This window comes from Nicotiana attenuata, unplaced genomic scaffold, assembly GCF_001879085.1.
Source record: "Nicotiana attenuata strain UT unplaced genomic scaffold, NIATTr2, whole genome shotgun sequence".
NCBI lineage: Eukaryota > Viridiplantae > Streptophyta > Magnoliopsida > Solanales > Solanaceae > Nicotiana > Nicotiana attenuata.
Genome location: NW_017673322.1, coordinates 61,201 through 133,289, shown reverse-complemented (window position 1 = coordinate 133,289; position 72,089 = coordinate 61,201). Strand labels below are relative to the sequence as shown.

The following is a 72,089-nucleotide window of genomic DNA, read 5'->3' as shown; positions in this document are numbered from 1 at the left end:
GTAAGCTGGTGGTGGATGTCCCTTTGACCAGGCCTGGTACATCCCGGCCATTTGCTGCTTCAGTTTTATACATCTCCTCCTTCATTGCATTAACGTCCACTATTTCCTCCTCCCTAGACGGGTCGACAATGCTTGCTTCTAACTCCTGGTTGACCATGTTTGACTTATCCTTATAGCGAGTGTTGTAGGAATGGGTTGCCAGAATGCCAGTCAACTCAACCACCTGCCTGAACTCATCATCAACGACTTTGTTAGCGGTTAGAGCGTTAACAGATAGATAACCGCACATTTGGGGAATGAATGCACCTAAGCAGTTAACCATTTCTATTATGACTTCGCTTGGTTGCATGCGTCATCCCGGCTTTCATTTTTCTTTATTTGCCATGCCTTTCCTCTCATTCTTCCCTCGTGTTTCCCATTGTTTGTTTCTTGCCTTTCCCTCTTTTCTTTGCTTTCCTCTCATTTTCCTCTCTTTTGTTTTCCTTCTTTTCTTTTGCCTTGGTTTTTCTTGTTCCTATTCTCTCCCTGCCTCCAAATTGTTTTTCCGCTCTTTTCTTTCTTTTTCTCTAGGTCTCTTTTTATTTTCTCTTATTTGCCCTTTTTATTTTTGGTTACGGTCGAGTCCTATGGAGATTGCCTACGTATCATAACCCCGCATGAATCAGACCAAGCGTAGTTCTTGTAACTAAACACAAAAATAAGGAAATAAATTTTGGGATTTTTCAAATTTTCATTAATAAAAATTCGATTACAAAGCTACTAGATTACTTGTTTTTCTTGAAAATGAAACTACAAAAGCAGACTCAAAATAACAAAATACAGACTCGATGATTAAAAACTAGATCAAGAGTACATCAAAGCTTCACATCCTGCACGCAAGACTGAGAAGGTTTCAATGTCAACTGTAGTCATCCTGGATGTTTATTTAAAGGAATTTAAGGAAAAGTTGTGACCATTTAAAGAAAGCTAGCTATTTAATGACTCACTTTGACTTAAAAGGAAAAGTGACTATTTTTCAAAATTGTTATTTAAGAAAACAAAGACTCGGTTTTGCAAATACGGCCTTTTAGCACTTCCGAAAGGGAGATTTTAAGGCTATGCCCGCAAACCATGACTCAGGGTGGCTGTTCTTGCAAAAACGGCCTTCCGGCGCCCTTTTGGGGACATTCGGCTTATTTGAAACAAGAATGGCCTCATATGACTTATTCATGACAAAATTAAAATTTTTGTTGTTTTGGGCTACTTTTGCAAAAAAAGGGAAGTTGGACCCGATGGGGGTTGCCTACGTATCCCACACCCTGTGAGAATCAAACTGGCGTAGTTGGGGCAAATTTGTCAAAACCAAATATATTTTTTGAACACTCTTTTTTTCAAATATTTTCCTTTTCATTTTTTCAAAAATCCGGCAGCATTTCGGTGCTATTTGGGCATCGGTTTTTCCAAACAAGGGGTTACCCTCGCTTAGCCCTAACGCTGCTATTTTTTCTCAATTTTCTCTCATTATATACAAGCCGGTCAACATGCAAATCCAAAGCAAATGAATGCACAAGTAACACATAAGATGCATCAGGATGGTCTTTTCATTTCAGGTCACCTGCCCTAGACGGACCCAACCCCTGTGTTGAGTCCCCTAAGTCAAATGCACATGATGCAAACAAACGTTCCTATTAGGGATCCGGTGTGAGGTTTTGTTCTTCTAGGTTTAAACCCTAGGTTTATTGGTCCAGACCTGGCTTACCCGAGCGGACAACTCGGGCCGAGGGGGAGGCAGCGTACCGGGGATACAGAAGCTCCACCGGCTTAGCAACTTATCCAAACCTCGTTCTAGATGGGAAAAGACTCTAAGCAGACGAGAAGCTACACGAAGTGCACCCGTCTCCATGATGTAGAAGACTCAGAGAGAGGAAGGGATTCGTAAAAGTTTATATACAATTCAACAAATATCAAATCGGTAAAACATTTAGCACATATAGCATGGAACATGTAGAAAAATCAAATAAAGCCAAATATAACAATTTAACTGAGCTCAAATTCTTGAACCCTGAACCGAAATTCTGGGTTCTTGTCCCCAGCAGAGTCGCCAGAGCTGTCACACCTCCTTTTTTACTTACACCCCGGGGAGGGTATAATAAAAGGAGTTTTTTCAATTAAAGGACAATCGAAACGGGATTCATTTTATTAAGAGATTCAGAGTCGCCACTTGGGAGATTTATGGTGTCCCAAGTCACCAGTTTGAATCCCGAATCGAGGAAAAGGTTTGACTCTGTTTAACAGTCGCGAACCAGAAATTCGGGTAAGGAATTCTGTTAACCCGGGAGAAGGGGTTAGGCACTCCCGAGTTCCGTGGTTCTAGCACGGTCGCTCAACTGCTATATTTGGCTAAAGTCTGATTTTAATACATGTTATCCTATTGTGCAATCTTAGAATTACTTACCGCTTTAATTAAATTTTAAGAAATTGAACTTCATTTAAAACATGTTTTCGGATCACGTTACATGAAATGCACCGGCAATCCTAAACATATTTTATTCAACGTTTTGGGATTTGGATTTGGGTCACATGAAATGCACACCCGAGTTTAGGAAGGTGAGATTATTAAAGAACGCACCTAAAGCGACTAACGTGCTATTAACTTTGTGGGAGGCCATGAAAATTCGCTAAACGGCACGTCCCGAGTTCTAAATATTTTAATTTAAGCATTTAATGAGGGCCCCGCAATTTATGCATTTTGTTTGGCGAGGCTCGTCTCATCTTTTATTTAAAGGCCATCCTAGAGCAAACTATAATCGTCTATTTATTTTGTCTCCAAAAGAGGCCTAGTTAATTAATGTTATAAGATTCGGGCCTAAAGTTCAAGTCCGGTTTCAAACAAAAGGGAAACCTCTTAATTTGAACCTGCTACCTAACTCGAAAGCCCAAATTTACCAATTGACCTTATTCATAACAGCCCTTAGCTATTAAAAGGGAATTGAACTGAATGGGTGAGCAGGCTAAAAACAGACCAACGTTGAGGTTAAGAAAGAAACAAGGAAATTGGGCATGTCATGAAGCCCAGCAGCTCAGGCCCTTATGAATTGGCAGAAGACGGGCGTGGCACCAATTTTGGTCATGTTGAAATATTTCTTCATGGCCCAAACGGTCCAGGCCTTGAAAATGTCAACTAAAGTCAGAATTTAATTTTAATGTTCATAAACATGGAATCAAACATCAGGATTCAAATTCATGTATCGACTAGAGTCTAAACATTTGTTAAGCTACAAATCAATACAAACAATTATAGAAATGATGATTATACCAGGGTGATTATCAACTAGATGGAATCAGAAATTGAAAAGGATTTAACATGTTGAAGTGCGAGTATACATGCTGCCTCAGAATCAGTTTCTATACTTATGCAATTGCTGGACATCGGAAGCTAAACTAACCACCAAATAAAATGTACTAGGCTAATGAATAAACGACAGTCCTATACAGATTTCTAACCTCATAACAGTCCAAATTAATTTCAGAAAAACAGTCCAGTCAAGTACAAACAGGGTAAAGTTCATGTCACTTAAATTTCAATTAATATTATTACATAATTCTAAAATCGAAACTCAATACAAGAAGAAAATGAATAGCATATCAACTCCCGCCATAATTCAATTGTATTGATAGTTCAACTCTTCATACATTTGAGATCGGAGAATACCTGGAAAGTGAAATGCAATAAGAGGAAGAAGAGATCAGCAGTAGGTTGAGCAAATAGCAATGTCAACAACAGGTCACAGCAGCAGAAGGGCAATTTGATTCCAATACACAATGTCAAATAGCCCAGGAAAATGTAACAGAGGTTCAGCACCAAAAATGACCCCAAAATAACTCGATTGAAACCAAAACCCACTCGAAATCAAACTCAGTAGGTCTCTGAAACTTCAGCAACCAGAAACAAACCAAAAAGCTTTGAATAAACCCCAAAATGACTTGAAATTGAATCTAGGAACATTAGGAACTCGGATTAACAAGCTAAACTTGCAATCAATCTAAAAATCTCAATGTAACAGTATATTTTTGGAGTTTTCTGTTGTTTTTGTTTGTTTTTTTTTTTTTTTGAAGAACTAGATCTAGGATTTGGATTTGAAATTCAAATCTTCAGTTTTTTGAAGACTTGTGGCAACTTCGGGGGAATTTTTCAGAGCTGAAAACTTAGAAACTTCTGAGGGATTTTTCAGAGATCCAAACTTGTTCCCTAAGGCACTAGTCATGCCTTTTTATAGGCAAAATGAGGGCGGCCCTCCTATTTTCCTATTTTCTTTTTAGTCCTTCTTTTATTTTCAGATTTTAACTGACTAGTCCCTGACTTACTGACTTGTTTCTCAAGTTAATATACCTAATTCCTGAATTTACCTTAGAACCCCATCTAGAAACTTCTAGGAAGTTCTATTTCAGTTAATGCTAGATTCCCTACCCTTCAATTACCTCATTTACCCTTAAATTGTTCTGAAACTACCAATCTAACACCAAACTGTACCTCAGCCTTATTCCCCCCTAATCAAACCTATCAGCTATACCCAAACAATTCCTTTTACTATGGTTAACTAAACAAGCTCCAAATCAAATGTTCATGAGTGAACAATCTCCTAAAATAAAACTAAGTGGACAAATAAACCAATTATTAAGTTAATCCTATTAATGAACTACATTTAACAGCTAAATCTAATTGCAGAAATTAAACGAAACAGCAGAACGCCTTTAAACTAATCATGACATGCTTAACCCTAAATTGAAAGCAACCAAACACAGTTGAATTAACGAACCAAACCCCACTATTGATCAAAAGAGGATGAAGAACAAATAAATAAAATCAGACTAACCCAATCGAATACTATTTTAAACGAACTGACAAAAGAAAAATAAAATAAAATCCTAAATTGATTAATCGGACAAAAATATCAGTCAACAAGAAGAAACTAATGAAGAATAACAAAGAACGCCTTACCTATGGAGACCTAAGATTCTGCCGCTCCCCAGATTCGAAATTCGACTCATTCCAGCAAGATTCGAACATCGCCATCGGTGGATTCTTCATGAGGAGAGTGAGGAGCTCACGTGATGTCGATTTGACTAGATTTGGAGTATTTTAGGGTTTTAGGCCAGACTTTGATTTGAAATTCGAGGAACTCGGCGGGGATTCAAGGGAAATGGCTTGGACATTCGAGATGAGGAAGTTAAGGCGAGGCTGTGGTGTAATTCTGACCGTATTTGGGAGAAGTAGGGTTTTGGCCGGATTTTCAAATGAAGATTCGAAGAGATGGGCAATGATTCGAGGGGAATTGAAGGTATATTTAGAAATAGGGGAACGAGGGGAAGCTACAGTGTTATTTTGGGTGGGAACGGAGTGATTTCCGTCGTCGCCGTCGGCGAGCTCGACGGAGTGTAACAGGGCGGCGTCTCTAGGGTTTGGATAGGGGTGTGAATGAAAGAGACGGACCGGGGGGGTAGGGGTCGATTCGGACAGTTAATTATTATGGGGGAGGGGCTTCTCGACCGTCCGATTAACAAACATCGACGGTTGAGATCAAAACTCAACCGAATGACGCCATTTTGAAATACCAGGGCTGGACCGGGTTTGAGTTAATTTGGGCCTGGGGCTGGACGGGCTTGGGCTAAGACTAATGAATCAAAAGGCCCAATTCCGGTCTCTCATTAAGACAACCCCCTTTCTTTTTAAATTGTTTTCTTTTCTTTTTTTTTCGTTTTTTTTTCATTTTGTATTTATATTTTTTTCTAATTTTATTAAATGCCAAATTTAAAGATAAAGACCTAAATTGACTTCTAAAATTATATCACTCAATGTCCAAATACAATAATTCCTAATTTAAGTGTAAACTAAGACAAATTCAAAATTAATAGTTAAACATGCAAAATTGAATTATTTTTGTTATTTTCTTCTTTGTAAAGTGACCTAGTTACTAATTAATCCTAAAAGGCAAAACTAAACCCTAAATGATGCCAAGTATTTTTTGTATTTTTCACTAATTAAAATGCACAAAATAAAATGCAAACAACTAACATAAAAATGTTACAAAAATCAGCGAAATTGTAAAATGATGAAAGAAATTATTTTGTTTGATTTTCTGGGAATAATTTGTACAGGGCAAAAATCATGTGCTCACAAATGCGACTCCCTTCTGGTAGTCAACCAAGTAAATGGGAGCTTCGAGGTTCGAGAAGACAGGATGCAAAGATACTTACACAAACTTCAAGTCATATTGCATCGCTTCAAAGAATGGACTCTGGTCCACATTCCTCGAGATCAGAAAAGCGAGGCCGATGCACTCGCAAACCTAGGGTCGTCCGTCAAAGAAGATGACATACTCCCGGGAGCCGTTGTACAGATATCCAGGTCGGTGATTGAAGAAGGCCACGCCGAGATCAACTCAACAAGTCTAACATGGTATTGGAGGAATATATACATCGACTATTTGAGAAACGGAAACCTGACCACATACCCAAAAGAATCGAGGGCCCTTCGAGCCAAAGCAGCCCGATTTTCACTCGACGAGAATGGAACACTATATAGAAGGACCTTCGATGGACTTCTACCAGTATGCTTGGGACCGGGGGACACCGATTATGTACTTCGAGAAATCCACGAGGGCACCTGTGGAAATCATTCTGGCACCGATTCTCTGGTTCGAAAGGTGATAAGAGCAGGCTATTATTGGGATAGCATGGAGAAGGACACCAAGTAATTCGTTCGAAGGTGTGACAAATGCCAAAGGTTTGCGCCAATGATTCACCAACCCAGTGAACAACTATATTCAGTCTTATCACCATGGTTGTTCATGAAATGGGGGATGAACATCGTTGGCCCCTACCGATGGCGCCAGGTCTTTATTTATTCTGTTTATGACTGACTATTTATCGAATTGGGTGGAAGCACGGGCCTCGAGAAGATAAGAGAAAAAGAAGTCACTGACTTCATCTGGGACCACATCATATGCCGATTCGGGATACCCTCCGAGATCACATGTGATAATGGGAAACAGTTCGTACGCAGCAAGGTGACAAAATTCCTAGAAGATCATAAAATCAAGAGGATCCTATCAACGCCTTATCATCCATGTGCAAATGGACAGGCCGAGTCTACGAACAAGACCATCATCCAAAACTTGAAAAAGAGGTTAGAAAATGCGAAGGGAAAATGGATAGAGGTACTGCCCGAAGTACTATGGGCATACCGAACAACTTCGAAGTCAAGCACCGAGAGACACCGTTCTCTTTGGTATACGGGTCCGAGGCTTTGATACCGGTCGAGGTCGGAGAGACAAGCGCCAGATTTTGACATGCCACCAAGGACTCGAACAGCGAGGCCATGACTACAGCTCTCGAACTACTAGATGAAAAGCGAGAGACCGTACTAGTCTGAATGGCCGCCCAAAAGCAGAGGATCGAGAGATATTATAACAAGAGAACAAACCCCCGATACTTTGGAGTCGGGGACTTAGTCCTAAGGAAAGTCACCCTCAACACTCGAAACCCAAATGAAGGTAAATGTATACGGCAAAATTGGAGGGTCCAATTTCTCATCATCGAGGCAGTTCGGAAGATCGCCTCGAAGCCTCGAGGCTGCAAAGATGCGCTCAAGTCTTATCCCTCGGAGTCCATCGACCAGCCTTAAGAGGATATCGGTCGGGGCTAGAGTAAAAATGGGAAGTCCCCAAGACGCGACTATGTCTGACAAAGCCTAGCCAGGCTACTTTGAGCCCTAATCGGGGCGTCACTTCCAGCCTTCCCATCTTCACACCTTTACAGCTAACGGATGCCTTACCGTATAAGTTTTCCCCTTCTATATAAAGGGGATTTTTACTATTTTATATGGAATTGATGTTGTTCCAAAGACTCTACATGAAATATATGATAAACTCTCTCTCTTTTCTCTCTAACACACTCTCTTGATACTGTTGCTCTATATTATTTATCTTCATACTTGTTCCACATTTATTACTTATCATTGGCCATAAAGAGCCTCCTTTAATATTACTGCATCTGTTAGCCCTTCCCCGATTCCCCTCGATAGCTCGAGCCCGAGCTCGGGACCCGACCTCGAGGCCCCTAATCGACTAGCTCGAGGCCCCGAACGGCTATCTCTCAGTTCGATTACTGCTTTATTTTAGCTCGCGTCTCACCCTTAAACTACACATACATAGCATCAACTGCTCCACAACTAGTATAAAAATAGATCACATATTTTTAGAGTCCCATCAACAAATTTAATTGTTATTACCATTTTCACAGTAAACAGTAAACTAGGCCCAAGCTGGGAAGGACCGTACCGCGTCCTCAGAATAGTAGGCAAAGGGTCCTACAAACTCGGCACCATGGAAGGCGAGCAACTTCTAAGCAATTGGAACATATCGATGCTCAAACGCTATTATTTCTAAGTTATAACTTTCTACGTTTTCATTTATGTTTTATACTAACTTATTGCAGGTGTTTTATTGAGAGGAATCGAAGCACCCTCCAGCTCGAAGACCTTGGGTTTTAAAGCATGCGTTGCGCTCTTTTTCCCTTAGATCGGGTTTTATCCCAAACTAGTTTTACCAGCAAGGTTTTTAACGAGGCAACATCCATATGCTACCTAAGAAGAACTCATCAAGTATTCAAGGCTTCTCTTCGATCAACCTCAAATACTGGGGGCATCACCCCAGGAGATCACCTCTCGGAAGAAATCGAACTATGTCTAGGAGGACCTCGATAGTTAAACGTTATATTGGGCCAAACGGTCGAACGAACCGTGTCCATGTAGAATAATCGAGCCTCCAAAGCTAAAAGCATGTACGCATATATCAAGTAATTGAGGAAGCCTCTTTGCTTATCAGCACTCTATGCCTCGAAGAAATTCTCTACTGTCACGAAAAATGGCCCAAGAGCCAAAAACTCTCGAACATCCGGGGACTGTCATCAACAGTCAGCTCATCGAGCCATCGAAGACTCAAACTCGTAAGACCTCGATCAGGCAACTTCGAGCTCGTAAGCCACAATGAGGTAACATCAAATCTGTAAGACCTAAACAAGGCATGCTCAAATTTATAAGACCTTAATAAGGCATAACCCCGATATTAAGGCCAAGGCTATATATTCGAACTTGTAAGACCCCTAAAAAGGCATACCCTCAATATAGACGCCAAGGTCACCGTACACGTGGACTAAAGGCTAAGCCAAACATAAAGACTATGGTCGAACTTAAGGGCTACGACCAAATTAATGCGGCTCGGAGACATCCGACTGCCGCCACAAAACTAAAGAACTCCAAATACTTCGAAAAGAACCGGTTAATCAGGTTACCCTCGGCATAAGCAAAGGAGCTTCGATAATATCATATCTGAACAATAAAAAGGCTTCGAAAACAATCAGCCTTCGATGAAAAGTTTTCGAAAACTCAACCTTCGGGCGAACCTCCCGAGGTGCTCAGCTATCGTCACATATCGACTCAAATCGAGGTTCTCGTTCGAGCCGTCGAAGAGTCGGACGAACACAAAACATGCCAAGGCATAATCAAAACTTCAAAAGTCTTTAGCCAAAATAAGGTAAAACTATAGCCATTGTTTACCGTGAAAATTGTAATAACAATTAAATTTGTTGATGGGACTCTAAAAATACGTAATCTATTTTTATGCTAGTTGTTTAAGCAGATGATGCTATATGTATGAAGTTAGGTACGAGATGTGAGCTAAAATAGAGTTATAATCAAACCGATGAGCTGGCCAATTGGGGCCTCGGGCTGACTGATACAGGGTCTCGAGGCCGATCCCTAGGCTCGGGCTCGAGCTATTAAGGGTAATCGGGGAAGGGCTAACAATTATGAAACTATCAGTGAAGGCTCTTTATAGTCAATGATAAGCAATAAATGAAGAACAAGTATGAAGATAATAACAAAGGCAACAATATCGAGATAGTATGTTAGAGAGAAAAGAGAATGTTCTTCTATATTTTGTGTAGAGTAATTGGAGCAATAGAACTTTACATAATGGTAGGGATCCCCTTTATATAGGAGGGAAATCCCCTCATAGTACAAAAATATACTAGTTACATAGGTATGGAGATGGGACGGATGACCGACGCCCTGATTTGGGTTCAGAGTAGCATGCCAGGCCGTGTCAGCTCTAGTTGTGCATCTCGGGAACCTTCCATCTCCATAACTTATCATGATCAATGCTATCAAGGGTTCGAGTATCATTGACCCTCGAGGAGAAAAATTCAGCCACGGCCTCGAGCCTTCGAACCGGTACCGCAGCCTCGAGCCTTCGAGGTGATCTTCCGAAGTATCTAAATGATGAGAAATTGGATCCTCCGATTTTTCCGTATATAGATAGTCCCCGCGTTTCTTAGAGAGGAACGATGAGAAACGACCTTGACGCCCGATTCTTCGAACTTCCCATGATGATATCATATTGACGACATCATACTTATGACGCCAGCCTTCACGATAAACGGGGCATCCCCATAGACTTGTCTTTTCAGTGTCATTCAATGTGCTGCCGATCCCAATCTTCAAGGCCATAATATCACCGTCGACTCATTTTTCAATAGCACATTGATTGCGCCTACCGATATGTCCTTCACAAGCATTGATGGTCGTGTTATCACCCCCTATAAATGGGGAATTCTGGCACTATCTCATTATACAAGTGCCTTTCTCCATTCATTCATCCCTTTTTTCTCACTTTCTTTCTCCATTGCTGACCACCATGTTTGGGGTTCACGGCTCCAAGGTTGTGTGGCAGCATTTCTATCAGCTGTGTAATGGCCTCCTACCCGAGCTTCCCCTTGTCGAGCGAGATCATACCATATTGTCGCTATTGTTGTTGTTGTCACGCCTGTTACTGTTGTCGTTATTGGCTCGAGGTGATAAAACAGGGTCAGTCGACTTCTTCCGATCTAGAAGGAGGCTTAGACTCTACACCGCTGCTCGGGAGAGCGTTCGGACTATACACCGCTGCTTACTCTCCTACCCTGGCCTAGTATGCCACTTGATTCCTTGGGTTTTTTCCCAAGGGATAAAATGGCACAACCGACTGTTGAGGCTGGTGCCCGCCGAATCTTCAACCTTTGGCTTCGGCGGGCTATGTCTCTTTTTTCTTCCTCTTCTGCGTCCTCCCCCTTTCCACTTCTTCATCTTCTCCCTCGGAGATATTATTCCGTGGGACCGAGCTGGGAACCTAGAGGAGGTGGCGGTCGAAGGTACCACCTTGGAGGATGCAAGTTCGAGGAGGCAGCGCTCGGGGATGCTGCTACCGGAGATGAACCTTCGAGAGTAGACTAGGTTTTTAGGCTTTTACTATGGGTGTGTACCCTTTTGCTCCTTTGTTTCTATGTAAGGGCCCCTTGTGGGCTTTGTAATCTTATGTAAGGATCCTTTGTGGGTTGTTGTAACCAGATGTTTATGAATATAAAGATATTTTCTCGACTTTCATCTTTGATGCTTGCCACATTTTTTTTACGTTTATGGAGACTCTGAATTATGCTTCTGTTGACTATCGTTGATATCTAACTCGGGTGCGAGTATTCTTTCTGGCCTTCGGTCGATAAAAATGGCTTCTCGCAAAATCCTTGTCGTTCCCCGGACTAAGCCTTACTTTGAGTTGTACGAAAAGGATATTTCGAGCCTTGAGACCATGATTTATCACTTGGACATTGTGGTAATCCTTTGAAGGAATTTGCTCGGTAGCCCTAGTATAGGACCTGCCTTTGAGCTCTCGAGGGTAATCTCCGAGCGGGGTTCGTTCAGACTTGAGCCACCCGGGAACTTGCTTTGCACTTAGAGTATATAGCCTTTGCACTTAGGGTATATAGCCTTAAGGTGTTGTAGATAGATCCTGGAGGAGGGTCTGTCCGAGCTCGGACGGTACCCCGGGACCAAGCCTCTATGGGTGGAGCTAGAATGTTTATTTCCTTGGTTCCGGATTCTCTTTTGGCGAAAGTCCCCGAGGTCGGACACCACCTCGAGAATTGTAACGATGTCATCGGCTTCCTGGAGCCCAATTCCTCTTGAAGGAGGTCCTCGAGATCGGATACCATCTCGGACCAGAGATGATGCCGTTGGCTTCTTTTTGATGGAGATCCTCGATGTCGGGTACCACCTCAGGATTGGAGATGTTGCCATTGGCTTCTTAAAGCCTGGCTTCTTTTTGATGGAGATCCTCGAGGTCGGGTACCACCTCGGGGTTGGCGACGATGTCGTTTCTTCATATGTATATAGGGTCGTTTTCGCTCCTTTAGGGCTCTCCCCATTTTAGATAGTTATCCTCCCGTTTCGGCGTTGAGCCCTCCATTACCTTTAGCACTAAAGTATTTATGCAGGTTCCTGCTTCAATTTTTCTAATCTCGCCATAGCCATGACTGTTACATCGGGGCTTGTTCGGTAGGGAGGGGAGAGTTCCGCTCTCGATGCTCAGGATCAAAGAGAGTCTTCCTTGAAGATTATTTCTTCGATAGGAGAGGGGCACCTTGAGTTAGTGAGGAGAGACTGCGGATGGGGGGAGAGAGTACTGTTACATACTCTTTCCTCGAATGAGGGTATCTCGGATCATGTTGATGGATTCCTAAACGTGTACACGTATCCTTTCATGTTAGGCCCCCTCGATAAGGTTATGCTCGACTTCTGTTTGAAGTATCGGGTTACCTTGGCGCAGATACATCCGTCGTTTTCGCGAGTAGTGTTGATGATGAGGTTCTTTGCGGAGAAGACGAGGCTTGAATTTACGCTCAGTCATCTCATCAAGTTGTATCGACCTTTTCACCACTGAGGTCTGATAACCTAGCAGTGTCGGTCGACCACGCCCTTCGTCGTTGACGATGAAGAAGATGGAGATCGGGGGTGGATGAGTCGGTTCGTTCGGGTTCGGACGACTGACGTTATCCCTGTGAACTTATACCATTCCCCGAGGAATGGAACTATGCATGTAAGTGGCACATCCCGTGCCTTCTCATATTTGTTTATGGCAAAGGCTAGTTTTGTAATCGTGTTTTTTCCTTTTCTATAGCGGTTTCATGGGCGCCGGGCGACGTTCCTGATCTGCCTGGTTGGGTCCAGAAGTTGGCGACCCACTCGACTTGTGACGATCGTAGGTGGTGAGCTGTGTCCCTGGGCAGATGGGAAGAAAAACATCACGGTGCGTGTTTGCACTACTTTTTCCCTATCCTTTGTTCATTTGGAGAGGCATTTTCCCTTTCTGTGTATTAATCTTGCTGCCATAGGTATCGGAGAGTCTCCTGATGCGAGGCAATGCTCCTTCGGAGAGGGGGAGGAGTTGCTAGCTTCCGGGCTAAAGAATGACAAAAATAAGTGGGACATGCATTCGCGGGGCGATGGCGCTCAGAGTAGGGCAAAACGGGGCCGGAACTTTGAGACGGAAACAATATCTGAGCCTGCCGCGCCCGAAGTTCTTGGTTCTGGAAAGGTGGTTTCTCCGAGCGACCGTGCCTCGACCGGAGTTGCTTCTTCCAGCGCGAGAGGGACTAGATTAAAAAATTTGCCCTCGGCCTTCGAGGAAGTTTATCGGCTTCAATTCGCGGTGAGTTTCGACACAGGCCTTTTGAATCCCGCGTCTTTCTTTCATTATCGAGTTTTCTTCTGCAGGCCTTCAACAGGCTTAGGTCTGAGCTACTCCGCCATGGATCTAAGCTCCGGAAAGCTCTGGATGATGGTAGATCCGTTAGGCTCCTTTGCGAGGAAAAGGAAGTCGAGCTGGCACACTTGCGGTATGAGGCGTGCCGGAGCTCGAATTACGAAAGCTACTTGATGGAGCAGGTAATCCTCCGTCCCGGGTGCGTATGTGTTCTGCCTTTTAGCTTCTGAGGTTAATACTTTGTTTACCCCAGTTGCAGAAAAAGACGGAGGCCTGGAGTGTCTTCGGAACAAAGCTGACCGAGTCATGAACGACTGTGATGAGCTAAGAGCTCGGGCAGAGGCTCAGGCTTCAGAGGAGAAGAATGCCTTGGCTAAAGTTCCTGCCTTTGAGTTTCTACTCTGCTTAGCTCGTGATGATGCTTTAGTTCAAGCGTATATGATCACAAAACTCGAATCCGAGCTTTCGAAGGTCAGGGAGGAGATCGTCGATGCCCGGACCGGAGCAGTACTGAGCCGAACTAAGGCTGATCAGGAGATGGCGATTTATTTGAAGGATGCTACCGATGCTCAAGCTGAGTTGAAGAGGGTCCTCGATCGTGAAGAGAGGATCAAAGAATATGCTCGTTGCAAGTCTCGAAGAAAGATTCTCGGGGAGATCCATGCCAGGGGTTTTGCCATCTCGGAAGAGTTAGCGCGAGCGAGGGCGGACGAGCGTGATGCTCGGTTACTCCTGTACAACACCGAGGAGAGTGAAGATGAAGCCGGTAGGCCGTAGCTCTCAGGGGTAGGACGTAGACTTTGCCATTTTGTACGTAGCATTTCCAGAGAATGTTTGTAGATGGAGAATGTGCTTTTTTGCGTATGTGTATAAAAGAAAAACTTTGTGGCTTTACTTCTTCTGTACCCCTCTCTATCTCGTATTTGGCTAGGAAAACTAGTCTCAAAGTCGGTGAGAATCCTTAGATTCGTGTTATGGCCCTGGGGCTCATTAGGCTGGCCCGGGGGCCCTTACGCGCTCGGTCGATGTGACCTTCAGCATAAGCCGGCGTTCGAGCTCTTATGCTTTTTCTCAACTATTTTGGGTTTAGCCTCCGAGTCAGGTTTCAACTCGAGCTCGTTTGGCCCTTAAGCTTTTATGTTTGCATGGGCTGGAGATAATGGCTCTTACGCCTTTGATCGAAGCAATTTTTTATGTGTGTGGCGCTAAGGCTCATTAGGATGGCGACAATGGCTCTTATGCTTTACCCTAAGGCATATGTAGTTAAATATTTTGGGTTCTATCTCCGAATCGGGTTACGACTCGAGCTCATTTGACCCTCAAGTTTTCATATTTGTGTGAGCTGGCGATAATGGCTCTTGCGCTTTGGGTCGATGCGGCCTTTTAATGTAAGCAGGCGACAATGGCTCTTATGCTTTGGGTCGAAGCGACCTTTTAATGTGAGCTGGCGACAATGGCTCTTATGCTTTGGGTCAAAACGACCTTTTATTGGCTTTATTTTCCTCTTGTTAAGGGCTTTTGAAATGATTTTTCCTGACCCGTCGTTGGTTCGAGAAGAACCTCGATTTCAAGTCGTTTAAGGTGATGTTCGAGCACCTCGGGAGGTTTGGCTCGGAGGCTGAGTAGCTCGAAGCTTGTGATTTGGAGCAGACATGGTCGAAGCTCTTTTTGCCTATGTCGAGGGTAGCCTTTTTAACCGGTTCTTTTCAAAGTAGATTCAAAGTAATGGCCTATGATTTTGTAGCGACGGTCGGGCGTCCCCGAGTCGCGTTAGTTTGGCTGGTCCAGCCGTATGACCGTAGTCATTTGTGTTTGGCCGAAACCATTTTTGGTCCCGAGTGTAGTAGTTTAGGTATCTATATCTAGGGTATGTCTTTTCAGGGATCTTACATGTTTGATACATAACCTAAACTTCGGGATCGAGTTTATGCCTGTAGTAAGGTCTTACAAAATTTTCATGCCTTTGAGGCCTTACAGTTTTGTTGATACTCGGTACAAGTATGATTCATGCCTTGCTGGAGGTCTTATAGTTTTGTTGATACTCGGTACAAGTGTGATTCATGCCTTCCTTGAGGTCTTACAGATATTGTAGTTGCCTTATGTAGGTCTTACGAGACCGAGTCTGCCCACTCGGGGTCTTATGGCCTCGGGTTTCTTAATGAATGGCGATTGGCGACAGTCCCCGACTCATCGAGGGTACTCGGCTCGGAAGCCGTCACTTGTAGATTTCATATTGCCTCGTTGAGGGCTTAAAATTTTAGAGATCCCGACCCTGAGGTTGTACATTTTTGAGATTTTAATGCCAGTCCCCGAGTATTTGGGGCACTTTTGGCCTTGGAGATGTTTCATGATTTTCATGTTGCCTCGTTTAGGGCTTATGAGCCTGGAGTCTTGACCCGGAGGTCGCTCAGGTGCTGAATTGTCGACGCCAGTTCCCGAGTGCTCCGGACGTTATGATGGAGGAATTGTTCTTGCGAAAATGCAGAGTTTCCTTTGGAGCATGGGATGCTTTGATAAAGGTATTCTTCGGTTACTTGATACAAGTACATATGTCTCCACCATCGGGGGCCCGGCTATACGGGTATGGCTCATTCGACTGTTTGGCCCGGTACATCATTTTCCTATTGAGGCCCCATTTGGCGTTTTTTGGATTTTTCGAGGGGATGAACCTCCGGGGGGATGCCCTCTAGTGTTCGAGGTTGATTGCAAAAGAAGCCTCGGACATTTGTCTGGATCTTCCTTAGGTAGCATATAGATGTTGCCTCGTTAAAAACCTTGACGGTAAAACCCTTCTTGGGATGAAACCCGGCTGAAGGAAAAGAGTACAACACATGTTTTCGAAACCTAAGGACTTCGGGTTGGGAAGAGCTCTGGTTGTTTCGATCGGGTGCCTTCATGAGGGTTAGTATGAAACAAAAAATGAAAAGGGAGATGATTATCCCTTAGCGTGGGATGTGCCGGCGATGTTCCGAGGTCTGGTAATGAGGACGTAGTACGGTCCTTTGCTATGTTTAATCGGGCTTAGCCGATGATGTAGTTTGCTTGCTTTTTGGTTCTTTTGAGATTGGAGATATTGGTGTCGGTACCACGTCGTGCACCGCGAACATTTCTCTTACCACGTGCTGTTCCCCGTAGACGGTTTTAATCCCGTCTTTTGTTGGGAATTTCATCATTTGGTGGAGGTTGGACGGCACTGCTCTCATGTAGTGTATCCACGGTCGTCCGAACAAGGCGTTGTACCTCATGTATCCTTCGATGGCATGAAATTTGACATTTTGGGTCGTGCCGGCCACGCTGACTGGGACGATGATTTCTCCTTTAGTTATTTCACTTGCCATGTTAAATCCGTTGAGGACTCGAGTGGCGGGCACAATTTGGTCTAGTAGTCCGAGCTGCTCTATTACTCTCGACCTGATAATGTTGGCCGAGCTACCTGGATCCACGAGTACACGTTTTATTTGAAATGTATTCACAAAGAAAGAGATTACCAGAGCGTCATTATGAGGTTGAGACAAGGTCTCGGAGTCCTCTTCGCTGAACGTGAGGGCATCCTCAGGTATGTACCCCCGAGTTCTCTTTTCTCTAGTGATGGATATTTTTGTCTTTCTCATAACGAGCTCCTGGGGATCGTCGACGCCTCCCAAGATCATGTGGATAACATGTTGTGGTCCGTTTGCTTCGTTTTTTTTGGCCGCCTCCCTTTCCTGGAACTGATTTTTGGCCTGGTCGCTTAAGAATTCTCGAAGGTGACCTTTATTGAGTAGCCTGGCTACTTCCTCTCGGAGCTGGTGGCAATCTTCAGTCCTGTGTCTGTGCGTGTTATAGAACTCGCATACTAAGTTATAGTTCCTTTGTGAAGGATCCGACTGTACAGGCCTGGGCCATTTGGCGTCCCTGATTTTACTGATGGCGAACATAAAGTCCGACACATCGACGTTGAAGTTGTATTCTGATAAGCGCGGTTCCCCTGTTAGCCCCGTGTTTCCATCGAATCCAGTTCTGTAAATGAGTCCTCGAGGATTCTGTCCTCGGTTGACCAACCGATCGTTGCGAGGTGGGTTGCGCCTCGGGGCATTTCTCCTATCTTCGGTGTATGGTTGATACCTTTCTTAGTTTGGCTTCGGCTCCTTTTCTAAGAACCTGCTTGGGTACATTGAGCCCAACGGGGCTCCTAGTTGATCATCCTCGACCCTGATCTTTGACTGATATTGGTTGTGGACGTCCGACCAGGTCACTGCGGGATACTCGATCAGATTCTCTTTCAGCTGCCTCGAGGCCACTGAGCTCCGCTCATTTAGGCCTTGAGTGAAGGCTTGCACTGCCCAGTCGTCGGAGACCGGAGGTAGTTCCATTCGTTCCGTTTGGAAGCGAGATACAAATTCTCGCAACATCTCGTTCTCCCTTTGCTTGATCTTGCACGCGTCAGATTTCCTCGTTGGTACTTTGATGGCACCGGCATGTGCCTTTATGAAGGAGTCTACCAGCCTCGGAAATGAGTTTATGGAGTTGGGAGCTAGGTATTGATACCACATCATGGCCCCCTTCGAGAGTGTCTCCCCGAACTTCTTTAGTAAGACGGACTCGATCTCGTCGTCTTTTATGTCGTTGCCCTTCACTGCGCATGTGTAGGCAGTAACGTGCTCATTGGGATCTGAGGTCCCGTTGTATTTTGTGAGTTCAGGCATTCTGAACTTCTTTGGAATGGGCTTCGGAGCCGCTTCCTCAGGGAACGGCCTTTGCACGAACTTCTTCGAATCCACACCTTTTAGGACCGGGGGTGCACCTGGGATTCGGTCGACCCTGGAGTTGTAGGTCTCGACCTTCTTATCGCTGGCTGCTATCATTTTCTCGCCCGATTCGGTCCTTTTGGTGAGGTCCTCGAGCATTTTTATAATGGCGGGATTGGCTATCAACCCATTATTGCTTGACCTCTCTGGTACTTGTTCGACTGGGGGAGCTGTCCCCAGTGCTACTGTGCTAGGAGTCTTCTGGTGACTTTGCAGCTAAGCAATAGCCAGCTGTTGTGCCTGCAACATTTCAAAAATAACATGAAGTCTAACTTCCCGTTCTTCCCGAGCCGGGATTTTTTGGGCTTCCTGGTCGTCGCCTTGGTGTATGCTCCTGTTAGTGTGGGAGCTTATCTCGACGTGTCGAGCATCGCATGAGATTCCGTTCGCCGGGATCGGTCCTCGCGCGTTCTCAAGATTTTGTGGTGGCTCACCAACACCTGGAACAGCCACACCATTTTCTCCATGGTTCTCAATATTGTTGTTTATTGAATCAGACATTTTAACGTAAAACCGAAGATCTTGGACAAGAAAAAGTGTGAAAGATAACTTGCATTTTGTGATGAAACCAGCAAGAAAATAATCACTATTATTTTTAGCCCCACGGTGGGCGCCAAACTGTTTACCGTAAAAATGGTAATAACAATTAAATTTGTTGATGGGACTCTAAAAATACGTGATCTATTTTTATGCTAGTTGTTTAAGAAGATATGCTATATGTATGAAGTTAGGTACGAGATGCGAGCTAAAATAGAGTTATAATTAAATCGATAAGCTGGCTAATCGGGGCCTCGCGCTGACCGATACAGGGTCTCGAGGCCGATCCCTTGGCTCCGGCTCGAGCTATTAAGGGTAATCGGGGAAGGGCTAATAGTTATGAAACAATCGGTGAAGGCTCTTTATAGCCAATGATAAGCAATAAATGAAGAACAAGTATGAAGATAATAACAAAGGCAACAATATCGAGATAGTATGTTAGAGAGAAAAGAGAATGTACTTCTATATTTTGTGTAGAGTAATTGGAGCAACAGACCCTTACATAAAGGCAGGGATCCCCTTGATATAGGAGGGAAATTCCCGCATAGTACAAAAATATACTGGTTACATAGGTATGGAGATGGGACGGCTGACCGACGCCCTGATTTGGGTTCAGAGTAGCCTGCCAGGCCGTATCAACTCTAGCTGCGCGTCTTGGGAACCTTCCATCTCTATAACTTATCATGATCAATGATATCAAGGGGTCGAGTATCATCGACCTTCGAGGAGAAAAATTTAGCCACGGCCTCGAGCCTTCGAGGTGATCTTCCGAAGTATCTAAATGATGAGAAATTGGACCCTCCGATTTTGCCGTATACAGATAGTCCACGCGTTTCTTAGGGAGGAACGATGAGAAACGACCTTGACGCCCGATTCTTCGAACTTCCCGTGATGATATCATATTGACGACATCATACTTATGACGCCAGCCTTCACGATAAACGGGGCATCCGATTTTGCCGTATACAGCCATATTAGAGGTCGCATCGGCCCAACCCAAAAAGAGCCTAAGGGCCAATGCGTAAGAGCCGAAGGGCCAGCCTAAAAAAGCCTAAGGGCCAATGCGTAAGAGCTTAAGGGCCAACCTAAAAGAGCCTAAGGGCCAATGCGTAAGAGCCTAAGGGCCAGCCAAAAGAGCCTACGGGCCAATGTGTAAGAGCCTAAGGGCCATCTTAAAGAGCCCAAGGGCCGACCTAAAGTGCTTGAGGGCCAATGCGTTAAAAACTCGAGGGTCGAACCTCGAACGGATAACTATTATCAATCATTAGTCGAACATAAAAACCTGAGGGGTTTATATCATAAATCGAATCGACATCAAACTAACCATCGACGAACATCAAAATTTACTCCAAAAAAGGCAAAGGGAAGACGAGAAATAACGAAAAGCAAAAGATCCTTATATATATATCATAAAGGTCCACACACATATTTGCCAGTCTCACACCTAGAACCCTCACATAGAAAAAGAGCAAATAAAAACCTAATCTACCGTCGGGGTCACTTGCTCGGACGAAGCTCCCTCAAAAGATGTGCCTTCAACGGCTTGGTCCTCGACCCCCAGAACGTCAATGGCCTCATCCCCCTCGGGGACTTTGCCTTCATCGTCATCACCCTCTGAGCGGCTAGTTGAACCACTGTCTGAGCCATCATCGGAGGAAAGCAGAGCTGTTGATTCTTCCTCTAGGGCCTTCACCCTCTCGATCTCAGCAGACAAATCGATGCCCCTTGCATATACGTCCTCGAGAGCCTATCTCCGAGATCTCAGTCGGGCATGCTTCAGGGCCCGGGTCAATTCAAGCTCGGCCTCTTTAGACACCTTCCTGGCCCGAGCATTTGCAGCAGCAGCATCTTTCGGTACGAGGACATGAGCCCATCAACTTCGGACTTGGCTGCAGATAGCGCGGTGACCGATTCAGCATAAAGATCCTTATACTTACTACTATCCGCCCTCGCATCTTCAAGATGATGCTTACCGGAGATTAACTTCCCCTGAAGGGCATCTCTCTGGGGGTTATCTTGTCCACACGCTGCTTGAGTCCGAGAATCTCAACATCCCTGGCTCCGAGCCCCTCCCTCATCAGGACATCTTTCTTCTCAAGCTGCAAAGATCAACCCAAAGGTGTTAAGTGTCGAAGTCGGACAAGCACAAAAATAAAAACAAACGAAAACTGTATTACGTGCTCAGCAAGATCAGTCCGCTCTCGAGACACCATCTCCAAACGAGTCCGAAGGTCATGAAGAACTTCCTCTCTTTTGGTTAAAAGAGCTTTGAGCTCGTCAGCCTCTGACGAGAGCCTCCTACACTCTTCCTCATAGCAGGTTGACTCAGCTTGGGACTTAGCGACGACCCGATTGTAAAGCACTATAGCCTGAAAGCATGAAAGAACAAAATCAGGAAAGATGAGGTCGAAGCTCGAAGCGCAGTCGATGATAGATCACCTGTTTGCATAGCCTCTCGACTTCCTCGAGAATGAGTGAGGCGTTAAGTTCGGGATTTTCTTCGACTCCAGTGAAGTATCCTTCAAACATGTCATTCTCCCCAAGGGACGCCTCCGCATCAGAAGTCTTTCTATTATGGGCATCTCGTATATCCCTCGAAGAGAATGCCGGGCCCAACGGAGAGCCACCCTCATTAATAACTCTGGCTGGATCGATCGGGGCCTTCTCTTGCCTCCGGGAAGCCTCAGAGCTGGGGTCCTCTAACTCATCTACAAAATGCCCCTCGGCTCGAGGAATGTTTTGGCCGTCGACCGGTTCAAGGGCATCATCTGATCCCCCCTCGAGAGCCTTTTCGGCCCGAGGTGGGACAATATCAGCAACTCCTGGTTTAGGAGCCTTCGGCTCAGCAGCCGTCGGCTCAACAAGACCCGAAGCAGACACACTTTCTCATCCCCCGGGCGCTAACGGGGAGTCATCCTTCTCTTCGCCCTAGCTCGGGGGGCTCCCCGCTGCTTCTGAAGTTAGGGCCACTGAATCAACTTCAGGCTTTTGAGCTTTCGCTTTCTTCGGTTTTGAGCATTTGGTCGGCGATTTTCTCTTTCTCTTCTTCTCCTTAGCAAGTTTTGAGGTATCCACCTCCCCGGAGGAGGTTTCCCTCATCAAAGAGGCGTATCCCAGGCCTGCACAAATACAAAGGGCAGGTACGAAAAATGAGAATACAGTCGAGGTGTACCTCCTATAACGAGCTCAAGTACGGCAGAAGAAAAACCTCACCATGATTTTTAGCTTCCCATCGGGCCCTGGCCAGATCGCGCCACACGCGCTTAGCATACGGGCAAGTCGAATCAAGTTGGCGAACCCAGCTCGAAAGATCCTTAACCGTGCAAGGGTACCACTCGGCAACTGCATCATCGAAGGAAGTTAGTTTAAAAGGGTAAATGGCCCAAAGAAAAGAAAGAAGAATATTTAATCAATGTATTCACTTACGATTCATATTCCATTCCTCAGGGAATGGCATCCTTTCAAAAGGAATGAGATCCGAGGTCCTAACTCGGATAAAGCGGCTCATCCACCCCATGTCCTTGCCTTCGTCGGTACAGGCAAGGAAAGCCTTCGGGGCCTGACGTTGAAGCTTAATCAGACTACCTCGATAAAGTTAGGGGCTGTACATCCTAATCAGATGGTCAAGGGTAAAATGTACCCCCTCGACCATGTTTGAAAGGTGCCTAGTCATGTAAACAACACGCCAGAATGATGGATGAATTTTGCCGAGCGTCACCCGATATTGTTTGCAGAAATCAAGGATTACGGGATCTATCGATGGCGAGGATGGTCCTACCGGACCTAAGGTAAAAGGATATGTGTATACACTGAGGAAACCCGGTTTGTGTGTCGTTATATCTTCCTCCCGAGAAGGAACCTCCACTTGCACCACCTCTCCCCAGCGGCAGACCGCTTTCACTTTCTCTGATTCATTTGTTAGGCTAATGTACCGCGACATGGGTTCGCACCGCCCCGGCTTCGAAGAAGGCTTGTCAACTGTGAAACCGGAGGATGTCTCACAGGGTCCGGGGATGCACTCCTCAAGACGAGGAGGCACTATGGCCTTGTCCTTGTCACGCCCCCTTTTTCTCGCGAAATCGGGTTCATGACATTTAGGAGGACAACTCGTTCCCTTTTGGGGAATTGGGTTTGAATTGAAGAGTCGCCACCTAATGATTAAAGTGCATTAGGACACTAAGAAGGGTTTGATTTGAGTAACCAGAGATTGGGTAAGGGATTCAAATTATCCCGAGGGGAAGGTGTTAGGCGCCCCTCAGGATCCACTAGTGTGGTTCCCGGCCAGACTATTGTTGTGAACTTAAGCGCAAATAACACATAGGCAAATAAAGACTTCAAGTAAGAGGGGATTTTCACATAATGGTTACAAATAAACAAAGTTAGAAAGAACCAAAAGAAAGCTGATTTTTCTTAAAGAAATAGTTTGAAATTTTGAGATGAAGCAAAGAAACAAAGAAACAAAGGGAAGACGGGTCCTAAGGTTTATAAAGTAAATATGGATCACCCACACAACATCCGGTAATCACTCCTCAGTGAGGGGCTACGCGTGATGTTATCGCGTGGTCATCATATCCATATCTACCCTTTCCCACCCCGTTAAGGTATTAAAACGTGGAATGGTCTCGTTTACTTATTGCATGCTATTACCCGCCCCAATCCTATCAGTCCCAGAGGCATTTAGGACTACTAATCCTAAAGGGAAGGGATATTAAGCTTGTTTATAGTTTCAAAGGCAAAAACTCTAAGGCGACATACAAAAAAACACGTATAGCAAGTTGGGGAAGCACATAACAAGTAAAAGGCTCAAATATACCTCCTTTGACAGAGAAGCACATAATTTAGCATGTCTTGCACATACTGTTTAGGGTCTGATTAAAACTTAAAGGTTGAGGCAGACTGATTTGTTACATACTTCAGATAAGAAGCCCGAATCAGGCCTGCCTGCTGGTTGTAGCTAATAAAATCTGATTCAGTTTATAAAGTTTACCCTATGGTTTGCCTAAGTGTTGGACGAGGGTCCTATAGGCATGATATCTACTGATTTCAGAAACAATGAAGTAAACTGAATACATACTGATTTGAGAAAAGTTGCCAGTTATTAAAGAAAGGCAAGTTTTAGCGAGAGATCATAAGTTCCGCAACTGATGGTATGTCATTATTATTGGTTTTAGACTTATAAGCGAGTGAAGCGATTCATACTTGATTAATAGTTCCTATAGGCATGCTTTCTATGCGTTGTTGATTTTTAAACACTTTTATGGACATAGTAAAATGCAGAAAACCTATAACTATGATATCTAGGTGCTGAACTTTTGTTTAAAGCCTCTGAACATGATATCTAATTGCAGTTGATTATTTAAGACCTATAAACATGATTGTCTAATGAAGAATGTATATGTAAGATTCAGAAAGACCTGTAGGCATATTTTCTATATGCATATGTAGGATTCAGATTTCCAGGTAATTATAGACATGGTATATATATGAGAGAATGCAGAATTCCTACAGACATGGTATCTATATGAGAGAATGCAGAATTCCTACAGACATGGTATCTATATGAGAGAATGCAGAAATTCAGAAATAACCTATAGGCAGGATATCTATATGAGAGTGCAGAAATTCAGAAAGTACCTATAGGCAGGATATCTACCCTTTGCATACATAATTATCCCTCCCTTTTTCACTAGCCATCCCCAAGAGTTTATTACAAATTATTACAGCCTAGAAAAATAAAAGAATACATCAAAAATTAAAAAGTACAACCAAGGAGAGCCTGATTCAGACTTCCTGTCTGAAACATGAAGTAAACCAACTCCAATGAGATCATGATCCAAAGCCTTTCTCCCATTTGGATGTGTCAGAGTTCCCTAAGAGTCTCATATGGACTCCGGGCAGTGCTCACACCCAAATGTATCACCAGATTAAGACATAGTGCAGTGTGGAAGGGCCAGCCCTCAAGTGTCTAAGTTCAGAGGGAACTCAAGGTCCCAAGGCAAGGCTCACAAGAGGGGGGCAGAACTTACGGACTAAGAGAGAGTGCAAATGCAGAAATAGAGTGCTGAAAGGGGGAAAGGGAAGGGGAAACAATTACAAACAAATACACATAGGGGTACAGGGAAAATAGGGAAGTTGAAAGAGGCAAGAGCGGGCTGTGGGCATACCCAGCAATAGGGAGTGCTAGTATGCCCATAAGCCTGTTAGAACACATTGTTTAGAGGCTGGGATCCTAAAGGATCCAATTTTAATTCATGGATAATAACTTATATGTTGCCATGTCTTAAACCATAGCTCAAACACATAAGGGGGTAGGGAGTAGGGATTCATAGCAGAAACAAACAGAAAGAGGTCACCATACTAATTTAAATATTGAACTCTACAGAAACAGTAAGTAGACATGGATACACAAGCTGTAAAGAAACACATTGTTGTGATGGTGAAGCTTAACTTAGGACATACCGGTTTCAAAGAAACAAATAAAGAAAAGTAGTAGGTCTTGTAAATAGGCTACAGTGCAGACAAGAAGAGAGAACACTATTGTGTGTGAGTATGAGTTCAGAAGGATTTGAATCCTCTTGAGTTTGTGAAAGGGTCGTGCCTTTATAGTGTGAAAATCAGGCAGAAATAAGGCAAGAAAGTAGTTAAGGAACTGAATATCAATTAAGAATCAATCACACAAGACTTCCTTTAATTAAGGAATTCAGAAACGGATAAAAACTATTTGAGGAAAGAAATTAAATAAGCACTTTGTGCAAAGTAGGCAATTAGGGGTAAATACATAGAAGTTTTATTTAAGTACAGAATTTTGAAATACGCGGTTGTACAATTAAGGGAAGAACATCAATTAGTAGCTAGTAAATCAGAGGTCGGAGATTTTGTATGAATGAACCAAGTTAGAAAAGTTGAGAAAGGTTTTTAACTTAAGGCAAACAAGGAAAGAAAATCAATCAGACCTTTTCAGAAGGGAGTCTGAACTAATCACAAATTCGAAAGCCATTTTAGAGGGAAGTTCATCACATATAAAGAGCATACAGACATGTCAAGCATGAAAGAAGATGTCGTGTCATTGTAAAATCAGTAGAAGAATCCAGTGTAAAAGAGTTTAGGAGAGTTTAGCTAAAGTCAGAGTCGTATGAAGACAAGGATGTCCCAACTCAGTTCGGAGACTCGATATTGGTCTGAAGAGTTGGGGGTTTTGAAATAAAACCCTAGTTCAGGCAAATCACATAGCCAAACTTGGAAGAACCCCCAAATTCTAGGGTTTCCACCATTAATCGAGTGCAAAGATGAGAGGGCAAGTAATTAAATCGAAACAGGTTCAGAGGTCTCAGAAAAAAACTAGAACTTCTAACACGTTTCTTTCAGCAACAGAAACTCATGAGAAACATGATGGAAAAGTAACATGAAGAACACCGTAGAAGAGCTCAAAGAAAACAGAGTAGAAGAAACTAATTTGAAACATAATGGGAAAATTGATAAGAACAGTAGGAGAAGCATATTAAGACGTTTTTTAGAAGAAGATTAACGAGAACTCAGTAGGTGGAACTTAATAAGAAACACTTAAGAACATAGTAAAGGAAGATACAGTAGGAGAAACACACAAGAACACAGTAGAGGAAAATACAGTAGAAAAAACATGCAAGAATACAGTATAAGAAAATACAGTAGAAGGAGCATACAAGAACATTGTAGAAGAAAATACAAGAACATGGTAGAAGAAAACACAATAGAGGCAAATACACACAAAAAGAAAGTAGAGAAACATTTAAATACTCTCAGAAAAACCCTAGATCGGAAAAGAAATGGTTTTGAAAGTAGTTTTTGAAAGAAAAGCCAGGAAAATCGTTTAAAATCTTAAGGAAAGCATGGATATGGAACAGATCTAAAGAGATCAGAAAAACCTCAAAACTAGGGTTTTCAGAGGAACCCAAACGACGAGAAAGGCTTGGATCTATGCAAAAGGAGTCGAGACCAGGCTTCGAAATAGACATAGCTNCTTCAAAATTCGTAACCATACCTCTTTTGATGCCTTCTTCAATTCTTTCTCCCAGCTTGATAATGTCAGAAAATTTGTGGCCTTCGATCATCATCAGCCTCTCATAATACTGTGGGTCTTGGGCCCGAACGAAGAATTTGTTCATTTGCTCTTCTTCCAAAGCAGGCCTAACCTTAGCAGCTTCTGACCTCCATCGGGTAGCATACTCACGGAATGTTTCTGTGGGTTTCTTCTTCAAATTTTGAATATAGAACACATCTGATGCATTCTCTGTGTTGAACCTGAATCTGTCCATAAAATCGGACGCCATGCTTACCCAGTTGGACCACTTCTTTGGATCTTGGCTGATGTACCAAGATAAGGCATCTCCTTTCAAGCTCCTCATGAAAAGCTTCATGCGGATTTTCTCGTCTTTTCCTACTCCAACCAATTTGTCACAGTACGTTCTCAAATGGACCCTTGGATCCCCTGTACCATCGAACATTTCGAACTTAGGAGGTTTGTACCCCTCGAGCAGTTCGACATCGGGTTGTATGCAAAGATCTTCGTAGTTTAGCCCCTCAATTCCCTTACTACCTTCAACGCCTTAAATTCTGCTAGTCAACTTTTTAAGCTCTTGGCCAGGTTTCTGATGAGCAAGTCCTTATCATCGGACTCGGGTGTGCTTGAAATGGCTGGGTAGAGTGCGGCACAGTCTCCACGTAGATGGGGGTATTATGTTGGCAGTGGTCATTTGTGGAGTTCTGGAGTTCTGGGATGAGCAGTGGGGTGTTATTTGAGGTATGATAGGTATTGCAGTGGTGGTGAGGAGTGGGACGGTTTTGTTGCTTTGCGATATTTTGTGGAGGTACAGGATTCCGAGTATTTGGGAAAGTAACCTCTGGAGTAGTGAGGGAAAATGACAGATTTGCCAGATTCCGAACTTGATCAAGTTCTTCCTGAAACTTCAACAGCTTTTGTTCTAGTTGGGATGCATTTTCCTTGGGGACTAGAGTACCATGAGTGACCTCTACCCGTTCAGTTGTGTTCTCCTTTCTGGCGTTGTTCAAATCTTCCATTTTCCCTTTGTTCTTGTGCTTGACAGGACTGAGAGGAGGAGTAGGTGGAGGGCCCCTGGATCTCGTAAAATATGATGATGTTGCCAGAGTTCACGAACTAACCTTTGGGGAGGGGAAATAATAAACAAAAAAGTAAAAACAACACACAAAAAAAGGTAACAAGTTAGTGAGGATCATAAAAAGATGTTGCAATATTTAAACACATAGTGCGGGAATGTAAAGCGTGTCCTAATTTGGGGACCTCTTTGTGCCCGAGGTAGGCCTAGCGACAAATTGATTTGGAGAACTTAGAATGCTAAATGCCTCATTTTATTGATAAAAAGTAGACGAATCCCACATCAACATTAAATAAACAGGAAATAAAAGTTACTAATGGCCATTGGCCTTGTTATATTTTAAAGCGAAAAAGGTAAACTCCTATCTGCTTGGTCCCAGAAGGACCTTCCCCAGATTCGGCATCCTTGGCTCCGTCGAACAGCTTCCCCAACTCGCGAAGTCCCAGCAACAGGTATGCTCCGGCTAGATTACCCAGATGTTTTCTGACGAGATTTTGGTCACTAGAGTGTAAATCTTTCCACCAGCTTAGCAATCTTGGGTGGATGTTGGTGACCATGCCGAATCTAGGGACTTCGTGCCTCATATTTCTGCAAGACAAGTAAGGTTAGGCCCTTACCCCCACCGGACTCGGCTATTTAATACCAATAATTGGCATAAAAACATTTAGTTCTCCAAATAAATGCACAGAACATGATGATGTCCGTTTGGGTTTTAGGGAAACCCAGTGGACTTTGGACAAGGCTTTCTTAAAGAGTCATTATGCGGACAACATAACTGACTCGGCTAGGTTTGACCATGATGCATGCACAGTTAAACAGAGTAAGGTTTCTATGGGGTTTTAGACTGGTACCCTTGAGCGGACAACTCAAGAGGGAAAGGCACGGAATCGTCGACTACACCGTTGATCGACTGGTTTTACCGCAAATATGCCTTTGCCGGATTTAGGGGGTGATAATATCGGAAGAGCGCAACCACTCATTATAAGCGTTGCTATGGTATTTTGTTTGGCACGAGTGGAATATGATGTTGAAAACATGCAGTTGCAATAATTTAAACAAGTCACGTATTTGCACGTTCATAAAGAAATAATTACAATAATTAAAAAAGTAATAAAGGGAGGCAGTAAAGGAAAGCAGTAAAAGAAATAAGGGAAAGAAACAAAAAGACAAGTTAGTTTTGTAGTAGAAGAAGGAATTAAATACTTGAAGGCATTAAGCAAATAAAGACATATAAAGAAGCGTAAAGTCACAATAATAGCCTGAAATGGTAAAAGCCTAAAAGAAATCCCCAGTGGAGTCGCCATGCTGTCGCGCCCCCTTTTTCTCACGAAATCGGATTCATGACATTTGGGAGGACAACTCATTCCCTTTTGGGGAATTGGGTTTGAATTGAAGAGTCGCCACCTAATGATTAAAGTGCATTGGGACACTAAGAAGGGTTTGATTTGAGTAACCAGAGATTGGGTAAGGGCTTGAAATTATCCCAAGGGGAAGGTGTTAGGCACCCCTCAAGATCAACTAGTGTGGTTCCCGGCCAGACTATTGTTGTGAACTTAAGCGCAAATAACACATAGGCAAACAAAGACTTCAAGTAAGAGGGGATTTTCACATAATGGTTAAAAATAAACAAAGTTAGAAAGAACTAAAAGAAAGTTGATTTTTCTTAAAGAAATAGTTTGAAATTTTGAGATGAAGCAAAGAAACAAAGAAACAAAGGGAAGGGGGTCCTAGGTTTATAAATAATATGGATCACCCCACACAACATCCGATAATCACTCCTCAGTGAGAGGATACGCGTGATGTTATCACGTGGTCATCATATCCATATCTACCCTTTCCCACCCCGTTAAGGTATTAAAGCGCGGAATGGTCTCGTTTACTTATTGCATGCTATTACCCGCCCCAATCCTATCAGTCCCGGAGGCATTTAGGACTACTAATCCTAAAGGGAAGGGATATTAGGCTTTTTTATAGTTTCAAAGGCAAAAACTCTAAGCGACATACAAAAAAACACGTATAGCAAGTTGGGGAAGCACATAACAAGTAAAAGGCTCAGATATACCTCCTTTGATAGAGAAGCACATAATTTAGCATGTCTTGCACATACTGTTTAGGGTCTGATTAAAACTTAAAGGTTGAGGCAGACTGATTTGTTACATAGTTCAGCTAAGAAGCCCGAATTAGGCCTGCCTACTAGTTGTAGCTAATAAAATCTTATTCAGTTTATAAAGTTTACCCTATGGTTTGCCTAAGTGTTGGACGAGGGTCCTATAGGCATGATATCTACTGATTTCAGAAACAATGAAGTAAACTGAATACATACTGATTTGAGAAAACTTGCCAGTTATTAAAGAAAGGCAAGTTTTAGCGAGAGATCATAAGTTCCGCAACTGATGGTACGTCATTATTATTGGTTTTAGACTTATAAGCAAGTGAAGCGATTCATACTTGATTAATAGTTCCTATAGGCATGCTTTCTATGCGTTGTTGATTTTTAAACACTTTTATGGACATAGTAAAATGCAGAAAACCTATAACTATGATATCTAGGTGCTGAACTTTTGTTTAAAGCCTCTGAACATGATATCTAATTGCAGTTGATTATTTAAGACCTATAAACATGATTGTCTAATGAAGAATGTATATGTAAGATTCAGAAAGACCTGTAGGCATATTTTCTATATGCATATGTAGGATTCAGATTTCCAGGTAATTATAGACATGGTATATATATGAGAGAATGCAGAATTCCTACAGACATGGTATCTATATGAGAAATGCAGAATTCCTACAGACATGGTATCTATATGAGAGAATGCAGAATTCCTACAGACATGGTATCTATATGAGAGAATGCAGAAATTCAGAAATAACCTATAGGCAGGATATCTATATGAGAGTGCAGAAATTCAGAAAGTAACTATAGGCAGGATATCTACCCTTTGCATACATAGTTATCCCTCCCTTTTTCACTAGCAATCCCCAAGAGTTTATTACAAATTATTACAGCCTAGAAAAATAAAAGAATACATCGGAAATTAAAAAGTACAACTAAGGAGAGCCTGATTTAGACTTCCTGGCTGAAATATGAAGTAAACCAATTCCAATGAGATCTTGATCCAAAGCCTTTCTCCCATTTAGATATGTCAGAGTTCCCTAAGAGTCTCATATGGACTCCGGGCAGTGCTCACACCCAAATGTATCACCAGATTAAGACATAGTGCAGTGTGGAAGGACCAGCCCTCAAGTGTCCAAGTTCAGAGGGAACTCAAGGTCTCAAGGCAAGGCTCACAAGAGGGGGGCAGAACTTAGGGACTAAGAGAGAGTGCAAGTGCAGAAATAGAGTGCTGAAAGGGTGAAAGGGAAGGGGAAACAGTTACAAACAAATACACATAGGGGTACAGGGGAAATAGGGAAGTTGAAAGAGGTAAGAGCAGGCTCTGGGCATACCCAGCAACAGGGAGTGCTAGTATGCCCATAAGCCTGTTAGAACACATTGTTTAGAGGCTGGGATCCTAAAGGATCCAATTTTAATTCATGGACAATAACTTATATATTGCCATGTCTTAAACCATAGCTCAAACATATAAGGGGGTAGGGAGTAGGGATTCATACCAGAAACAAACAGAAAGAGGTCACCATACTAATTTAAATATTGAACTCTACAGAAACAGTAAGTAGACATGGATACACAAGCTGTAAAGAAACACATTGTTGTGATGTTGAAGCTTAAATCAGGACATACCGGTTTTAAAGAAAAAAATAAGGAAAAGTAGTAGGTCTTGTAAACAGGCCACAGTGCAGACAAGAAGAGAGAACACTATTGTGTGTGAGTATGAGTTCAGAAGGATTGTGAATCCTCTTGAGTTTGTGAAAAGGTCGTGCCTTTATAGTGTGAAAATCACGCAGAAATAAGGCAAGAAAGCAGTTAAGGAACTGAATATCAATTAAGAATCAATCACACAAGACTTCCTTTAATTAAGGAATTCAGAAACGGGTAAAAACTATTTGAGGAAAGAATTAAATAAGCACTTTGTGCAAAGTAGGCAATTAGGGGTAAATACATAGAAGTTTTATTTAAGTACAGAGTTTTGAAATACGCGGTTGTACAATTAAGGTAAGAACATCAATTAGTAGCCAGTAAATCAGAGGTCAGAGATTTCGTATGAATGAACCAAGTCAGAAAAGCTGAGAAAGGTTTTTAACTTAAGTCGAGTCACTGGGAAAATCAGCAAACAAGGAAAGAAAATCAATCAGACCTATTTAGAAGGGAGTCTGAACTAATCACAAATTTGAAAGCCATTTTAGAAGGAAGTTCATCACATATAAATAGCATATAGACATGTCAAGCATGAAAGAAGATGTCGTGTCATTGTTAAATCAGTAGAAGAATCCAGTGTAAAAGAGCTTAGGAGAGTTTAGCAAAAGTCAGAGTCGTATGAAAGACAAGGATGTCCCAACTCAGTTCAGAGACTCGAAATTGGTCTGAAGATTTGGGGGTTTTGAAATAAAACCCTAGTTCAGGCAAAGCACATAGCCAAACTTGGAAGAACCCCCTAATTCTAGGGTTTCCACCATTAATCGAGTGCAAAGATGAGAGGGCAAGTAATTAAATCGAAATAGGTTCAGAGGTCTCAGAAAAAAACTGGAACTTCTAACACATTTCTTTCAGCAACAGAAACTCATGAGAAACATGATAGAAAAGTAACATGCAGAACACAGTTGAAGAGCTCAAAGAAAACAGAGTAGAAGAAACTAATTTGAAACATAATGGGAAAATTGATAAGAATAGTAGGAGGAGCATATTAAGACGTTTTTAGAAGAAGCTTAACCAGAACTCAGTAGGTGGAACTTAATAAGAAACACTTAAGAACATAGTAAAGGAAGATACAGTAGGAAAAACATGCAAGAATACAGTATAAGAAAATACAGTAGAAGGAGCATACAAGAACATGGTAGAAGAAAATACAAGAACATGGTAGAAGAAAACACAATAGAGGCAAATACACACAAAAAGAAGTAGTAGAGAAACATTTAAATACTCTCAGAAAAACCCTAGATCGGAAAAGAAATGGTTTTGAAAGTAGTTTTTGAAAGAAAAGCCAGGAAAATCGTTTAAAATCTTAAGGAAAGCATGGATATGGAACAGATCTAAAGAGATCAGAAAAACCTCAAAACTAGGGTTTTCAGAGGAACCCAAACGACGAGAAAGGCTTGGATCTATGCAAAAGGAGTCGAGACCAGGCTTCGAAATAGACATAGCTTGCCGGAACGGGTCCGGAGATGGCCGTGGAACTCGAATCGACAGAGGTCTGGACATAACCCTTCATGGTCGAGTCATAGAGCTTCAGTCAACCAAACGTGAGGAGCCATAGGTGGCTTGGTGAGTGGTGAAACCCCCATGGATCTGGGTTAGAGGGTGACCGGTGAAGATGAACAGGATTCATCGGTGAGGAGGGGGTGGGGAAGGTTCTAGAGAGAACCAGAGGTTAGAGAGATAGAGACGAGTGAGATGAGTGGGGGAAAAATGAGGGGTATTGGGGGGTCGTTTGGTTTAATTTAGGTAGGTTAAACGGGGACCGTTGATCATTCAGATCAACGGTCCAGATTGGATGGGGTAGGTGGGTCGGGTAGGATAATTGGGCTGGGTATTGGATTGGTCTAATTTGGGTTGGGGCTTGGGTTTAATTAGGCCAAATTAGAAAGCCAAATGTGGCCATAAGTTAAATAGCCTCTTTTTCCCTTTTAATTTATAAAAATAATAAATAAATTTCTGAAAACAAATTAAGAGTACTAAAATAACTTATAATATATAATTATCAATTTAAAAATATAACATCTCATTTTATAAATATGAGACGGATTTAAACTTGAAAATGGCCAATATTGCAATTATGCAATTTTATCCTTAAAAGTACCAAATAAATTTAAAATAAAATGTGTGAAAAATGTCTTAGCCATATTTTAGTACAAACGTGAGAATCCAATAAATGAATCACCAAAAAATAATAATTTTGGGGACCATCATTGGGTTTTTCTTGATAAAATAGGCAGTAAATTGATTTAAAAATCTTTGAAAAATTAAGGAAAAATAATAGGACCTTGGGATATACTTATATATGCCTATATAGGCTATTTTGAGGGTATTTTGCATATTTAAAAAAATATAGGGAAAATTGGGTATCAACAGTCCTTAGACGAGCGTGAGGTTGAAGAAGCTTTATCGCCTTGAGGAATGGTTCAAGTCTTCGCCAAATCTACTAAAAGATTTCAGAGGAAAAGAGAAAAACTGGATGAGAAACAAGCGCATGAAAGAAGTAAGGAGAGCTGTTGAAAGTTCGGAGATATGGTGAAGAGTAAGGAGTAAAGTATTGGAGTATTTATAGGGGCCAATATTGCGCTGAGCCGTGCGAACGTGACTTTTGAACATCCCTTTTTGTCACATCAACCGCTCGCGTGACGTAACCGACATAATGGTGGAGGCATTGAAGAGTTGGAGAATTCAAATCGTTCCTTGTTATTTCATTCCAAGGAACGCGGGGACTATCTGTATACGGCCAAAATCGGAGAGTTCGACTTTGGGGCTACTATGGCACTCCACGCCCGACTTCGAGGAGCTCGAAGTGGGATTTGAAGGCAGACCCCGAGGTGCTTCCCTCGAGGGGGTATATGGAAGGTCAATCTCGGAGCAGCTCAAGTCGGTGATCGTCATGGAAAGGCGGGAAACCCCCGAGGGCACGCGATGAGGACTGACAGAGTCTGCAAAAATAGTACAATCCGTACTGAGCCGTTATACAGCTGTACTAGTAGCATTTCTTCGTCAATACTGTGTTGGGATTCGCCCCTCCTATATAAAGGGGACCCTTGTCATTTTGTAAGGACACGATACATTGATGTACAATACAACATTCTCTGCTCTTGCTTAAACAATTATTCTATACATTTATTGCTTATTCTCTCATCGTTCATTTATTGTTCATTCATTGTTCTTCATTTATTGCTCATTATTAACCGTAAAAGGCCACCTTTGAGGCTTCATTTTAGTGTTTCTTCATCAATAAGCTCATTACCAACTGCCCTAAGCAAGCCTCGAAGCCCCTACTACGACCAGCTCGAGGCTCGATTTTGTGACAACTTTGGTTTGCTTTCCTTATTCTCTTTATTTACACTTAGCATCTATTGCCTAACAACTAGTATAAAAATAAATTACGTATTTTTATAACCGCAAAATCAAATATAATTGTCATTACCATTTTCAAGATAAACAGTTCCAAAATTGACAAAAGCAGAGATTGTTAAAGCTAGCTTGCCAAAGTTATACTTCTGGCCTCAAATGAAAAAGATTCAACTCATAAGAAATATAAAGTAAGAACAGATCCAGTATTCAGTGTCTTCTTGCTTCGTGTCGGAAACGAAGAGCATCCAATAAAAAAAGATTTGGTTCTTCTTGAACACTTGGTTATCAATCCCAATGGTAATAGTGGTGCATTTAATAAGACAAATATTTCTATCATTAGATTAAAACGCAATTTGTACAAATCGCATGATATGATTAAAAAGATATCTTAGCTAGCAGAAATGAATATGTTGATCAACTAAATAAAAGGTCGATTGCAAAATTTTATATAAAACAAACTATTTTCTTGTTTCTGACTCAGCAGAAAATGATACCAATAATTACTACTAAGAATAATACTTAAATACTTTGATACCTATTGGCCTTCTGCCATACATGTTTGTTGTCAAGTTTATTATTTATTTCATATCTTAGTGTCACTGTATATATAATAGACTAAGTTAGAATTGATCTTCCATTGTATATATGTTGATTTTGAAGAAAAATATGCCCGTCGTGCTACTGAAAAACTTAGATACGTCGAATAACTTTTGTAATAGCACACAGATAGTATATAGAAGTTTTGACAATAACGTCTTACATGCAAAAATTATGATACTGGTCAATGTGCTTCTAAGTATATTCTTATCCCTAAATTCAACTTTCGTTTTTCGAAATTAAGGAATATCTGATTTAATTTGCGTGGAAATAATTTTTAGTATGTTTATGTTTTGCAAATATAATAAATAAAGCACAAGGACAAACATACTAAATATTGGACTATATTTATCGCATTATATGTTCTTGTACGAACAACTGTATATTGTACTTTCAAGAGGGATATCAAGATCGACAACAAAAGTTTTAGTTAAGGCATAACAACCAAAGCATTAAAAGGAAACATACACAAAAAAATATTGTCCACACAGAACTGTTCGTTAAGACACCATCACAATAAATACTTTTAAACTATAATACATAATTATCTAACTAATATGACAAAATTGATTATTTGTGTAAGTTTTGATGATATCATTTTATTTTAAATTCATGTATATGCTAATGTAATAATAAATTTCGGCATTTACTGATTGTTGTATTATTATACATAAAATTTCTCTCATTAATTAAATTTTATTGTTCCTTCATATGAATAAATATTTAAATCATTCGTGCTATAAATAAATAAGTAAATTAAAAAAAATGAGAAGATCAAAAATGAGAATTTTTAATGTTTGAAAGGTTTTTGAGAACCACAGTACGGTAATTAATTTTCAACCAATGACAAACCTACAAAGTCCTTATAACCTAGAGATTATAATTCATGGACCTAAAACTCTTTTATAAAAATCTTAAAAATTAGATAAATAGATGTATAGGAACTTTAAACAATGAGCCTCGGGAAGCTGAAAGTTTTTTAAGAATTAGAGATTATAATTTCATGAACATATGTTTTCCTTTGATATATTAAGAAAAAAAGAAAAATCAGAGAACCGCTACAATATTCTAACCCACTTCGATTTGGCGCCTAATTCCACCGTCCGAAGCGCCGGTGTTCGCTTTTGCAGGTTCGGTTCTTCTCTGAGCCCTTTTCTGGGGTTTCCCATGGAATTTCTGTTTTTATTGTTTGAGAGCTGGGTTTGATTTTGGTTTAAACTTTTTTTTTTTTTTTTTTGTGGTGAAAAGATAGCACAATAGAGACTCAGATATGGAGCCTACTGAGAGTGTGTGCGCGATTTCTGGACAAACAGTTGAAGTTAGAAATAGAAAGACGATAAATGATGAGAAATTGGGGATGGCCTTCTCGTTGAATCAATCATGTGATGGATTTTCAAATACAACAGCAAAAAAGAGGAGGAAAGGGAGAAGAAAAAAGAATAGGGCTCTGAGCTGTGATAATAATGTTTCTACTGAAGCAAAAATCAGTAATGATGATATGCAGGATGTATGTATGGATGGGGAGCATAATAATAATGGGAAAAAGAGGAGGAAAGCGAGAAGAAAAAGGAATAGGGCTCTGAGTTGTGATAATTATGTTTCTACTGAAGCAAAACCCAGTAATGATAATATGCAGGATGTATGTATCTATGGTATCAGTAATGATGTTATGCAGGATATATGTATGGATATGGAGCAGAATAATAAAGGAAAAAAGAGGAGAAAAATGAAAAGGAAGAAGCAGAGAGAGAATTATTGTGACATTAAGGGGCCTGAAGAGGAAGCTAAGATGGCAAGCTGTTCTCCACATTTCAAGAATGTGCCTGACTGTGAGGAGAATGTAAGTAGTAAATCCGTCAAAGCTACGTCTGATTTGTATATCAAGAGTGAGGGCTTAGCTACTTTGGAAATGGATCAGAGGAGTAATAAAAGGAAGAGATCGACAAATGCTAAACGTGCTGATGATGAGAAAGGGCCTGACTGTGAGGAGAATAAATCCGTTGAAGCTATTAATTCTGATTTGTGCGTGAAGCCTATAAAGACTGAGTGTGTGGATGTTACTTTGGAAATGCATCGGAAGAGTAACAAAAGGAAGAAAAAGAGAAATGTTAAACGTGGTATCTCTGATGCGAAAGCAGGAAGCGAACTTGGTTCTACTTATGAAACAGATGCAAATCCAGATGAGAGGGAAATGGATGTGAACCCCGTCCTGAATGGTCCTCCTAATACCAACTGGGAAGAGATGACAAGCAAAGATATTAATGAGAAGGATATTAAACAATCTGGTGATTTGGATGAGGGATGTATTACTGTTGCTTTGTTGCCTGTAAATCGTGGTGATAATGTTGTAGCTAATAGTATTGATGATCTCTTTTCGCAGTTTGCATACAAAGGTGGAAACTTTAGTTCTGTTAAAACGAGAACTAAAGATGACAAGAATGCCCTTGAGTCACAAGTTTGTAGTCCTTTCTCTCATAGGATGAAAACAATCCAAAAGGCTTCGATATCTGGCTCTATGACTGGAACTGAGTGTCATTTGTCACTTCTTGGGAAAGAAGGTAGCGTACCCTGCATATCTCAGAATCTGATGGATGAAACAATGACTGAGACAAAAAGAGTTTGTGTTTCAAATTGTGACAAGGTAAATGATGTTTGTGTTGAACAGAAAGTACGAGTTGTTTCCCCCTACTTTGTGAGCTCAGAGAACATAGAAACTGAAATAAAGAAAGGAAGGTCCCTAAAACGTGTGACGAAAAGAAATGGAAAACGTAACAAAAAGTCAGAAGCCAAAGTTCGAGTTATTTCCCCCTACTTTGTTAACTCAGAAGTGGGAGAAGAAATAAAGGTAGGGAAGGACAGACCAAACTCGCCTTCAAAGAGCTGCATCACTGGAAAAAAGGTTTCTCCCTACTTTCTTAATGCACATCGTAAAAAAGCGAATGCAGTGATCAGCATGGTAGGAGGTGGAACAGACTCAAAAAACCCAAAACCTTGTCTCTCGGAGAATGGAGAAACTGAAATGAAGAAAGGAAAGACTCTAAAACGTGTGAGGGAAAAAGATGAAAAAACTGACAAAAAATCACAAGCCAAAGTTCGAGTGGTTTCACCTTACTTTGCTAACTCAGAAGTAGGAGAAGAAATAAAGGTAGGGAAGGATGGACCAAACTCACCCTCAAAGAAGTGCGTCACTGGGAGAAAGATTTCTCCGTACTTCCATAATGCACATTGTGAAAAAGAGAATGCAGTGATCAGCACGGTAGGAGGTGGAACAGACTCAAAAAAGCGGAAAAATTATCTCTCTGCTGCTCAGAAGAGAGACAAGGCCTATTTAAGGAGGACTGAAGATAACACATGGGTACCTCCCCGATCCCATTTTAGTCTCCTGCAAGAAGACCATGCTCATGATCCTTGGAGGGTGTTGGTTATCTGTATGCTTCTAAATTGCACCACTGGCTTGCAGGTAATTGTAGCCACTGTTCCCTTACTGAATCATTCCTAAGTAGACAGCAAACTTATGATTGTTCGTAAATAAAGTTGTCATGAAGTAGGGAGGTAAAATATTTGCATTGTCTTGTTCACATTGTAGGAATTGATTGAATTCTATGTGGTATAACATTTATTTGGCTATTATGGTATGAAAGATGATGAGCTGAAATATAAGTCATTGCTGATTCTTGAGATGTTTGGTTATCTGGCTAGATAAAGTTTCCTGTATATTAAGTTACGGAACGTGCTTGGTCTTTTATGGCATTGTTGTGCTCATAAGCCATGTTAGCACGTGTTATTCTTCATAATTACATAGATACAATGAAAGCAGCATCCGGTGGACAATTAGGAAGCAAACAATTTTTAGACCTAAAAAGGATATTTTAGGCAGATTTCCATTCTCGAAAAGGGGATGTATACAGGGGCGGAGGCAGAGTGCGGGATGCGGGTTCGGCCGAACCCAATAGCTTTTGTTCAAACCATGTATTTGTCTTAAGAAATCCATTGAATATGGATAACTTATTAATTTAGAACCCAATAACTTAAAAAAAGATTACAACCCCGAACCCATAAGATTCAAATCCTAGCTTCGCCTCTGGATATATAGGCAGTTTATTAATAAAATTATTGTGTCATAATATCAGCTACTTGACAAATGTAAATGCTTCTGATGTTCTGAATGCCTTTCCATGAGTGAACTACCATCCCAACAACATAATGGAACAGAGGCAAGGATAGGCCCAAGCATCAAAACTGAAGTATCATTGGGATCTTTTATTGTTTTACATTAGTTTAAAAGTCCTATTTAATGAATAATGTGTAAGTTAAATACTTTGTCCTATTCAATTTATTTATAGTGAAAAAGCATTAAATATCATGACAAAGTTTGTCACTCCTTCCGTCCCAATTTACGTGGCACAATTTGTCATATTTGTGTGACTATAAATCATCTCATTAAAGGTAAAATTGAGTTTTTAAAGTTAAATTGTTTTTAAATATAGAAAAGTGACATCCTTTTTGGGATAGACTAAAAAGGAAGAATGCTACATAAATTGGGACAGAGGGAGTATTTCATTACCCGCACATAATATGGAGCATGTCCTCCTTGATGAACATTGTCAAACGTGCTTTGCCCTGTCCGGCGAAATTTGAAATTTATTTCATGATCAAAGATTGTTTAAACCTCACTAAATTAGGCAATTTTGTATGGGGCAGCCAATAGACACTTAGCTGTGCTGAAAGGTAGCTTAGATGTGCTGAAAGGTAGCTTACTGTTTAGAACATGAGCATGATCCACGTTACCACTTGCTGACAGGGAAAGCAAGAGAAAGTTTCTCTCTTTGATATCACTTTTGCTCATTTTTCAATCATTTTACAGCACCCACACCCTCAAACTCATATTGTTTGTTAAATCCTTGTTCAACACTTGGGGTCATACTTCTTTTTAGGGTTTAATAAGGATGAAAAGTAGCTATCGTCAAACCCATCTTGACGAGAAGATGCTTGGCCTACTAAGATGTGGACGTAGAATAGATGAGGACTGGGTTGTACCTATCTACTAAAATGTACACCATAAAAACAACAAAAATATGAGCATTATTGAAAGCTTTAGGAAAGAAGGTAGGATTACCTTAGCATCCCCTTTTTTTCTGCACTTTGATTGCTTGTTGACTAGAAGTGAACCTCATAAACACTCCTAAAGAAGTATGAGAGCCATATAGTTATTTGAGTCTTAAATTTGATGTAATAACTTTGTTCCCCGAAGTCTCAATGTTCTGCTTATAAGTATACTGAATATTATTTGAAAGAATGTTTGAGTTCCATATGCTTCAGCTTCCCATATATGTTTGTTGGATATGGATTCCTACTAACACTTGCCTACAATGCAAATAGGTTCGCAGAGTCTTATCGGAGCTTTTCACTCTCTGCCCAAATGCAATGGCTGCTACGGAGGTTGCTCCGGAGGATATTGAAAAGTTGATACAGCCTTTAGGAATATATAGGAAGAGAACACGGATGATTCAACGACTCTCTCAAGAATATTTGGGAGAAGGTTGGACTCATGTGACGCAGCTGCATGGTATTGGCAAGTAAGGGAATATGTACAATGAGCTTTGCACTGTAGCACACTACATATGGATTTTAACTCGTCATCACAATTACCTAGAGAAACTGACTTGACAACTCTTTTGTTTTTCTTAACTTTTCAGGTATGCAGCTGATGCATATGCAATATTTTGTACGGGCAAGTGGGATCAAGTAACTCCAGATGATCATATGCTAAATAAATACTGGGATTTCCTCCATGAACTTTACGGATATGGCTCTGCCTGAGGGTATTAATGAACTATAAGTTAATAGCAAAAAGCCCGATATAGTTATGGACAGTAGGTCGCAGTAGTAGGTGTGGCACATTTTGGGGGTCAGTTACATCTTTTTGGTAGATGAACCTCTTGAATTTTTACTCCTATATTAGATGACAAAGGGTGGGACGGGCAATGTGGAGATTCTAATTTTTTAGATGTTGTTCAATGCGATTTTTGGGACCTCGTTTTTAAGTGACAAAAAAAACCCAGCCTACATTCTATTGAATGACTTTCTTGTGAGTTTTTCTTTCTCTTTCTTTGTTACTTCTAACCAAATCTTCAGTATGAAGTTTGATGAGCATGTGTCTTTTTTTTGTGTGTGAATATTTTCTTGGTTGAAAATGTGTAAGTTAATGTTAGGACCTGTTATTTCATGCAAATTCAGGAGTAAATTCTTGAAAGCATGTATTTGAATTATTGTTTAAACAAAATTGAATTACTGTGTACTCTAAACCAATACCATTATGAACTCTGCGCGAATTAGCAATGTGATTGAAAAATAGTTTAAGATGATATTAGTCAAGCGGTAAGCTCCTTCTAGGATCGCAATTCTCAATGGATCCAATGCGCTAAATGCTCCCAATTCTTCGATTGTCTGTTTCTTACCTCCAGACATTGGTTTGTTTCTGCTGCAATTTTCATATTAGTGTTTTTTTTCTGAATTGGTGTTACTCTTTTCAGGATGTCTAATCACTAATTAGTACCCAATTGTATTTCTAGGTTAATAATATTTTTCTTGAATTGGTTGAAAATGTGCTTTAGTTATTTGGGGGTCTGTTTTTCTGATACAAGGAATGAATCTCCAACCCAAACGAACCTGTTCTAGTTCAGTATTCAGATTGTGAAGCTGTACTGGATTTAGAAGTACAAACCTGATATTGTGCTTGTGTTAGCAAGCTCACATAAAGTAACAGTAGATTATAATTTTATCTGGCTTCTCATACTGTTGTTTTCTGGATAATTAGTGAACCTATGATTCTGTCTATTAGGCATGGTATCAATTATTAAGTGGGAAGGACCTTTTCTACGTGGTTCTGATATGGTCACTCTTTATGATTTGCTACAAGAAGGTATGGTCAGTTTAGCTTTTGCATTGTAAGTTAATCGGTAAATTTATCAGCCATATTGCCAGTGATACTGCGTTTGCAGTAGATTTTTCTAATAGTTGGAAGAACTTCTCATTCTTCTGAACAATTAATGTTGGTATATATTGTTTCATGAGCCTATTGTTTATATGAAATGCATCAACTAACCTACTTGAGTAGATTATTAGATATTCGTTTTCGGAGCATATCAACTTTTATTGACACAGAGTGTCAGTAGCCTGGTTGCCTATCTTTTGATAGTGAACCAACTTATTCAGATTTGATGATTCACGTTGTATGGGTCAGAATCCGACCCCACGACAATTAACGAGGCTAATCCCGTTTTAAGTTAATTCATGATTAATTAGTGGCACGACCACTCAGAATTGACGACGTTCAACCCGCCTCTGGCTCGGTCAACAAGGCCCTGGCCTATCCGCCACTATAGAGGCGAGATCTCAACGTGGTCACGGCCACTTATTACCAACTCACGAAGCCCGCAGCTATAAATACCAAGAGAGGGGATCCTAGAAAAAGGGGGGCTGTTTTCTTCGCTACTATAGACAGGAGAGAGAAGGGAAAAATATACCCATCCTATGGGAAGAGAAAAACACCATTGTAAGGCTCTGAACCTCTTCATGGAGAAGCAGACCAAACAAATATTGTCAATAAAGGCTTTTAATGTTTCTCCCCCTAATTCTGAGTACTTATTTTCGTTTCTTCCACTTGGTCCAATGGATTATTACGATTTGCTATGATTTTCCCGTGATTATTTGTATTGTTTTGCACTCATAAGATATGTGATAACTTTTGAGCAAACACACATCTTGTTTTAGAGCATGTGGTAGATCTATACATAGGTGATAATTGGTGTATCTTCGGGCAGATCTGTGATTTGACTCTACCAATCTCCCTTCGCTCCCATCATGGAATTAGATAATGGCCGAATAGCCTAGTAGACCCCTATACTTATTCCGGTATGACATTCCGGTCCCCGTACTTCACTTGTTTTCATTAAGACGCTTCTATTTGCTCAAAACTATTATCTTACACCCCTCTCCCCCGCGTGTTCTTCAAATGCGCTGATATGGATGACACATCCGTATCCATGTCAGATTTTCTATGACATGTCATTTCTTTTCTTCAAATTTTTTAATTCTCGTTTTCCTTTTTCACTCGAGGATTAGCACACACACCATGTATGCAAAGAAAATTTACTCTCATGCATGCATCACTTTCTACCATTTTCAGATTCTCCATTCCTTTTCTACAATTTTGAACTCTCCACCCAGTTTTAACCACCGAAACACAACCTCCACGGCATGGATAAAAACCCAAACAGTTATGATCAACAGATCCACCCACAGCAATTGTAAACAACAACAAATCCAGAATTATCATTTTTAAGATCCCTATTCTTCTGCAAACAGAGAAACAAATCAGAAATCTTGAGTATAAAAACACCAATTACACAAGAATAAAAGAAATTGCTTGGAAAGAGAAATACAATATAGAGAAAAAAGTGAAGTGAAAAAAATAACTTACTGAGAATCAAGAATTAGTTTTGAGAAGTGGGTATAATTCAAATTTATTTTATTTTATGTGATTTATGGGTCTGATTTGGGAGGAAAATGGTATAGACAATTGGAGGTATAAGCGAGAAGATGCTGGAAGTGATGGTAGAAGAGGAAAAGGAGGCGACGACGTCAAAGATGGTGGTGGAAGGAAGCGACGGCTAACGTATGGACATGACTGGTTTTGAAGAAGAATGGGTCTTCAAGTGTGGGTTTGAAGATAAATTGGGTGTTTGTTGTTTTACTTTATACTTTGCTATTATTTTATATGTTTTTTATTTCAATTTTTTCTTCTAAAAATTAGAATCACAAATTCACGCTTTTTTTGCACGAGTGTACCGAACATTTTATTCACCTCAGCTTTATCTATGCCACATAAGCAAGGTCAACAGTCAGAGGGGTTTAAGATAATAGTTTTGAACACGTAGAAGTGTCTGAATGAAAATAAGTGAAGCAGGAGGACCGGGATATCAAACCGGAACAAGTACAAGGGTTTACTAGACTATTCGGCCATTAGATAATAGGAATATCAAGTTTGTAGAATTTATGATACTTGTAATTCGAAAGAGCTTGATTTAAGAGTAAACAAAAAATAGTTGTAAGAATGTTAGCAGGAAGAGATCTATGTGCATAGCATATCATATTAGTCTCTACCACAAAATCATTCAACTTCTCAGCTGAAAAAGATATAATCTCTTCTTGGTTTTTGTGTATTTGGCAACTATATATAAGGAAACTAGGATATCCCTAATTGTGTCCTTGAGGAGCTTTTATGTCAAGAAGAAACACATACCTATCACTTTAGAAGTATGTAACGATCCAGCCGGTCGTTTTGAGAGTTTTAGCCCGATCCCCTATTAACTGTTTCTCCTGTACTTGTTTCTGCTATTGTGACTTGCCGGGAGGTTTCGTTTTGGTTTTGGGAGTGTTTTGGGACACTTAGTCCCTAAACGGAGGCTTAAGTCTTAGGACTTGAACTGTAGTCGGAGTTGTGTGAAGACGACTTCGGAATGGAGTTCCGTCGATTCTGTTAGCTCCGTTGGGTGATTTTGGGCTTAGGGGCGTGTCCGGATTGTATTGTGGAGGTCTGTAGCTTATTCAGGCTTGAAATGGCGAAAGTTAAATTTTTGAAGATTTTGACCGGTAGTGAACTTTTTGATATTGAGGTCGGATTCCGACTCCGGAAGTTGGAGTAGGTCCGTAATGTTGAATATGACCTGTGTGCAAAATTTGAGGTCATTCGGACGTGATTTGATAAGTTTCGGCATCAGTTGTGGAAATTTGAAGTTTCAAGTTCTTTAAGTTTGAATTGGAGGGTGATTTGTGACTTTTTGCGTTGTTTGATGTGATTTGAGGGGTCGACTAAGTTCGTATGATGTTTTAGGACTTATTGGTATGTTTAGTTGAGGTCCCGGGGGCCTCGGGTTGATTTCGGATGGTTGACGGATCATTTTTGGACTTTGGGAGTTGGCAGATTTCTGGTGTTTTGTTGCAGACCTCTTCTTCATCGCGTTCGCGAGAGAGGTCTCGCATTCGCGTAAGGCAACTGGGGAGGACAACTGAGTTGTTCTTCGCGTTCGCGATGTGGCTCCCGCGTTCGCGAAGATGTGGGACCTTAAGCCTACGCGTTCGCGAAGAAGGGAACACCTGGGCAGATTTAAAAGTTCAAAATCGAGGGTTTATGTCATTTTTCACCATTTGAACTTGGGAGCTCGGAATTAGGCGATTTTTGGAGGGATTTTCACGTGGGTGTTTGGGGTAAGTGATTCCTACCTAGTTTTGGTTGATTCCAATGATTATATATTTAATTTCATCATTAAATTAGTGATTTGGGGTGGAAAATTTGGGAAAATTTGAGAAAAGTTCTTAGGCCGAATTTTGGGGTTTTGATCGAGATTTTGGTATCGGATTTGAGTAAATTTGGTATGGTTAGACTTGTGAGTGAATGTGTGTTCATAATTTGTGACTTTTACCCGATTTCGAGACGTGGGTCCGGGGAGGCTTTTTGAACGATTTTCCAATTTGTTGCTTTAACTTTGATTTCATTAGCTAGATTAGTTTCTTGTAGTTATATTTATGTTATGTAATTGGTTTTGGCTAGATTTGGGCCATTCGGAGTCGGATATTTGTGGATAGAGCATTGTTGCGGATTGATTTGAGCTTGGTTTGAGGTAAGTCGCTTGCCTAACCTTGTGTGGGCGAACTCCCCTTAGGATTTGGTACTGTTTTGATATGTGAGCGTCGTGTACGTGAGGTGACGAGTACGTACACGGGCTAATTGTTGTAGAAACCCGAGTTTTGCTAAGTAATAACCTGTTTTCCTTCTTATTTGAGTTATATCAGCATGCGTAGTATCCTGTTAGCTTAGAATAGCATGTCTACTTGCCTTAATTGTTTATTTGAACTCTGTGCAGCGCGCTTAGTGAATTTCCTGTTTTTCCTTGACTTGAACTTAGTCTGAACTGTAGGCTTTCTAGCTGTAACTGTTATTTCCGTTGGTTGAGCTGCATATTTACTTTGGGAATACGGAACGGTATTTCGGGAGATCCCATGTATTGCATATTTACTTTGGGACTATAAAACGGCATTTCGGGAGATCCCCTGTCTTGCATATTTACTTGGGACTACGGAACGGTGTTCCGAGAGATCCCCTAAACATTTACGTGTGGGACTAAGGGACGGTATCCCGGGAGATCCCCTGTTGTTATCTTTGTGTGCTGAGCTGTTGCCTTTTTATGATTTCATTCCTGTTAGATTTTAATATTTAATTTTACTGCGATACTTCATTCTGTCTTATTTTATTATATTTATACCAGTAGGGCCCTGACCTGATCTCGTCACTACTCGATCGAGGTTAGGCTTGGCACTTACTGGGTACCGTTATGGTGTACTCATGTCCTTCCCTGCACATGTTTTTCGTGTGGAGATCCAGGTACTGCAGTGAGTCGAGACAGCTTTGGAGACTTCAAGGTATACCTACCGCGTCCGCAGACCTCGGAGTCCATTTCTACTCTTCCCCATGTCAAACCACTTCCTGTATTTTCTTTTTGTTGGACTCTGTAGTATAGAGATACTATTTTCATTCTGTAGTTTGTGATTCACGGTGTTCCGGGTCTTGGGATAGTTGTGTACATTTCTAGAGTAATTATTGTATATGCCGAGCGGCAACTTAATTGTTATTTAAATTACCTGTTAGTCGTTAGCCTTTATGTTTTCATTTCATTTCCGCAAATGTTAGGCTTACCTAATCGTAGAGACTAGGTGCCGTCACGACGGTTCACGGAGGGAGAACTCGGGTCGTGACAAAGGTTTGGGACCCTTAGGATATTGGTTCCTTAGAGTTTGGATCTTGGTGGTCTTTTGAAGCATCAGGAATGTGCACCTCATACATGACCTTACTTTCTGTTCTATAGGCTCGTACTATATCGTCGAGTTCTAAGGAGACAGGAACATTGACATCATCCAGACACTAAAGGCTTGTATTTACTTAAGTTTGCAAAGGCTTGTTCTGGAGATTCTGTATGTTTTTAAGCAAGTCTTATTAGATTACCGCGCGCTCATTTACTTCTATAGCAACAGAATGTGGTTTGCTCCTGAACTCGAATAACAATTTTTAAATTGTTAGTCATGTTCTGTTTGAGCTTTTACTAAATGCTCTTATTTTGATACAATGACTATGAAGCATTGTTGTTGTCTTAGTATGTTTGATTGGGCATTGTTTATGTGAGTTAAAGGCATAGAGATATCTTCATACCATCAGATCTTGAAAGGGTACTATGGACTTGCCTGAATAAGTTTATCACTTTTGGCATCTCAATATTATTTATTTGCAAAATAGATAAGAATATTGAAATGTCTAGTGTCACACCTCCTTTTTTTACACACATACCCCGAAGGATAAATGTATAAGGGAGTTTTTCCATTTAAAGTGACATTATTCGAAATGGGATTATTTATTTATTTTTTAGAGTCGTCACTTGGGATAGGATTGGATTTTGGTGTCCCAAGTCACCGGTTTAAATTGAATCCCAAATCGAGGAAAATTTCGACTTCCCCGTTGGAGTCTGCGAACCAGAAATTCTGAATAAGGAATTCTGTTGACCCGAGGGAAGGTGTTAGGCACCCTCGGATCCTGTGGTTCTAGCACGGTCGCTTAAATTATTACAATTGGCTAAAAATCTGATTTTAGTACATGTTTTAACTTATGTGCTTTTTAACTTTAAACCGCTTTTATTATTTTTTTTAAGAGAATTGCAACGTCGTAAAAACGCGTCTCGAACCACGTCACATAAATGCACCCGCGGTTTTTGACACATTTCGACTTTGTTGAGATTTGGATTTGGGTCACATAAATGTGCACCCGTATTTAAGAAGGTAATATTATTAAATGTCGGGCCTAAAGCAGCTAGCGTATTATTAACTTTGCGGGAGGCCATGAAATTCGCTAAATGGCACGTCCCAAATTCTAAGGATTTTAATTAATCAATTAATGAGGGCCCCGCAATTTATGCATTTATTTGGCAGGACTTACCTCATTTATTGTTAAAGGCCAACCTAAAGCAAACTACAAGTTTCTACTTAATTTGTCTCTAAAAATAAAAGAAGAAACCCTAATTAATTAGTATTGTTCAAGAACTAATATACTAGTGTCCTTGACTTTCGTTCAAGCCTTCAGTAATTCCTTTGGGCTTCAAGCTCAGCCCAGTAAGAGTAATATACAGCCAAAATTTGAGTTCGGCTTCGGACAGATCTCATTCAAGCCCAACCTTACATTCAGGCTTATTAACTTGTAAATAATGGAACCATTTCACATTTATTCAAATCAACACTTGACACCCTCATACGCTTATCTCGATAAAATTCAGAGCAACTGGACGCCTAATCCGACTGGAATAGACTTATATTCTAAAATTCAGATTTTCTTATCTATTTACCTACTAGTGAGCTTCTGAATATTACTAAAGGCAAAACAAACCGGGAAAACGCGAATTGAAGTTTTAACAAAAATAGTCATGAATGTGAATCTCAGATGAGCAGGCTAAGCAACTTGATTACGAGATTTTACTTACGCTAACGCGAACAAGTTAATAGCCTAACTTCACACTTTATTCACATCTAATCATCATATAGCTAAACCAAACTACTCAATGAAACGCAGATGTTAACACGATTAACTAATCTACTGATATTAGCTACTGCGGTACAAAATTGTTTTAGACATACGTTCAGCTTGAGGTTAAACTTGATGTGGCCATCACACGCTAATTTCACAATCAAATGCAACTCTAAATTGTTTCAGAAGGAACCCTGAGCTAAAGCAAGTATTAATTATACTGAAGCTACAGCTAGATAACCACAAATTTAAACAGACCAAAACAGTCCAATTAAGTACATACAAGTTAGAATTAAACTACACTAAACGAGTATATCTAACATCTGATTAACTACTAAAGCATCAAGGTCCAAACAGGTATGGTTTCCAGGAGCAAATGAATGAGCATTTTATTGCATTTCCACTTCGAAAATACATCAAGTCAAATTCGAGAATGTGTACCTGGAAATAGAATAGAAATGGAGGAAAAGAAATCAGCCAAGACAATAATCGAGCAGCAGCAGTAAGAAACAATATCCAACAGTGTTGAATAACAAGCAGTAGAGGATCAAAGCAGCCCAGAAATGGATCCAGAAATCCAGAAGTGTTCAAAAATCAAGCAGAACTAACAGATCAACCCCAAACCAGCTTGAATAAGCCCAAAATCACCCGAAAACAAACCAGTAAATCTCTGAAACTTCAGCAAACAGGCATTGAACTAGAAGAGGTGGAAATCAATGCCTAGAACTCAAAATTAACCTAGCAAAAGCAATGTAACGGTGTTTTTTTTTAAATCTGGAATTCAAATTTAAGCTTTTAGAACTATAGACTATTTTGGGGGAATTTTGGGGTTCAAAAACTTTGGGAATTTTTCAGATTGTTCCCCTTCTTCTGCAAGACAGGGTACACTGCCTTTTATAGGCAAAGATTAAGACCCTTTTCCGATTTTATTTTACACCTTAGCCCCCTCTTAATTTTCAGTTTTAGCTTAAAAGTCCTTGGGGTACTGACTTGTTACCCAAGCTAAACAATTAAAAAATATGAAATTGCACTAAGACATCCTACTAGAAGCTTCCCAATTCTGTTGTTAAAGATTCCCTAACCTCAAATACCTAAGCTACCCTTCAATGCCCTGTTATTTACCCTGAACCTATTGTTTTACCCCAGCCCCTTTTTAACCTATCTAAAACACTATCAGCTATAGCCAACAGCTTAATTAACTAAGATTAAACAGACCAACTACTATCAGAATCCGACTTATTAAAACCTAATCAACCCCAATCAGATTGTTACTATCAGAAGAATAGCAAACATATCAAATTTGAATCAAAACTAATCCGAAAATCCAATTAAACTATCAATTAATTGCCTGAATTAACTAAACGAACATTTGAACACTTAAACTAGCAGAAGTAAAAATGAAACTCAAATCAGAATTAACCAAACTAAAAATCAAACTAACACAGAAAACAAACAAGATTGACTAACAACTAACAAAACTGGAACTCCCGAGAACAAAGAAAAGAAATAATAAAACTGAGAAAAGAGACTTACTGATTTCAGAATCCATATGGCTTAACTTGTCTGAATTGATTTTTGATTAATGTTATTTGTCTATTTCGTCAGAAATAGGCATATAACATTAAACAAAAGATCAACTGACTCCAAAACATCTCAAAACAGACCCGACTTCACAAACCCTAGATTTGAAATTCAACGAGTTCCGGTGGGATTTGAGGGGAATTGGTTAGGGATTAGGAATGAGGGAGGTCAGGGGAGCGTAGGGTACGAATTTGGGGCTGTTTGGACAAGGTAAGGTTTTGGCCGGAGAGTTTAGATTCAATATTCGAGACGTTTGGCCGGGATTTGAGGGAAATTGTGTTGGTGGTTGGAAAGAGGAGAGTGAGGTGGTTCTATGGTGTATTTTTGGACGGAAAAGGAGCATCGCCGCCGGCGGAGGCGATTTCCGGCCGACGGCGCTAGGGCGAAGGGCGGCGGAGACGGTGGTGATAAAAAACGGGTCTGAGACGATGATGAGAGGGGGGGGGGTAGGGGATCCGGACAATTTATATTAATTTTGACCTAGTTCCCAGCCGTTGGATCAAGGATCCTCGACGACTGGGATTGCTTGACGACAAAACGTCGTCGTTTCACTTAGGGGTGGGGGGGGGTGGCGAGGCCGGGTTTAGACGGGGTTTGGGCCTGGTCTGGGCAACAATTGGTATTGGGCTTGGGGTGAATTTGGGCCCAATTTTGGGGTCTTTAAAAAGGGAAACCCCAATTCTTTTAATTTCTTTCATTTTCTCTTTTTTTCTCTTTTTTTTTTCCAAGATTTTTGTCAAATACAAAATTAAGCTAAAAAGACCTGATTTAATTCTAAAACTAAACTAATTATTTTTCCAAAAATTAATTAAGTCTTAATTTAAGGAAAACTATGACAAATTCGGAAATTAAAAGGTAAAATGCAAGAAGAGCTATTTTTGGATTTTCTTCCTTAATTAAATATTCATCCTAAAAAGTAGAAAATTAGGTCCTAAATGCAAATGCACTATTTTTGTATTTTTCTATAAATTAACCATGCACACAAAAATGCAAGCAAACATGAAAATTATGCAATTAATTCCTAAAAAATCAAATAATAAAAGAAAAATCATAATTTCAAGAATTCTGTAGGAGCAATTCAAGCGAGGCAAAAATCACGTGCTCACATCTAGTATCAGCTGCAAAGTTCAAACCCTTGGGCTACTCAGCGGAGGTTTTGAAGCTTACAGAAAAGGTTCCTTTTATTTGCACTTGTGAAGATTATCCTCTTACAGCAAAAAATAGTTGTAAGAATGTTAGCAGGAAGAAATCCATGTGCATAGCATATCATATCTTAGTATATACCACAACATCATTCAGCTTCTCAGCTGAAAAAAAGATATAGTCTCTTCCTGATTTTTATGTATTTAACTATATATAAGGAAACTAGGATATCCCTAATTGTGTCCTTGAGGAGCTTTCATGTCAAGAAGCAACACATACCTATCACTTTTGGAAGGTTTGGAACCCTTAGGATATTGGTTCCTTAGAGTTTGGATCTTGGTGGTCTTTTGAAGCATCAGGAATGTGCACCTCATACATGACCTTACTTTCTGTTCTGTATGCTTGTACTATATCGTGAGTTCTAAGGAGACAGGAATATTCACATCACCCATACTCTAAAGGCTTGTATTTACTTAAGTTTGCAAATAAATTCTGGAGATTATGTATGTTTTTTAAGTAAGTCTTATTAGATTAGCGCGCGCATTTACTTCTATAGCAACAGAATGTGTTTTGCTCCTGAACTCAAATAACAATTTTTAAATTGTTAGTCATGTTCTGTTTGAGCTTTTACTAAATGCTCTTATTTTGATACAATGACTGTGATGCATTGTTGTCGTCTTATGCTTGATTGGGCATTATTTGTGCAAGTTAAAGGCACATAGATATTTTCATACCATCAGATCTTGAAAGGGTACTATGGAGGATTTGAAGCTTACAGAAAAGGTTCCTTTTATTTGCACTTGTCAAGATTATCCTCTTACAGCAATCCTTAACCATCCATATTATCCAACATTCATCTTTTGTTTCCTTCTCGCTGTGCACTGTATGCGCCATGATGAACAAGTGGAGTTCTCATTGATTTAGAGCTTTAATTATCTGCTAGATGTTTGCAAGAATGGCTCCACCAGTAAGGAGAAAAGAAAGGTAAGGCTTTTCAAAGCACTGTCTGTCTGGTAAATTTGGCTCAATTTATCGCTTTCATTATTTCTCTGGGGATGCCTCATTCCTTGACTAGAATTACTGTAAGCCAACTCCCATTTTGACTGATGCTTGTTCTTACCAATTTTGGTCATCATTGTTGTGGTAACCTTGCTACTGAAATACTTTTATCACTATCATCCCTTTCCTGCTCGAAGTTAAGGGAGCGTAATGATATGAAATGTTGTAATTCCTGTCAGCTGAGAGTAACGTATACTCGGGTAGATTACTACGCTGGGCCTTTTCCTTCTGTTCTTCTTCGTTTCATTTTGTTGTGCCGTTTCTTTTTGGAAGTTTTTGTCCTTTTTTGTCATTCTAGGTTGTTATATTCTTCGTTTTTGGCCCTTAATTTATAGTGAAATCCTTTTGGTTGATACCTTTTTTTGCTTCCTGTGAGTTCATAGACACAGGATAACCAGAATGATCACATAAATCATAGCAGTGCAATACATCTTAATGGACAGACTATAAGAAGCCTTCTGAACGATGACCAGTATCCACGAGATAGAGAGTTTTAAGTTCTCAAGCCTGAAAACAATCAAAAGAAGAATAAAGGACACACGTCAATAATTGGATTTGCCTAAACTTTATGCTTTTATCAAGAGTGGAGAATATCAGAAGAACCCAAATCAAGGTTGAGTTGCTTACTTTTGATTTGCATCAATAATCCACCTCCTTGGTTCTGTCAAAAACAGAATGGTCAGGTTACATTCTAAGTAGGAAATGAAAAGAAGGGTCTGGTAGATTTTGTAATAGCAGAGAATAGACTACAATGAGGAGGAGGAAAGTGGACAGTGCAAAGATGAATCTGAAGAGGCAAAATTGATTTTTAAATTTTCTTCTTGAGAGGTATAAATGATTTCAAGAATGTAAGAATTGGCAAGGTAAGTCCCATCTGGAAAACTTTTGGTATCTGTACATAAATATCTCTTTAAATTTTGTTTTGCCTTTCTTTGATCAGGTGACAAGAAAATGGTTAAGGTATTGAACATTGACATTGAAGGTAATCATTTGCATAGGCTGAAACTATTTCCTTTGTATCTTAAGAACTCTATTCTACTGTCCCTTAGGCGTTGCTAAACTATAACCTTACAAGTTGTTCAGGTTAGCCTGTTGGTGAAAAGGGAAGACTCATTGTTCCACCATCTTTGGTTATATACAAGTCGTTGCTGATGATGCACATCATTTAGACTTGCTCGTTGTGATTCCAACGGTTAAAAAGTTTCTGTGTTCATGCCTTTTTCGATGCAGCTTTGGGAAATAGGCTAGGCCTCCAGTACCACCAGACTCATGGCTCTAGTATGACATTGAAATGGTTGATATATGTGAATGATAAAGATTACATGCGGTTACTTCAGTCAAATCATTTTTGATCTACAACTGAAGTGAGGAATTTCAAGGATGAAAGCGATGTTGCCAACCCTTGCAGAGGTACTTATGTGAAGACTTTATATCTATATTGAAGCTGCATTTTAGACGGTAAGCAAAGCAGTTCTCACATCCTGTGATGATATTAGCTTTGATAACTGAAGACTTTGTTTTTACCTTTGGGATATGTTTATATATACATGATTGCAACTTTGCATATTGACCTAAGAGAATTTTGGTGTTGGAGTTCATAAGATAAAACTTGTTGTTTCTTAGTCAGTGTCTGGATTTTTATATGTTTATTTATATGAGGTGTAATTAATGGTTCCAGAAGAGTTTGTATCCTCTGAAATGAAGATCGACCCAGCAAGGGACTCAATAACATCTCCAAGCACCTATATCGAACTAGAGAGGAAAATGAGTTAATAAACCTCTAATAGAAATCAAAATTCTTGCCTTAAACTTAGACAAACACTTCACAAAACCACAAAAATAAGAAACAGAAGCAAAAGCTATTGAAAGCTCTTTCCCTGATCAATGTGTAAATCTTTCCCATTTCCATCGTGCTCAATTTCATATATATTGTCCAGAGCTTTACCCCGAGAGAACCCTAAGATTAGTGTATTAATAGTATTTTATATGCTAATTTGATTTGGGGAAGTAGTTTCCAACTCCCATATGAATGTGGAAGAAGACCCAATTCCTCAAAATTCTGAACAGTGGATCTGGGGAAAGATGAAGAATGTGCTTGTACAGGCTAGACTTAACAGCAGATTGAACATAGCATGTATTGTTAGAAGCATGACGAATATGTTATGCTCAATCTGCTGTTAAGGCAAACTTTGGCCGGCATTTGTTCAAGTGCCTTTTATATTTCAAGCCAAGAATTTGGATGGAGGCTTTTGCTCAATGTGTTAAGGTTGTTAAAGTTAGGTTGATGAGAAGAATATAACAACTACCCAGTAAAATCCCACAAAGTGGGGTCTGGGGCGGGTAATGTGTACGCAGACCTTACCCCTACCCCGATAGGGCAGAGAGGCTGTTTCCGATAGACCCTCGGCTCAGAAAGACGAAAATAAAAAACAAGAAAAGACAATTCATTAGTAACTCCAGTAGAAACCGTAATAGTAACAGAAGCATAACAACCAAAAGATAAATGACATGCAATAACAGTAACTAGTATCTAAGGCTCGGGGCTAAGACAAACAGCAAGGATAGTGTGGACTCAACCTAAACTGCAAGCCATCTAAGATCAACCCTAATCCAACCCCGCCTCACCCCGGGTATGAAGTAAGGAAAGCTTTACTACCCCCTAACCTACAACCCTAATGCTTGACCTCCAGACCTTCCTATCAAGGGCCATGTCCTCAGAAATCTGCAGTCGTACCATGTCCTGCCTGATCACCTCTCCCCAATACTTCTTAGGCCGCCCTCTACCTCTTCTCGTACCCACCACGACCAACCGCTCACACCTCCTCACCGGAGCATCAAGGCTTCTCCTCCGCACGTGCCCGAATCATCTGAGCCTCGCTTCCCGCATCTTGTCATCCACAGGGGCCACGCCCACCTTCTTCCGAAAATTTTCATTCCTAATCTTGTCTATCCTAGTGTGACCGCACATCCACCTCAGCATCCTCATCTCTGCTACCTTCGTCCTCTGGATATGGGATTCTTAACCGGCCAATACTCTGCCCCATACAACATGGCCGGTCTAACCACAGCTCTATAAAACTTGTCTTTAAGTATCGGTGGGACTTTCTCCATTTCATCCAGCCCGCCCCTATATGGTGAGTGACGTCCTCGTCGATCTCTCCGTCCCCCTGAATCATCGACCCAAGGTACTTGAAGCTATCTCTCTTGGGGATGAACTGTGATCCAAGCCTCACGTCCCTGCCTACTTCCCTCGACTCAGCGCTAAACTTGCACTCCAGGTACTCTGTCTTAGACCTGCTCAATTTGAAACCCTTAGACTCGAGGGTCTGTCTCCAAACCTCCACCTCTCATTAACACCGACCCTCGTCTCATCAATTAGAACTATGTCATCAGTAAATAACATATACCATGGCACATCCCCTTGAATATGGTGTGTCAGTGAATCCATTACCAAGGCAAATAAGAAGGGCTAAGCGCATAGCCTTGGTGTAATCCCATAATAACTGGGAAATGCTCCGAGTCGCCTCCCACAGTCCTAACCTTAGTCTTAGCTCTATCATACATGTCCTTGATCGCTCTTATGTAGGCTACCGGCACGCCCTTTGCCTCGAGACATCTACAGAGCACCTCCCTAGGGACCTTGTCATACGCTTTCTCCAAGTCAATAAACACCATGTGCAGATCCTTCTTCTTATCCCTGTACTGTTCCACCAACCTCCTAATATGTTTTTCATAATTGACTACAACCCCCAGAACTTGGTTTTGTATAATTTCCTTCAGATGCTTAAGAATTGTATGTTTGTGGAATACAAGCAAAGGAAGCACAAGTGAGTATTTCTGATGTGCTATCATATCACATTGCAGGTCCATCATGGCTAGAGCTTTAGTTCAGTGAACAAACATTACATCTTTAGTTGCCGGTGAAGGACTGGACAGCTTAGTGGATCTGGGAAAACAAAAAGAACTGTTAAAATGCTAAGTAGTGTACAAGCACCCTCCGTAAGGTTGACCAATTTCACAGGACTTCAAGGGTGCAATGCAATTTTAAAATCTGGACAAACTCTCCTTTCAAAAGTGGCCAGTAGTTTGTGCTTCCTTTGGGTACCATCATCTTTATCCTTTATTCCTTTTGGTACCTTGGGTGGGGTCGGAGGTATTGCAATAGCTCGACTTCATTGTAATCAATTTCTTTTTTAATAAAAAATAGGTCATACGAATGATAGGCAAGAGTAATTAGGCTGTTGGTGCTAGTGTTTGAGGTGGAACTTCTGGCCAAAATATGCCTATGGCACTAATTTGACAAAGTTAGCTGAAGAGGTACTTTACGCCTTACGGGTTTACTCGCCCGTTGACTCGCACACATGTCAGACTCCTTGGTCCGTGTTTCAAGACGGGTCGAATGGGGAGCCCACAGGCCAGCGTCCGGAGCGCGCAGATGCCGAAGCACGCCAGAGGCGCGCGCTGCCTACCACAATTGAGGAGACGGCGTTCCACGGGCGTATCAAAGGCCCGGGCTTTGGCCGCCCCCCCAATCCACGCTGGTCCACGCCCCGAGTCGATCGGCGGACCGGCTCAACACCGTTCCACATCCGACCGGGGCGCATCGCCGGCCCCCATCCGCTTCCCTCCCGAGCACAACAGTGACGATTCACAAACTTCAGTGTAACCAATTGGAGACAGTGTCTCTCCATAAATTCACTCATATAAGCCAGATCAGTGCTTCTTCAGAACCAAGTTAGTACGCTGCCAAAGCCTTGGCCAGTTCTCATTTCCCAAGACCAGTTGGATGGCCCATGATGTATGTCCGCTATAGTTTTCAGTTCTGACCATAATGGTCGTCTATCAGCAATTTTATGCAACCCATAGACACTTGTCAGAGTAAACACAAGGTTCAAAGTCTTCACCCTAAAATTGTTGTATATGGATTGGGAGCATATATCAATTACAGTCACCTCTACCTCATTAGGGTCCCATATCAACCAGATTCTCCCTCTTCCAGTAATATTATTGTCACACCATTGCCAGGTATTAGCTAGTCTTCTTAATATATACTAGCAAATTGTCCCCATACTCTATGTTCAAATATAACTAAGAGTCCTATTTTATTCTTCTGTAAAAACTTCTTTAACTCAGTCTGCTTGTAGGCTTACCTTTATCATTCCGTGCTTCTAGCTTCATTGCAATTTATTAGGGTCGGGTGGTTTACCCATCGCTCCTCTATTACCACACTGTCCATCCTCACCACTAACATCTTGGAGTGCACCAGCTCGCCCTTCAGGTGGTTCCATCAAAAAATTGAAATCATTTCCCACAATTATATTATTTTGTTGCAACCCCTTTTGGTTATTCTTTCTAGCTGATTTTTTCCCAACTTCTTGCCAACCCTTCTCCTATTCCCGATTACTAGTGGTTATTGCTTGAGCCTGAGCTTTACAAACTTTTCCTACTACTGGTTTATTGATCTTTCCTTGAGCTTAAGTAGTCACAGTTTGGCTTTGAGCTTTACTAGTTTGGCCTTCTACTAATCCACCTATATTCCCCTCTCCAGAACCCATATTCTGATTATTCGTTAGCAACGTAGTTGTATGCTTGGTTGCCTTCATATTTTTTGTACCAAGTACTTGTTTCTTCATATTGACACTTTGGCAAACATGTCCTATTTGCAAGCATGTAGAGCAATAAGCCGGCTTCCAATCATAAGTAATCTGCTGATCTAAAGTTTTACCATTAGGATCCTTAACTTTGAGTATATCTGGGAGTGGTTTGGTATGATCCATCTCAATCAACATTCTCGCATAAGAAATTCTGTCTATCTTAGTTGTGCACTCATCGGCATAGACAGGTCTGCTTAGCACACTACCAATACAACTTAATGATGTAGTACTCCAACAATTGAGAGGAAGATTAGGTAGTTTGATCCACAATGGGATCATCCTAAGCACCTCTTTGTTAAAATCAAAATCGGCTTCCCATACCTTGACTATCACTGGCCTATTATTCAGCATATGAGGGCCAAAGTATAACACCTCATCGCGGTCCACAATGCTGTTAAATCGCACCAAGAAGTATCCGTCATTATGATAAAATGCCTTTCGTTTAGCTATGTAATTCCAGTTGCTTGCTATGAACCTCTCTAATTCTCCAATAGTTGGCAAGCTACCCACATCATACAAGATCAAAGTGTGCTTCCACTTCTCTGTTTCCTTGTCTACCTCTTCCTTGGTAGTTGTGCTACCTTCTCCCCAGCTACAATTATTGGTACAATATAGTTTAGTTCCATGCCTCTCTCTGCAAATTTGTTCTCAGTGAATAAATTGGACCATGATTTATGGTTCTCCTTTGCATGAGGTGATTCTGATTTCTTCTGAGCTTGAGACAATTCCTAATTTTGGATACCTTTTGACTTGATGACAATCGAATTAGGGCCAGCCGGGGTGTCCTTAATTCGTTGAATTGGTGTGCTAGTAGGGTTTTCAACGCCAGTAGAAGCAACAATCGACATCTTCTTCACCTCACTTGACTGAGATAGCAATTGAGGCCTTCCTAATTTTGTACCAATAGGATTACCTACCAGCGTTTTTGTCGCCTCATTCATCTGAGTTAGCACCTGTGGATTGTTTGAACTATAAGATGTGGTAGTACTGTTTGTTTTCCACATACTGTTGTCGCTGTTTACTACACCTAGAGCGCCTCCTTAATCATATCTGTTGCATTCCGATATGTTTTCCGTGGTTTCCCTCTACGCTTTTCTGGCATATACGCATGTTAGAGACACTTACCGTGCACCGAGAGGAAAGAACTTAGAGAGAATAGTCTGATTACTATGTTTATCTTCTCGAAAGTTGAAAGTTTAAAAGTTTGTTAAGTTTGATTTGAGGTAAGATTCATAGTTTTGATGTTCTTATGTGTGATTTAAGGCTCGAGTAGATCCGTGTTATGTTGTGGAACTTGTTGGTATGTTCGAATGGGGTCTCAAGGGGCTCGGGGAGTTGCAGACGTGTTTCAGACCATTTCTCATTCATGTGAGGTTGCTGGTCTTAGCTGGTTATGGTATTGCGCACCTGCGGTTGGAACTAAGTAGGTGCGAGGGTCGAAGAAGCAGACTTTGTCGACACACTTGCGAGGAGGCTGGAGTTGCCTGTCTTCGCAGATGCGGGATTTTGTGCATACCTGTAGGGCCGCACAAGCAGCACTACTGGCGCATAAGCGTATGTTGGGTGAGGTCATGTATGCCACAGATGGAAGGTGAGCACAGGTGCGAGAAGCACTGATGTGGAGATGTAGCGCACCTACGAAGTCGCAGATGCACATTTTGGAGCGTAAGAGCGTAATCGATGGATATGACTAGGTCTTGCATCTACGATGGAATCATCACCGATACGGTGTCGCAAAAGCGACCTTTGTTCTTCAAAAGCGAGAATCCCTAGGCAGAAGCTATATATCGAGGGCTTAGTATTTTTATTCACATTTTGAGATTTGGAGCTGAGTTTTGGGCAATATTGAAGAGGATATTCACCACATGGATTAGGGTAAGTATTCTTGACTCGGTTTTGATTACATTTCATGAATCTATCTTCGATTTTAGCATTTGGATTATATAATTTAAAGAGAAACTGGGGGGGGGGGGGGTTGTCTAATCTTTCCTAAAGTGAATTATTGAATTTTGAACATCGATTCGTAGTCAGATTTGAGTGAAATTAGTATGGTTGAACTTGTAATTAAATGGATTGTCAAATTTTGTGAGTTTTGCCAAGTTTCGATGTGCGGAGCCAGATTTGACCTTTTGTGGAAATATATTCACCACTTAGGTTATTGTGGGGTATCAGAAACTTCTCCTGATAGACCAATAGTATTGTCTGAGCTGTGTTAAACATGAAATTACCAACGTAACTACTGATCGAGGAGATACCAAACAGTTGATAGAATCAAAACAAACAGTCAAGCTTCTCAAGAAAAGTAAGCGGAAGAACAAAACTGATAAAAGTGGTTTGATGCTTTTACTATGAAGACCTTTTCCTCTGAAAATTTCCTACAAAAACATTTGCACGAGAATATATACTTTCTAAAAAAATATTAACAATATTCTTCTAAAGCATTTCACTATCAAATATTTGTTTTGAAAGTATTTCTAAGATTTGAACTAATTTTGATATTTAAATTCACTGAATTATCTAATTTCATATGACATACTAGTGAAGTTGAACATTTGATTTTTATTTCCTTAATAAGCAGCTTTCATTCCCTCTTTTCTGTCAAAATTCTTAAAGCATTTCCTGTATGTAGGAAATTAGGAATCAAAGGGGCTTCACTAGTAGCACAAACCTTGTTGTTGCAAGAAAACTACCAAAAGGTGTAAAGTACGCGGAATGACTTGGACCGCCATGTCTAATAGTTGTCAATGATTTTTGTTGATCTCTTCTAATACTCCTCAAGCCCCAACACAGAGAAAGTCCTATCTACCGAGCTTGTATCTAAAATATTAGGATCATCTGGCTTGTAATATATTGTATTGATTCTCTCTTCGTGCAATCCCCATAATGATAATAGTGTGCTACCCCTTACAACAAATATTTTTAACGCTCCAACTTCGTCACCAAAATATAAACAGTTTACGTCCTCTTCTCTATGACATATGGAATATATTGCATAAGTATCTTGATATACCTCTTTGAAAGCCTCTTTTTCAACATCCACCAACGTAATACATTGATCATAACTTGAAGTAAAAAATCTACAATTACATATACAAGAAAAGTTGTTGGATGTCAAACTAATTAACTACTATGATCGATAACCACACTAAAGATATGAAGATGATGTTATATAAGAAAATTGAAATAGCTCATATGTTGCACATGAATAGCTTTTCATTTTAATAGTCAATTCTCACATATTTTGAGTTTTAGTTAGATTATTATTGCAAGTCATCATAACTTTTTAATGTCCTAAAATAAATAAATTTAAAGAGGAAAAGTAATATCGAACTTTAAAGGCTTTATGCCAAACATTACTATGAAATTGTCACTAAAAAATAGGAATTAGCTATGAAATTTATCCCTAATATATCACTAAATAGCCTGTAGGTAATAAGATTTTTTGATCATCTGTCATTAAATAGAATTAGCACCCAATTCTTTAGTTTGGCAACAAAATTTGACTGTCGCTAATTCCTTTTTTTTGTACTTTTCACTTTACTATTTTGATTAGCCAACTAAAATAATGCAGCAACAATGCAACTTCCTAAAATGCGACTACTTATGTGTAAATATACAGATAGTCCCCACATATATTTCATTTCTAACAGGCGTAGTGCAATTCTTTTTTTTTTGGGTACTTACAAAAATACTATAAGGCTAAAACTTGTTCGCACCAATTAGTTATTAGAGAAATCTGAAGATTAATATATTCCGACAGATAAATAGTATGAATCTTAATTAAGTACTCATAAAAATAGAAAAGCAAAATAGAGTTATCACCTTCAACATGGAGAATAGTTCATTGAAATTCCAGATATTTTGGAATGGTGAGGTTGAAACAGATAAATTCCAATGTCCTTATTCTCCTCTTCAAAATCCACATTCCATAGCCGAAAATAGCCAAGCTCATCACCTACAACAATTGCTTTCATATTCGCTGAGGGAAGAAACTTCATAGCTGAAATGGTACCTTTCACTACTTGTGTTCTTCAATCGGGGTTCAACTCTAACCTTTCCAGATCAACTTGCCGATCAGTAAGAGTTGTGTCCAATAGCGGATCATTTCTTCTCAAACTTCTATTGTTTTAACCATTCCATGGCACGAAAACTCCTCAGTAGAAGACTTTTTCGATAATTTCCTTGCGTCAATTTTATCAGTGAGGCCATCACTCAATTCTTGTGGCATTCCTTGACTTCTACGAGATATCCGACGAAGAATACTTGTCGCTTCATTTTCATCTCCAGAATCGAATTCATCATACAAGTAAAATTAATCAGAACTGGAAAATGATATGCATGTATATCTTTTGGTTCGGGGTACTGAATAATTAGGAGTTTAATAGTACAACAATGTAAACAGTACAGATTGATGTTAATTATTTTGGAGAAAGAAAGAGATATAGAGAAACTTTTGCTTCTTTGCCGCTTGGAAGTTGCTCTTTTGTTATCTACCATTTCTAATGATTAAGTGAACACAAGAAAAGGTCACTCCACATACAAAGGAGAAATTGTCCTCATGTGTAATAAATTTCATTATTGAATGTGTTGAATATCCCTCAAGCCTACTCTACGGGATGGTTATTACTCACCTCCTCGTGGCCTTCAATATCTCTCTCTCAAACTATACCTATGTGTCTGATTCCAAGTGCTATACAATAGGAGTACTTTTTAGTATGGGATATGTTGCTGTGGATGGTATTTGGATATAGAAGTAGGAAGTTGAAGCCAAAGTGATCCCCTCCAGTTCCAAGGAAAAGGTTGATACCTCTCATATTGCCATCAACAATCCAAAGTTGCTTGAAAAGATAGCTGTATTTGATGACAAGCTAACAGCCGTCAAAGAGCTACTGCTGGCCACCCAGATCTGAGTTGGAGATATCTATGCAGTTGCAAAGGAAACGGGAACTGACGTGTCCATTAAGAGTCATGGTGCTGAAAACCGCAGAAAAGGTAGTGCAAGCGTTTAAGGAAATGCATGATCGTGTGGATGGAGTCTCAGTCACAATGAACGCTAGTTTTGATTGCCTCAAAGAAGCTATCTGTAGCACCCTTACCTATTTCCTTCGTGGTTAATATGTGTTGACTATTTAGACAATTTCTTTTGGTCTCTCTAGATAATTTTTTTGCATGTTTTATGGATACTCTATGGATGGCTATAATTAAGCATGTTGTCTGCTAATCTTACCCCCTAGTAGTTAACCTTGCTTAGCCCTCTTTTTGATTGATGACAAAGGGGAGGAGCAGAATATACTAACTTTGTAGGACGTAGGATGTAGCCGACTGATTGAACAAAAATCAAATAGAATCCTAACTTGCAGGATGTGGCTCAGTAAACTGAATGAAGTCAACTAGTGTGCATCTGAGTGAGGGGGAGCATCTGAATGAGGGGGAGTCGACTACAAGTACTCAAAGTACCTTACAACAAGTTGAGGGGGAGCTGACTAGAGCAGGAGTCTATAAACAAGGAAGTAAAATGAATTAAGTTTTTTTGTCATCATAAAAAAGGGGAGACTGTTAGATATATGTTTTAATGATAGATAATAACTTAATTCTACTTGCAGGAAACCGATTCCAAAGAAGGATGTCACAAGAATTGGAAAGATTCTAGCAGAAGATCTGAAAGGAAGAATCAAGGAGTCAAACGTGAAAGTCAAGATCCAAAGGCATGAATCAAGGAGTAAAATTGTTGTGACCACGTGCTTTATGGAAAACGGATACTCGATGAAACTATTTACGGAAGGCATCAATCAATCATCACAGAAGAAAGTCCATTCTATTCTTGGAATAAAATCTTTGTAATTGATTCTGAGAATCAACTCCCTTGGGTTGCCTTTCAATCATTACACTATCACGTCGTGAAGAATGGAGACTAACTCATTATATATTATACAAAGATTCCAAGGAAGGACATACTTTGCTTGAACTAATTGCAATCTCTTTGTTATACTTCAAACAAGCGTTGTAGTCTGCAATAGATTTATTGTGTAATTAGGAAGAGAAGAAAGAGAGAAAAGAACACGGGTAAGGCATTGTATTGAGCATAGAGAGAAAAACAAAGTGACAAAGTTGTTGGTGTATAACAACGTCAACCCGCCTGTACTAAGCCACTTTATACTTGAAAGAGAACACCCTTGCAACCTAAGGGGACAGGACGTAGGATTTATTCTGAATTCAAACCAGTATAAAAACATTCTGTGTTGTGTCACTTACTTTCTGCAATTTATTTTCCCATATTCAACTTTCAAAAGCCTAGTCGACAGGAATGAAAGTTAGTCGACTACCTCGAAAAAAAATTACAATTCACCCCCTCCCCTCTTGCACTTTCACCTACCCCTACGTAACTTGTGTTCGAACTAAACGATCCCAAAGGTTTAGAACTATGTCCCATCAATGCAATTGTAACGACCCAACTGGTTATTTTGAGCTCTAGCATGTCGTTTGAGAGTTTGAGGCCTTGAGTAGCTTCACTTCATGTATTATGACTTGTACGTACGATCAGAATTGAATTTCGGGAAGTTCGGAGTTGATTCGAAAGGAAAATTCTCATTTCGGAAGCTTCAAATTGAAAGAGTTGAACAAGATTTGACTTGTGAGTAAAAAAATTGGGATTTGAAGGTTCAGATAGGTTCGTATGATCAATTCAGAGTTTGGCATATGTTCGGGTTGAGTATCAGGTGGTCTGGGAGCATTTCGGCACTTATTGTGGAAAGTTGGCATTTTGAAGTTTTTTTAGAATTTCCTAAGTTTGGTTTGAAGAGTACTTTGGTGTTATCGATGTTCGTTTGGGATTCCGAGCCTTGGAATAGGCTCGTAGCGTGATTTATGACTTCTGTGTAAAGTTTGGCATCATTCCGGGATGTTTAAGTGTGATTCGGATGTGTTCGCCGAAGTTTGAATGGTTGAAAGTTAAGAGAAAGATCTTGATCGATTATTCGTCGATTGGATGTTGTTGGGTGTGATTTGAGGCCTCAATCAGGTTTGTGTTATGGTTTGGGACTGGTCGGCGTGAGTGGACGGGGTCTCGGGGACCTCGGGTGTGATTTAGAGTGGTTTCGGATCATTTTTCCTTATTTTGCAAGTGTTGGTGTTGGTGTCTGGTTTTGTTCTTCGCGAACATGAAGGGTCTCATGCAGTTGTAAAGAAGGATTTTTGGGCCGTAAGGATTTGCTCATCGAGAACGCGACACAGGGGTCGCGAACGCGGAGAAAAGGCTGAGGTAGCTTACGCGAACGCGATTTGGAGGTCGCGAACGTGAAGAAGGAAGGGGAGCTAGGGCCGTTAAGCCTTCACAAACGTGATGCTTACACCATGAACGTAAAGCAGTAGGATCTAAAGGCTTCGCAAATGTAGCTCGGTGGTTGCAAACACGTAGAGGAAACTTTGGAGGCAGTGATTTTGGCCTTCGTGATCGCGATGGTTCTTCCGCGATCGCGAAGAGGAAGGACCTGGGCAGACTTGATTTTTTATACGGGATTTGGCTCATTCTCTTTCATTATCACTTTGTTGGGGCGATTTTTGGATCTCTTCAAGGGGAGATTTTCATCATCTACGGCAAGGTAAGTAATTCCCACATAATGCTAGTTATTTACATGGATTCTACTAGGATTTAAAGATTGAAATCGGTAGGAATTGTGAGATTTTGAAAGAAACCTAAAATTTGATACTTTTGAATTTTGACCACGAAATTGGACATGGAACTGGGAATAAATTGTATATTTGAGTTCGTGATGTTATGGATAATGTTTATCTTCAAAATATTTTGAAAACCGGGCACGTGGGCCCGAGGGTTGAGCTTATTGACTTTTCGAGCAGAGTTGGGAATTGTTATAAATTAATTAATTATGATGTTAGAGTGTATTTTTATAGGTTTTCATGATTGTTTGACTAGTTTTGTATCGATGGGCTTTGGTTTGAGGTGCTAGAGAGGCGTTGGAGTCGGTTATGGAACTTCGAGGCGAGGTAAGTCTCCTGTCTAACCTTGTGATAGGGAATTTACCCCGTAGGTGTTATTCTTGTTATATGCTACATGTTGTGGGAGCTACGCACATATGAGGTGACGAGTGTCCGTGCGTATGTTAGAATTCCTTATTACGTCGGGGTAGACTTAGATTCACGCCATGCTTTAATTGTACTATTTGAGTTATCCTTGCCTGTTTCATTACTTTAATATGCATTATGACCTGAGACTAAACTCGCGTAGAGTAATGGACTTGCTATTTTAGATATTTGACGAGCTACTGGATTAGCTGCGAAAATTATGCTTCCCTTACGAATTTCTCCCACATTGTGCGTATTCATCAAAAAAATTCCTTAAACTTCATAACTCATGCATATATTCGTGAGTGGGATCAAGGACCCGTTAAAGCTTCTTATTCTAATGGGATTAAGCCGTTTGCCTCGGCAAGATTTTATATCATATTTTATGGGATCGGGCGTTCTCCATGGCAGGATATTGTAACACACTCTTATGGGATCGGGTCATTTTGCCTCGGCAAGATATTGTTACACACTCTTATGGGATCAGGTCATTTGCCTTGGCAATATCATCTATCATATTCTTATGGGATCGGGCCGTTCACCTCGGCATTTCTATAAAACACTCTTATGGGATCGGGCCGCTCGCCTCAGCAGAATCGTGCAAAATACTTCATAAGGAGTCCACGTACTCATGAATTTCCTGACTTGATATGACCACTGATTTGGTATTGACCGTTACGTTATCCATTTGAGGAAGTATCCGATGATTGAGGACCTTGTGTTCATTGTTACGCTGTAGACCGTATTATTTGCCTACATCTGTGCTCATTGTTTACTTTCTATGTTTCATACTTGTCTACTTTCTTGTATTTGATTTACTGGACCACTAGTAAGTGTCAATGTCGACCCCTCGTCACTACCTCTTCGGGGTTAAGCTCGATACTTACAGGATATACGTTGATTTACGTATTCATGTTGAACTTCTGTACTAAATGTGCAGGATTTGACAGGTTCATTTGGTTGTCATTTGGGCGCGTAGGCGCAGCTGCTGAGGGGACTCTATGGTGAGCTGTATTTCATTTACGTTTCACAGCACACAGAGTTTCCATCATAATTATTTGCTTTACCTTGTCTACCTTGTATGCCAGACAGATGATGTATTATTATTGTACATCCTAGTAGATGCTCATGCACTTGTGATACCAAATTTTGGGGTGTTCTAAACTTTTTGTACAGTTGCTTTACATTGACACACCTTAGTTTTATATTTCATTTAAATTGTACATACCTACTATTTTTAATGCATTGATCTCTCTATCTAACAAGATTCATGATTTCAAAAATAATAAAATGAATAATTAAGTTGATAGTTCACCGTTGGCTTGCCTAACGGCGACGATGGGCGCCATAATGACCTATTACAGATTTTGGGTCATACAACAATTTTATAAGAAATATGCTCCAACATGTCTTACTTGTAATGTTAATAAATAGACAAAAAAATATAAGGTAAAATCACTTCCTTATAAAACTGTATTTTTGTAGAGAAAATTGTAATGACCCGGCCGGTCGTTTCGATAGTTGTAGCCCTGTTCCTTATTATTTGAAACCTTAAGTTGGAAAAGTTAACCGGATGTTGAATTATGTGTAAACGACCTCGGATTTGAACTTTTACGGTTCTGTTAGCTCCGTTAGGTGATTTTTGACTTAGGAGCGTGTCCAGATTGTGATTTGGTGGTCCGTAGTAGAATTTTGGCTTAAATGGCGAAAGTTGGAATTTTGAAAAGTTTGGCCGGGAGTGGACTTTTTGATATCGGGGTCAGATTGGATTTTCGGAAGTTGAAGTAGGTTCATGGTGTCATGTATGACTTGTGTTCAAAATTTGAGGTCAATCAGACGTGAATTGATAGGTTTCGGCATCGCTTGTAGAATTTGGAAATTTCAAAGTTCATTAGGCTTGAATCCGTGTGCAATTCGTGTTTTTGATGTTGTTTGAGGTGATTTGAGGGTCCGACTAAGTTTGTATTGGGTTATAAGACTTGTTGGTATGTTTGGTTGAGGTGTGTGGGGCCTCGGGTTGATTTCGGGTGGTTAACGAACTTGGAGTTTAATGTTGAAGGATGGAGGAAGTGTTGTCTCTGCTGGTGTGATAACACCAGCAGGTGCGAGCTCGCAAATGCGGAGAGGAGCAGTGCAGATGCAAAGTTGAGGTGAGGTAATAGATTGCCGCAGGTGCGATGTCTTTCCCGCACCTGTGTGACCCCAGGAGCGGCAAAAGGATCGCAGAAGCGGAATTGGCCTGTGGGCTGGGTGTCACGACCCAATTCCTAACCCGGTCGTGATGGCGCCTCTCGTGAAGACAAGGCCAGCCAGAACAACGCAACACCTCCTTTAAAGCAATTAATTAATATTAACAATTTTAACATATGCTTAATATAGTCATTAACGCGGAATTAGCGATAAAACAAAGGAAACAATCCTGACACAGCCTAAACCGGGGTGTCACAAGTCATGAGCTACTACAGAGTTTGCTATAAGTCTACAAGGAGTAATATCCGGTACAATAGTCTGAAGAAAACATAAGTGATATAAGATAGGGGAGGCAAGGGGTTGCGGACGTCAACAGCTACCTCGTATCTCAAAATCGCTGCCTGGTCTGGAAGGAAATCAGCGCTCAGGTGCAGACTCTGCTATGCCTGAATCTGCACACATGGTGCAGGGAGTAATGTCAGTACTCCGACCCAGTGAGTAATAATAATAAATAATAACCGAAGGCATGAAAACACATAACTGCACAAAGCAATTCTATATCTGGCAGTAAAAACAGTAAAACAGTGGAACAGTAAAGAGTCGAATGAAATCTCCTTTAAAAATCAGGTAAATCAGGTAAAACAACAAGTAAATAGTGAGTAGAAATCTGCCCCTCGGCTCAGCATCAATCGCTCAGAACAGTATCAGCCCCTCGGGCTCAGTATCAGTCACTTAGCATAATAACAGCCCCTCGGGCTCACTCTCATATCACATGGGTACCCGCGCTCACTGTGGGTGTGCAGACTCCGGAGGGGCCCCTTACAGCCCAAGCGCTATATCAACATAAGGCCTGAAAGCCTTCACACATCACACTCGAGGCCTGAAAGCCTCCTCACATCTCACTCGAGGCCTGAAAGCCTCCTCACAATACACTCGAGGCCTGAAAGCCTCACTCAGTCCAGAAACATCATAAGCCCCTCGGGCATCAATAAAATAATAGTTCTCAGCCCCATACAGCAGTGAAAATGTCATTAAAATCTCAGAATTCAATTAAGGCAGCTGAGTTTGCAAAATAGTATAATTATAGGGACTGAGTTCAAATAACGTATCAAAATAGTGAGGAAATAGTGATAACAATCCCTTAAGGATTCAAGTAATCGGCATTAAGCCCAAAACATGGCAATAAGCCCAAATAACGATGATAAACAAATCAGCTTAGTTAATTATGAGGTAAAATATCAAACGGGACGGACCAAGTCACAATCCCCAGTAGTAAACAACCCCGCGCTCGCCATTAAGCGCGTGTTTCACCTCAATATAGCACTACGTTGTGCAAATCCGGGGTTTCAAACCCTCAGGATATCATTTACTATCATTACTCACCTCAAGCCGGCCAAAATCCTAGCTCGCTATTCCCTTGCCTCGCGAATCAACCTCCTCGTGCGTAGAATCTGATCAAAACCACAAGGAATACGTTACAATAGGCTACGGGAACATAACCCAATTGAAAAGACTATCGAAAATCACGAAATTGGCAAAACCCGAGCCCCGGGCCCATTTCTCGAAAAATCAGAAAATTCACATCACCGGATTCCTTATCCCGCCACGAGTCTATACATATCAAATTTACCAAAATCCGAGCTCAAATGCTCCCTCAAACCCCAAATTTTCTTTCTCTTAAGTTCAAGCCCTAACCTCCATTTTTTACCTCTAATTCCTTGATTTTTCACCCTTAATTCATGTAATAACACATTAGATTTATGTTTTAGGCTCAGAATTCCTTACCTCAATGAAGTCCCTTGATTCCCTCTCCAAAATCTCACAATAACCTCCAAGTCCGAAGTGAAAATGTTAATTTCTTTCAAAAATTCGCGAAGATGGAATTAAATATCTCTAACCAGGCCTTTCCGCTTCTGCGGTCATTTTTCTGCTTCGGCGGTCATTTTTCCGCTTCTGCGGAATTTACTAACTCACCCAGGACCGCTTCTACGGTCCAATACCGCTTCTGCGGTGACCGTATCTGCGGGCCACCGACCGCTCCTGCGGAAACCCCCCAAACTCCTCTATTCGCTTCTGCGATGCCCAATCCGCATCTGCGTCACCGCAGATGCGGCTCTAATCCTGCACCTGCGGAAGCGGCTTCTCTCCTCCAAAACCGCTCCTACGACCATATACCCGCATCTGCGGAACCGCATCTGTGGCCCCCTTTCCGCAGATGCGGAAATACCAGATACCAGGCATATCAGCAATCACACAAGTCCAAAATTCACCCCGTTGGCCATCCGAAATCACCTCGAGGCCCCCGGGACCTCAACCAAAAGTGCCAACCCATTCTAAAACATCATCTAAACTTGCTCCAATCATCAAAACACATCTAATAACGTTAGAATCATAAATTCTCACCGAATTCAAGCCTAAGTTTCTCAAAAACTTCCGAAATACGCATTTGATCAAAAACCCGACCAAAACACCTCCGAATGACCTGAAATTTTGCACACACATCCAAAATCACCTAACGAAGCTACAGCAACTCTCGGAATTCCATTCCGACCCTCGGATCAAAATCTCACCTATCAACCGTAAATTGCCAAAATACTAACTTCGCCAATTCAAACCTATTTCTACACCGGGCCTCCAAAATGAATTCCGATCACACTCCTAAGTCACAAATCAACCTCCGAAGATAACCAAATCACCAGAAATCACATCCGAGCCCTCTAACTCATAGGTCAACATCCGGTTGACTTTTCCAAAAACAAGCCTTCCTTAAAGAGACTAAGTGTCTCATTTCCATCCAAACCCAATCCAAATCGACTCATTCACCCTAGACCCTTATAATAAGACATAAGGAAGCAGAAAAATGGGGAAACGGGGTGGTAACTCACGTGATGACGGGCCGGGTCGTCACATCCTCCCCAACTAAAACAAACGCTCGTCC

The 72,089-nt window shown here is 40.8% G+C and overlaps 1 protein-coding gene across 1 annotated transcript; it reads left to right on the top strand.

Moving 5' to 3' along the window:
• The first annotated feature begins 36,765 nt into the window (after positions 1–36,765).
• Positions 36,766–41,924, top strand: LOC109216044 (methyl-CpG-binding domain protein 4-like protein). Its single transcript, XM_019380173.1, has 4 exons — positions 36,766–36,951; positions 37,070–39,281; positions 41,201–41,397; positions 41,518–41,924. Exons 2-4 carry the CDS (start codon positions 37,092–37,094, stop codon positions 41,639–41,641), a joined length of 2,511 nt encoding a protein of 836 aa, XP_019235718.1. The 5' UTR covers positions 36,766–36,951; positions 37,070–37,091; the 3' UTR covers positions 41,642–41,924.
• Positions 41,925–72,089: the final 30,165 nt, after the last annotated feature.

Bases quoted from the DNA above. Each gene is read 5' to 3' on its own strand.
- LOC109216044 (XM_019380173.1), top strand. From the start codon at position 37,092: ATGGAGCCTACTGAGAGTGTGTGCGCGATTTCTGGACAAACAGTTGAA. The intron at 39,282-41,200 runs GTAATTGTAGCC...CAATGCAAATAG, and splicing joins ATTGCACCACTGGCTTGCAG to GTTCGCAGAGTCTTATCGGA. The intron at 41,398-41,517 runs GTAAGGGAATAT...TTAACTTTTCAG, and splicing joins CAGCTGCATGGTATTGGCAA to GTATGCAGCTGATGCATATG.